Source organism: Gigantopelta aegis, chromosome 10 (genome assembly GCF_016097555.1).
Source record: "Gigantopelta aegis isolate Gae_Host chromosome 10, Gae_host_genome, whole genome shotgun sequence".
Taxonomy (NCBI): domain Eukaryota; kingdom Metazoa; phylum Mollusca; class Gastropoda; order Neomphalida; family Peltospiridae; genus Gigantopelta; species Gigantopelta aegis.
In genome coordinates this window covers 25,675,594-25,747,682 of record NC_054708.1, presented here as the reverse complement: position 1 = coordinate 25,747,682, position 72,089 = coordinate 25,675,594, and the positions used below count along the sequence as shown (strand labels likewise).

Here is a 72,089-nt window from a genome sequence, read left to right as displayed (position 1 = left end):
TTAAACATTCATTCATGATATAGGGTTTGACGAGAAGTTTCGATCTGACGACCTCACATATATAGGAGAGCATTTATCGGATTTCTTTCTTGTCCATGTTTATTACATTATAGTGACTGCTGGTGTTAGTACCTAGCTGGGGGCGGGGCGTTACCCAGTGGTAAAGCGCTCGCCTGATCGATGCTGTGGTGAGTGCTGTCCTGTCTGTTGGTTGGTGCATATAAACGATTCCCTTTTAAGACTATATGTCAGAATTACCAAATGTTTGACATCTAATAGCCGATGATTAATAAATGAATGTGTTCTAGTGGTGTCGTTAAACAAAACAAACAAATTAAACCTAGTATATGTTATTAACTTAATAACGTATAATCTGTTACGTTTATGCTGTCTGTCAATGATTGAGGTTAATACTAGTGGTTTGTGAGACAAAAGTCGGAAGGACAAAAGGAAGGACTTATTTGTTTGACGACACCTAATTATATTTTGTTTTCACACAGAAAAAAAGAAGAAAAAAGGCCTAGTACACATTTTGGTGACTCTTTGTTTGTAGTAAATTTGGATCACTGATTACATCTAAACATTATTTCAATAAAAGTTTTGTACATCTATGAACAGTACCGAAATACTTTTCATTTAGTTAGCTCTGAATTGGTGTTGAAACCATTCAGTTTAAAAAATATGCCACAAAGTCTACAGTGGCGGGACGTAGCTTGATGCACGGTCGCTTTGGGATCGATCCCCGTCAGTGGGCCCATTGGGATATTTCTCGTTCCAGCCAGTGCACCACGACTGTGCTATCTTATCTGTGGGATGGTGCATATAAAAGATCCCTTGCTGCTAATCGAAAAGAGAAGCCCAGGAAGTGATGACAGTGGGTTTCCTCCCTCAATATCTGTGTGTTCCGTAACCATATGTCCGACGCCATATAACCGTAAATAAAATGTGTTGAGTGCGTCGATAAATAAACCATTTCCTTCCTTCCCAAACTCTACAATGGAAGGTTGTATATTATTATTTTTTTAAAGACACATGTTTACTGACCCTTATTTAATTTTGTTGAGTATACTGTTTATTGTCTAACATAATGTAGTTATTTCGACATCTAGTCGGTAGGGAGAAAGAGAGAAAATCGACTTCCGCCATATTAGTCACTTTTACCATTAAAAGCAGTAAGGGATCTTAAATATGCACTTCTCCATAGACAGGACAGTACATGCCACTAACTGAAATTGATATTACGATTTGTATTTCAAACTTTCAAAAGAAAAAAAGAAGAAGAAAAAAAACAGAAAACGGGGAAACAACAAAAAAACACACATAATGAGAGTTAAATCAAAAATAGAACCAAATTTTTTATAAAAAACCAACACAAAAAGAGAAGATTAAGAAAGTAAAACAAACCTCAAAAAAAAGAAAAAAAAGCGAAACAGCAACAAAAAAACAAAACCCATCACGGGATGCCTGTAAGTAGATTAGTCCACTATATTATTTTTACGACTAAAAGCTCATGATATGGACCCTTTAAGTAGATGTTAAAACTCTCCAGACTTAATAAGACATTGTCTTCCTTTATTATCCGTCGACCAAAAAATGATTAATTTAGATTGGCAAAATAGCTTCGGGCGGCGATGCAACTAACTGATCATTTTTCAATGCATTATAGACAAACGTACTTCAATTTTTCATATATTAATCATAGGAGCAGTCAATCGTCGGAAACCTAAAACCTTATGTAACATCTAGATCATGATTTCTTTACAGTAATTAATTCCAGCGCAATGAAATATTCATTTCGTACGGTTTCGGGCGAACAATACCAACTCTGCAAGTTTGTCATTGTGACGGCGGGTCACGTGTTACCTGACATATGGTAACTGGTAATTACAGAATTCACAAATCGAACAAAGAAAGCGCAAAGAATAAACACGACAGAAGGATTTTTAGTTTATTTGAGAAGAAAAAAAATACACTACCCAACAAATTGAAACGTGTAGCCAATTAGTTATTGTGCGGATTAAAATGTAATCGAGAGAGACATAGCTGTTGTTTCATAAACACAAGCATCGCCAATTTTAAACAAGTTTGTAATCATTCTTTGCGACATGTATTGTACACATTTGACTAATAGAATTCCACTTTATCATACATTTCGTTTCATGTTAATGTCTTTTTAAAAACAAAAATTTGAATGCGTATCCTGTCACTAAAAGAAAAAAGCTGTATTCCTTAATATCATTTTAATGACAGCACAAATACAGTGTTAGATTTCTGTGATATTTTTTCCTTTAGTTAGCTGCATAGCAAAATCAGAGTGGCATATTTTTTTTCCTTTATTGCATGAACAAAACAGTATTCTGTGTTAATTTAAACCTGCAAACCAATCCTATGACATCATTTACAAATACAAAACACAGACAAAAATATGTTTTAATAAACAGGTGCGTTTTGTTTTGTTCATTTTCCATTTATTTTATTATTAAAAACTACAGTTTAGTCTTTGACATACATATTATTTTCATAGACAACTCGAGGATATCAACATTATAATCTGCTGTCACTCTGTACACAGATTGGATTCTTAAACAAATTCTAATTAACAAGTAAAAGTAAGTAGAACAATCTGCGTTATTATATATATTTATCTATCAAAACAATAGCCACTTTTTCGCGGGAAACATGGACGCCATAACTTTGCTAACGCCATATAACCGTAAATAAAATGTGTTGAGTGCGTCATTAAATAAAACATTTCCTTCTTCCATAACTTTGTGTCACACGGTTAACAGTAAAGATTGTCCCATAAACACCCAATCTCTGTTAGTAAATCAAATTATTTGGCTGTCTTTTTTGATAGCATGTTTTTTTTAATTGTGTTATGGATATTTAAATTTCCAAATAAAAATTAATTAAACAAATTTGAGCATTAATTTATTGAACTTGGATACGAACGCATGAATGAATGAATGCATGAATGAATGAATGTTTAACGATACCCCAGCATGAAAAATACATCAAATATTGGGTGTCAAGCTACGGTAAATGCTCAAACGAAGTAATGATTAACATCAATATACAAATTAAAGAGTTAAAATAAAACAGTGTAAAGAACTATTCCAAAAATACCAATATCACAGATAAAAAGAAGTTTGTTTTGTTTAACGATACCAATAGAGCACATTGATTTATTAATCATCGGCTATAGGATATCAAACATTTTGTTATTTTGACATATAGTCTTAGAGAAGAAACCCGCTATATTTGTTCCATTAGTATTTAGCAAGGGATCTTTTATATGTACCATCCCACAGATAGCACATACCACGGTCTTTTATATACCAGTCGTGATTCAATGGCTGGAACGAGAAATAGCCCAATGGACCCACCGATAGGGATCGATCCCAAACCGACCGCACATTAAGCGGGCGCTTTAACACTGGGCTACATCTCGCCCCAAATATCACAGATAAGTAAAATTAAAATTTAGAATAAAAGTCAGTATCACGAAGAAAGAACTTGAATAGAGTCCATTTAAGGGATGTCGTATATTACATGGTGTAACCTATATGTCTCGGCCGGGACGTAGCCAATGGTACAGCGTTCGCTCGATGCGCTGTCGGTGTAGCATCAATCTCCGTCAATGAGCCCATTGGGCTATTTCTCGCTCCAGCCAGTGCACCACGACTGGTACAGCAAAGGCCGTGGTATGTGTTATCCTGGGTATGGAATGGTGCATATAAAAGATCCCTTGCTGCTAATCGGAAAGAGTAGTCCATGAAATGTCAACAGCGGGTTTCCTCTCTCAATATCTATGTGGTCCTTAACCATATGTCTAACGCCATATAACCATAAATAAAATGTGCTGAGTGCGTCGTTAAATAAAACATGTCTTTCTTTCTTTCGTTATCATTTTGAGACGACGAGTAACTAAACAGTCTTGAAAACCCCACCATCTGAGCGCTGTTAGGGCGTGCACTGTTATAGGTAGTACTAAACCAAATAACTTCCGGCTGGGTCAAAGTTCGAGGTGCACCGAACTTTTGATAGAGAAGTGAACACCACAAGTCCTGTGATTGGTTATAAATGTGAGTGTGTTGGTTGTAAAAAATAATAGTTTCATCTGGGTAAAAAAAAAGTGCAATTTTATTTCATCTAGTACCAATTTATCAATTAGCCTTGTGCTTGAAACATGTATGGGGTACCTGTAAAAAAAAGTACTCGAATTTTGTGCGAAACTAGGGTAGTCATAGACGCTACCCGTTATCTCAGAAACGAGCAGCTTGACCTCCATTTTTTTCTGATTCACTTTAAGTGTAAGGGGTGGTAGTATTTATATCCGTGGCGTTTATGTCGGTTGATACGTTGCAGGTAGGAGTTTTAGCCACATATGTTACTATTGTCGTCTATGGGATTTGATTTGGTAGTATACACCCTGTTATATATATTTACTTGGAAACAATTAGAGAAGTAGCTGGAGAATATCGAAGAATGACGCACCAATGGAAGAGAATTAAATAGTAAGTTTATTTTAAATGCGTAAATATAATAAAGCATATACTAAATAATAAACGAAACACGAATATTTAAATATAGATATATATATCTTTTAAAGATAGAGTTAATTCGGTAAACAGATGTTTTTATCAGACACAGGAACTAATGAGAAGGAAGGAAATGTTATTTTAACGACGCACTCAGCACATTTTATTTACGGTTATATGGCATTGGACATATGGTTAAGGACCACACAGATATTGAGAAAGGAATCCCGCTGTCGCCACTTCATGGGCTACACTTTTTGATTAGCAGCAAGAGATCTTTTATATGCACCATCCCACAGACAGAATAGCATATACCACTGTTTTTGATATACCAGTCATAGTGCACTGGTTTTAACGAGAAATAGCCCAATGGGCCCGCCGAAGGGGATTGATCCCAGACCGACCGCGCATGAAGCGAGAGCTGAACTACTGAGCTACGTCCCGCCCCACCCCAAGAACTAATGAGATTCAAAGTGAATAATTTAAAATAAACTTAAAGAAAACTAAAGTAATTAATACGTGCGTTTCTTTTATTGTTCAGCATATATTAATGATACTGCGTCTTTAATTAATTGATAATAAAAAGAAAAGAATAATAAAATAAATAATAATAATAATAAACCCAAACAAAAACCAACACCCCTCCCCTACACAAAAAACAAAACACACCAAAGAAATATAGAAAGAAAAATGAATAGAACAAAATAAACTACATTTTGAAACAACTGTCACGGTCTATTAGGTTATTAATACTGTATCCATTGAGACGAATCGATTCCACTTAAACCGGTTACTGCTATAAAATAAATAAACACGCCAATGTGTTAAAACGCCAGACAGTGTCGAGTGCTACGTGCTCGTAATATTCAATACAGTTTGCTAGCGTTCCATATTCGTTCTCTCGCTTAATGTGAGCGGAAATTCGCCATCAGCAAGTCTTTTATTAACTATATTTTGTAATTTTGTCGCACGCTAATTTCTTCCGTTGTAAAATACTCCAGCTATTACAAATGGCGAGCAAAATGGAAAAGTCTAATTCCACGACAATCGAGGCCAGCTTGGGCTAAATATTGGATAATATTTGTTCAATTGTTTACACTTTATTATCTCATCGGTATGCGCATAAAATTCATAAAATCACTATTAGTTTTGTACGATTATTGTACGCTTGAGAATGAGGCAAAACAATGATAGGGGATGGCATCGATTTTTAAATGTGTACAGTATTCGTATTAATTTAGTGGGGATTTTTTACTTTTTTTTAAAAACCCTCTATAAATCCAATGCTATTTTTGTTGTCAATAACTTCGTGACGAGTCATTTATTAACCAGACCATGTTATTTATATAGGCACAAAGAGTTTTTCGGTGAGTTTGTTAAGAATAAAAAAATAATAAAAAGAAAATCTGTGCATGTATTCGATCTGTAGTGTACTGACGACAATGTTTTGCACACCACGCATCAAATAACGAAATAAGAAATACACGTTAAAGTCTGTATTGTTTAACGACACCACCAGAGCACATTGATATATTAATCATCACCTATTGGATGACAAACATTTGGTAATTTTTGACTCGTATTCTTCAGAGAAAACCCGCTACATTTTTCTATTAGCAGCAAGAAATATTTTATATTCACTTTCCCCATAAACAAGATTTTTATGTACCAGTAGTGGGGCATTGGTTGGCACCGGTGTGTGCAAATGTGTATTTGTTTTGTGTGTGTGTGTATGTGTGTGTGTGTGTGTGTGTGTGTGTGTATGTGTGTGTGTATGTGTGTGTATGTGTGTGCGTGTATGTGTGTGTGTATGTATTATGTGTGTGTATGTGTGTGTATGTGTGTCTGTATGTGTGTATGTGTGTCTGTATGTGTGTATGTGTGTATGTGTGTGTATGTGTATGTGTGTGTGTGTGTATGTGTGTGTGTGTGTATGTGTGTATGTGTGTATGTATGTATGTATGTATGTATGTATGTATGTATGTATATATATATATATATATATATATATATGTGTGTGTGTGTGTGTGTGTGTGTGTGTGTGTGTATGTGTGTGTGTACCTCACTCTCTGTGTCTATGTCTGTCTGCGTATGTATGTGTATTTGTGTGTTTGTGTGTGTGTGTGTGTATGTTTGTGTGTATCTGTGCGTACGCGCCCGTGTGTGAACACGACTCCATTGCTGTCGACCGACCCTACGACCCATCGCGCCTCAGGCAAGCGCTCCACCACTGAGCTACAACCCACCCCCACCATCCACTCACCCACCCCCGAAACACCGCGGAGACCGACCTGTCTTTGTACCATTTTGTGAACCCGACTTCAGAAGGAGTAGCTGATGCATCTGCGTTCAAATGAAGTGCGACAGAGTGGACGGACTTGCCCAAGAGGGAGTCTAGGTCAATTCGCCTGATCAGGTTTGCCAATTTAGGAAGCATTTCCCGTGGTGTTTGTCTCGTTTTCCCTATTAAATTCTAATTTAGACGACACTGGTGTTACCATTATTTCGATTAAGGCCAGTAACACAACTAAATTGTGAGATTTGTTATCCAAATCAAATAAATTAAGTTACTTCTTGAAGGGAAGTGGATCTGACCATGCGCATCTCAAGATTACACGTGCATGTAGGTTTAGAATGGGAGATTTTAAAACAAAAATTTAAAATTTATTTTGGTTTGTTTTTCATTCTTAACTGAAGTACTTGGTAATATCTTTTATGTGTTTTGTCTACAACATGTATATTAATTACGTCATTGTAGTATTTATTGTTATTAGTATTAAAACATTATGTGGTCTGCCACAACAAAGCCAATGTTTAAATGACGAGAGAGAGAGAGAGAGAGAGGAGAGAGAGAGAGAGAGAGAGAGAGAGAGAGAGAGAGAGAGAGAGAGAGAGAGAGAGAGATAATTAGAGAGAGAGAGAGAGAGAGAGAGAGAGAGAGAGAGAGAGAGAGAGAGAGAGAGAGAGAGAGAGAGAGAGAGAGAGAGAGAGGAAGGAGAGAGGAGAGATGGGAGGGAAGAGAGACGGGGGAGAGAAAGAGAGACGGGGCAGAGAGAGAGAGAGAGAGAGAGAGAGAGAGAGAGAGAGAGAGAGAGAGAGAGAGAGAGAGAGAGAAAATGAGAGAGCACAGACACATATACACACGTGTACGGAGACGCATAAATAGAATGAACTCAACCTACTATATTTGCGACCGGCCTCGGCTGTGTCGTGACTGGCAGGTACAGTATTCGCAGTCCGATACCGGTGTAAAAGGAACGCAGGTCCGTAGGAACAGTAGTCCTATCGGACCTCCATAGCTTAGAAACCATAGTCCTACCCGGACTTTCATACCTGGTTTATTTTTACGTTGTTTTTATCCTAGGACTTGTATTCCTACCGGACTTAAATTCCTTCTACAGCAGTGACAGAAATACTAGTCCGGCAAATTAGATGTTCGTTTGTTATACTCTGCAATTTGCACGAGCTGTCAGAAAGACACGAGAAAAAAGTGAGGTTTTGGCAACCTTCCCTCGTAGTGTGATGAATATGTGTACGAATCTCTTAAGATTATTGGGGGTTCAAATCTGTCAAAAAATATTTTTAAGTTTGACTATCAACTTAATATTTTTTTTACGTCATAGACTTGTGGATCAGACACATGAATGAATTTTTGAAATCGTCTTACATTTTTGTTAGCATATTGAAGTAGGACGAATATCTTGCTATTTTCATAAGTATATAATGCAACTACAGATATAAAGTAGGCTACATGTTCATGTGTTCAAAACGAAGCAATGTATGAAAAAAACCCAACAAAACAATATGTAGCCCAAAATTGTTTTAAAAACATATACATATGTAAATGAAAACGAGTAACTAAAAAAACCCTTAACATTTGGAGAACAACAAAAGACAATTTCTATATACACCAACATCATTTTTAATGATATGTTTTATAAGTTTATATTTTGACAGTAAGTCACAATCCGATTAATTGCGATTTTCTTAATTTGTGTCCGATCGGACTTCCATTCCTCGGAATCCTAGTCTGTGGGACTTGCATTCCTAGGAATTTAAGTCTGTGGGACGTGCATTCCTAGTCTACAGGACTTTCAATCCTAGTATTCCTAGTCCTCTAGAATTTATTTCCGATATTTTGCTTATGATTCCTAAAAATCCCGGAAATACAATTTGGAACACTGAACTTAGTCCCTAGTTCTGCATAAAATATTAGTGGCTGTATATTAAACGTGTTTCTGATCGTTCTAATATTTGTACTAGGTTAAATGTTATTTTATTTCCTAAAATATATTCTAAACAAGAAAATGTATTTAATATGTAAGTTTAATCGCAGAAATATTTTATTAGTAGGAAACATCTTACAATGCAGCAAACTCGGGAATGTCTCTTTAATTAAATAAACCAGAAAGGAAACTGCTTTTCGTTTTGTTTACATTTATAATTTAATTTGTATGTGTACCACCGGACTTAAATTTTGATTGTCCAGGAATGCAAGTCCGGCCCGGACTTGGTATCCTGGCAGTCAGACCAGTAAGTCCTAGGACTTGCATTCCTAGGTATATTAGACCTAGGACATGTATTCCTAGGAGATTAAGTCCGGGCGGACAACTGTTCCTACGGACTTGCATTCCGTTTACACCGGCTCTCACCAAGAGCGAGTTTTAACGACTCATTGGGTAGGTGTAAGAACATTACACCCTCTTGTCTTTCAATAACCACTAACAGCTAACATCTAACCCACTGTCCTAGACAGACAGCCCACAAAGCTGATGTGTGTGCCCAGGACAGCGTGCTTGAACCTTAATTGAATATAAGCACGAACATAAGTTGAAATGAAATGAAATGAAAATGAAAGCGCAATATAATTTTTTTAATTTATGATTTGGACCACTACAACCTCAATGTTATAATTATAACACTATCTTGCCTGGTTCAACAAAACAAGTAAGAAGATGCGTATTTTACGACAGACCAGGTCTAAAATCGGTCTTAAAATTTAAATGCTATATTCGTCATTTCCATTTGGCTTTTATAACTGCACCTATGTCAACTGAATGCTAAACCGCATTGATTTAAAATAAAAAGATCTGCAGTGTCTAAATACGGACTGACGGATAATCTGGGCCCTCGCAAATGGCCTGACATCTAGCGGCAGTAATGACACTGACAGGACGATGAGAGCACAAAAGATTAGTTTTGTCTGATATTCTGTGGTGCCCTCATTAATTCAATGCCACGTTCCTCTGTATAAATACGCATTAGTTACAAACACGCCTATATCCTTTCAATTACTTCATAACGAGATCGAGTAAAGAGAAGGACAGAATTCGATTGAGAGGCAATTTCTGCAATAACCGTGCCCATTACACTGTAGCGGGTTTGCCCGGCCGCTCCGATTCCCAACCGAATGCAATAATCAAAGCAACAAGGGTAATCGTTAGTTTTGTATTGAGATGGATATTAGTTTTTCCGGTTTCTTCTCAGACGCGTTTTCTGAAGCAAATTGAGTAAATTATCCAATCAACACACGAGTTTGTCATTCAAGAAACACAATGCACTCGTACATGATCTTTTTCTTTTGCGAAATCAAATTTACCGAAGCTGTAGTCGGACGGCTCCGTCAATTCCCACCTCTGAATACTCTAAAAAGGTTCATAATTTGCCCAATAAATCCAATGTCAATTAAGTAATCAATCCAGTTTAAATAGAGAGAAAAAAATCTTTTGAGGCCAATGACAAAGGAGAAACAAAGAGGAAGCTTTCTAGGAAGAAGACACGAGCGTTTAAGCAATTGAATTAGCATTTAGATTTAAGAGCGGCGACGATTGCCTAAATCTGATTTAAACACCCGAGATCTCATTCTTCTTTGCCAACTTGGGCTGATTCCCCCTTTCACGGCGTGTTAGTGTAAGGTCTCGAGAACGTGACTTCTTTGCAAGTTGCCAGTAATCCCAAAGTTGCTGTAATAGATTCTCCTACGATATGGATCTCCCCGGCTTTGTTCACAAACAAGATCATCTTTCATCCCGTTCTGATGATGCTTTCGGGAAACCACGGTGTTATTTTGGGGCCAGAACTACCACCCTGCCAGGTTTTTGTAGCCATAGCATATTCACTATATTCACTAACCATCGCGAAATATATTAATATATCAAATTTCGTTCATTGGTTTCATTTAGCTTTGTTCACAAACAAAATCATGTTTCATCCCGTTCTGATCATGCGTTTGGAAAGCCACGGTGTTATTTTTGGGACAGAAGTGCCACAGGTTTATAACTATGGCATTTTTAACAAATATATGAAATTTCGTTTATTGGTTTCATTTAGCTTTGTTCACAAAAACGATCATCTTTCATCCCGTTCTGGCGATGCTTTTGTAAACCACGAGGTTATTTTGGGGCTAGAACTGCCACCGTGCCAGGTTTTGTAACCATAGCATATTCACTATGTTCACTAACAATCGCAAAATATATTAATATATCAAATGTCGTTCACAGGTTTCATTTAGCTTTGTTTACAAACAAGATTATCTCTTTTTTTCCTATTCTTATGAATCGTTTGGAAACCACGTAATTATTTTGAGGCACGAAATGTCAGCCTACCAGGTTTTTCTTTTTCTTTTAAAAAAAGCATATTAACCAACGATCGCAAACTATATTAATATATATATATCAAATTTCATTTATTGTTTTCGTTTAGCTTTGTTCACAAACATTACTATGTTTCTTCCAATACTGATTATGCATATGAAAACCACGGTGTTATTTTGAGGCAAGAACTGTCACCCTGCCAGGTTTGGTTTTAACCATAACATTTTCACAAACACTGTATATGAATATATAAAATTACATTTACTGCTTTTATTCAGCTATGTTCACAAACATGACTATATTCTTCCTGTTCTGATGATGCGACTGGAAACCACGGTGTTATTTTGAGGCAAAAACTGTCACCCTGTCAGTTTTTGTAATCATAATATATCCACCAACGAGCGCACGGTTTTGACGAAAATATCAATAGATCCGATTTCTTGTATTAGTTTCAACAGCATAAATCCATATAAAACCATAACATTAAGTTTGATGTGATTGACAACCACAATGTCAATGAATTTAGGCAAAAACTACCAACTGTCACGACGGAGTAGGCCAACTCACGACATCTACCTTCTACGACTTTCCAGTTACTAGTATGAGCACAATTACAACTCGATTCTCGTCGTATACAATTTCTACGACAAATTTATTTTGTAATCTGAGCGCACTCGTCATTGGCCGCGAGTGTGGGGAATTCAAAGTAACTGTTGAGTTGGCCAACTTTGCCGTGACAGTTGATAGTGTCATACTAGGCATTATTCTCACAAACACCTAGTTATAAAGATGGATCAAGACAAACAAATAGTGAAAATGATCCATTATTTCAATATGTGTCATCACCAGATACCCTGCGCTAAGAATATAACATAGGTTGAGATAACGATGTGTGACTACTAATGTATTTTAGAAGAAGAGGAAGAAACAAAACTACCCACAAAACAAGAAAGAAAATGTTATAAAACTATAATAATTATAAATTAAATTTCCAATGATATATTTTTTGTTTGTTAAATAGCGACATTTTATAAAGTTGCTATAAATACCAAACTGTAACAGCTGGGCAATTATTAGCCTGGACAACCTAGGAGCTGTTCAACAGGTTCTTAACGCAAAATCGCACCTTTTACCCAAACCCCTGCAATTATTACCTACGACAATCGGCTATACCGTGCGGATTGTCACGATGTTTTGAATTCTCCACGACGCGATTCTGTTGTGCACTATATTTTTTTTACGAAATGTTGGTTTTGTGGGGTTTTGTGTTGTGTTAATTGTGTTTTTTGTGTTGTTGTTGTTGAATTTTGTTTCATCTTTTATTTTGTGTCGTGGACATTTTCTTAATTGTAGGGGTTGTTACCCCCATAAAGTTGTCTAACGCTGGCACCAATCACACATTACCTCCCAATCCCCAAAACCAGCCAACCTCAGGGGTGTTTTTTTCATTAACAATTCATTAATATTAATTTAAAAACGAAAAGGAAAATAACTTAGAAGTAATTTGTTTTTGGTTAATGTTACATAACTCTTAACACGACCTCGTTCTGTTTCCCCATAACGTTTTGGAAGGTCACCTCTGCACCTACAGCTCCGTCAAGGACGTGCAATAAATTACTTAACTGTTGTACATTTCTTAAAGTTGCAGACCCTTGTTTCAACCCGTAAAAATAGACACTAAGTTTAGTTAATCTACAAACCTGTAACAAATTTCCCCTGCGTGTGCTGTAACCTCACCGTGGTGCAGGGGTGTAACATTCTCCTTGAGAATGGCCAATACAGCACAAAATTGAAGTTTTGAGTAATATTCAGTATCCGTAAAATTCTGTGATATTTGTGTTTTTGCACAGTTCTTTACACTGTTTTTGAATTTTTATATTGATGTTGATCATCACTTTATTTATTTGCATTACCATAGTTTGACACCCAATAGCCGATGTATTTTTCGTCCTGGGGTGTCGTTAAACATTCATTCATTATAATTGTAACAAATTTGGATAAAATTACAACAGAGTGAAACAAGAGTCTGTGGCGTTGAACTCGACTCCATAACCGTTGTTTCTTTTAGACGTACGTGCGTTTTTTAAAAATATGAAAAATATATTTTGTGATATTGAAAAAAAAAAAGCAAGAAGGAAATGCTTTATTTAACGACGCACTCAACACATTTTATTTACGGTTATATGGCGTCAGACATATGATTGATGACCACATAGATATTTAGAGAGAAAACACGCTGTCGCCACTTCATAGTCTACTCTATTCGACTAGCAGCAAAAGATCTTTTATATGCACCATCCAACAGACAGGATAGTGCATGCCTTTGATATACCAGTGCACTGGCCGAAACGAGAAATAGCCCAAATGGGCCCACCGACGGGGATCGATCCCACACTGACCGCACAACGAGCGAGCGCCTTACCACTGCCCCCTTAACAAAACATCAGGATGACCAGACATACTTCGGATGTATGGACATGAATAATCTAAACTGTCAAATCTAAGTAAATGTCTCATTTTAGTTATCAAAACACGGCTCTAATAGTGAAAAATATTAGTGTTTAGAAACTAGGGTTTGTCACTTTAAATTGTCCAATCCTTCTCAATTGTCGACCTGGTTCTAATACAATTTGAATATAATTTTCTAACACTACGGTGAAAACTATTTTCCATGTATGTATTCTCCAGGGTAACTCAATCAATAAACCAATCAACGATTTGTCACGTGTTAAACATCCACTAAAGGTTCAAGCACGGCTCCCTTGGGCTCTCTAAGAGTTCCACGGAAAATGTGTCCAAAAAACGGGGGTCTCTGTGGCCTTTATCATTTAATATTTGTGGTACGACTACGGAGTTCATTCTGCCTGTGCCTGTAAATAATTCTGCGAAAAACCTCTAGGCTGTAATATGATTACTGATTAAATAACTTATAGCTTTTTTGTCAGTACAATTCGTGTATTGTTGTAAATCACCGATTAAATATCAGTCGATATAACCACACCTCCGTTTAGCGACAACGAGTGATGCAAACGTTCGCGAACTATTTGTTGTTGTCATTTGGGTTACGAAGCGTTTTTTCTGCTAGATCTGACTGAACGCAGCCCAGCTGTAGGGTTATGGTTTAGCAGGACGTGTTGACATTTCCTAAAAACCTGGACTGAGTTCAGCGATAGCGAGAAATGCTACCGTTCGCTTATGATTTAATAGCTTTAAAATCTGGTCACTCAATTTAATATATATATATATATATATATATATATATATATATATATATATATAGAGAGAGAGAGAGAGAGAGAGAGAGAGAGAGAGAGAGAGAGAGAGAGAGAGAGAGAGAGAGAGAGAGAGAGAGAGAGAGAGAGAGAGAGAGAGATTTTTTTAAAAACCCATTCAATCTATAACCATTAAAAACCCCACAAAAGCAACAATGACAACCCCAAAAAACCAATATTTCATTGAACGTTTGTTCGTGCTCTGCTGGCTAAACTCGAAATTGTTAAGAAGACGTTTTTCCTCATAAAAACTTAAAATAAATAAATAAATAAGGGGTCAATCCTGCCTATAACGTGTACCGAAACATGAATTGTACAAGTTATAACTTGTATGACGTGTTTATAAGTACAGGTTTTCCCGTACGAAATAAGTGAGGTGTGAAACCAGTACAAATATTAGAAAGACGGACATGTGGGATAATATATATATATATATATATATATATATATATATATATATATACATACATATATACATCCCCTATATACATACATACATCCCCTATATACATACATACATACATACATACATACATACATACATACGTACATACATACATAAATACATACATACATACATACATACATCCCCTGCGCCAGTGCGTTAATATATATGTATGTAATAGTCAACCTCGACATACATACAATATATAGATATTCATACATCAATACATACATACATACATACTTACATACATACTTGTGAGGCCAGAAAGGATTTAATTATCCCCTGTGCCAGTGCGTTAATATCTATGCATGTAACAGTCAATCTCGACATACATACAATATATAGATATTCATACATCAATACATACTAGCCAATGCCAGGTCTGCCGACTGTTTCGTGCACGTAAGTGGGATCGACCGCGTAGATTGTAGGCCCCATGCATGTGGTTGAGTTAAAGAGCATCCTTTTTATGGATGCCTCGATAGTTCAGAGCGCATCGTGGTTAGGTTCGCAATTTGCGGGCTATTCTGTGCCACAGGTTCGAGTCTATGTAAGGCCAGAAAGGATTTAATTATCCCCTGTGCCAGTGCGTTAATATCTATGTATGTAACAGTCAACCTCGACATACATACAATATATAGATATTCATACATCAATACATATATATATATATATATACATTGATATTTATTGAGAATTTCTTTTAAACCTAAGTAATTATTATTCATGAAAAAAGATGTAATAGACAGAATCATGTTACCATTATCACAATGTCAGGAAATCTTTAAATGACGGCTTCAAAGCACACTCTTCATATTAATAACCAACAAGAATATATTTTGTGAAATATTTTAATACTTTTCATCACATGAATAGACAATAGACATCCGATTTTCTTATTTGACATATACATGTATAACATTATCATATACATGTATAACATTATCATATACATGTATAACATTATCATATACATGTATAACATTATCATATACATGTATTTATGCCATATCAGTCGTGAAATACATTAGAGCTATTTTTTTCATAATTTCTCGTGGAGAAATAATCTTAGTATTAGTAGTATGTTGCACTAATTGCCCAGACTTTAATTTTGGAACAAAATTCAACATTTATAAATAATACAAATGTCAAATAATACATAATAAGGCTTTTGAAATGTGCTAAAATGTAGGTGTTTGGAACAAAAGTTCTTTATTTTTAACATACTGGATAAAAACAGTTTTAAAATCAGTATTAAAGGATCATAGGAAATTAATTGAAGTACATGTATAAGTCTGTATATATCAATTACATATACAAGTATTTTTCTCGCTTGATGCGCTGTCAGTATGGGATCGATCCCTGTCGGTGGGCCCATTGGACTATTTCTCGTTCCAGCCAGTGCACCACGACTGGTATATGAAAGGCCGTGGTATGTGCTATCCTGCCTGTAGGTTGGTGCATATAAAAGGTCCCTTGCTACTAATGGAAAAATGTAGCGGCTTTCCTCTCTAAGACTATATGTCAAAATGACCAAATGTTTGATATCCAATAGCCGATGATTAATAAATCAATGTGCTCTAGTGGTGTCGTTAAACAAAACAAAATTTGGTAATTTAGAAGGAAAAAAAATCTACGTTTTATCCCAGTCTGGGCACACAGTGAACTGGGTAACCAAAACAAAACTGTATTTACGTGCCTATATCCACTGAAGGTTCAGGCACGTCCATTCCGATCGCCACCTCCGACAAATGACAGCTATATATTATATAGATCGGGACAGACGAACTGGGTATTTGTAACGGCTACTATTAGCACTCCCTATTAACCTCGCAAGTACTAATTGTTACGCCTCGATTAGGTTATGGCATCGGTATACTATGTGAATAAGCATCATGCATTTGAATCAGTGCTTATCGACTGCTTGTTTCGATACATTATAGGATCGATCCTTGTCAGTGGAAAGACCAGTTTGGATTTTTTCTGTTCCAACCAATTTTGCACAGCTGGGTGTGTGTTATCCTGGGATTTAATGTTAACCGAAAATGATAAATAGTTTATATAGAAAACAAGGTTTTTTTCTTCTCTCCATCGCTTATAGTCCGTTTGAGTCAAGATGGAATCGATGAATTGGCATATAACTATAATAAGTACAGGCAAAATTGATATAAAAACATATTATTACGTTTCAACCCACACCATCTGTAATAACATTTTTGAATAACTTTCCGTGCAAATGTAAAACAACGTTTCTTTACACACTATCATCAAATTGCATTTTACAATACAGATATAAAGCCAACTGGTGGAACGGCTAACATAGCACTGACGGTTCTACATTTAGTCTCTGTGTACTGAGTTATTGATTAGTGAGATAACAATGCAGCTAAGGCTGTTCTAACATTTTGTCTACAACCTTGTATTAAAAATAAGAATAATCTATATAATTTCAAAAGTAACTACTGAACACTCCCCGAAGTTGTCCGACTAAGCCCACAGCTAAAAGCTGATGGGGAATGACTGGTGTGTGGCACAGATAACCACAAGAGACAAGCACCTGTCGCGGTTGGAGAGATAAGGACTGGGACGTGGAGGTGACCAGCGAAAGAAGTTGAAAGATAGGAGGTGTTGCCAGAACGGGAAGAAATGAAATGGAATTCAAAGGAGAGAAAGGAAAGGGGGTAGTGGGATTAAAAAAAATCTATATAATTTGATGGTAATTTGTCAAGTAATTTTTTTTATTATTTACATAGACATGTTTATAATTGGTTTTTGAGTTGGTATGAGTTTGAAATTCAATAACATGTCTTGATATAAGTTTTAATATTATTCATAATAGAGTTATATGCCACTTAATCGGTTCCCTTTTCACGCAAATGAACTATAGTTAAATGTAACTGAAAAGTATGTTATAATATAATATATAATACGAAAAATAAATGAATGATTTATTTTATTTCACAACTTTACCGTTTTACACACAAGTACGTCAACGTGTATGGATTGCTATGTCACCTATAACCTTGTCGTCCAGATTATCTATACACCAAAAACAAAATAGTTATTACTTAAATAATATAATTAATAATACTGAACATCTTGCTATTATTAAATTAAGTGTTTTATTATTATATTTTAACATCGCATCGTTTACGTTGTAAGACCAACGGTCAATCTCATTTTGCTGATCATATAAAAGGTCAAGGTATATTTTTGGTTAGTGGCCTAAAATAATTTTTTTAATGTCTAGTCATCATTTCTTGCCAGTATAATAAAAAAAATATGCCCACGTGTCGTCAAACATATACTGTTTTCCTTTGAAAGTTCAGCTGGAACACTTCAACACTCCTGAGAATTAGAAACCAGCATGAGTATTGCATTTGCCGTAGAGTCGCCAATTGTCTACTTTTCAAATCGTGAAAGACACATAAAATATACATTTTCTTTCTTTAGACACAAGTCAATATTTTTTTCCTGTTCAGTCACCATTTGACAGGCTACTGTTAGTTCATGTGTTTTAACAATTCCCTAATCATTAATATATATGAAGTGTAGCTTTAATACGAATCATTAAACATTGTTATCCACACTGTTTGCAATTGCGGTTACATATAATAGAAGTGTAGTATTATCTATCTTTACGTCTGGCGACATATAAAGACTTCAAAGCTTGTGTTTAAAAAAATCGACGTGATCAATGCAGCTATGGTGTTGCTATTTGTTAAAAGAAGTAATATAAATTTATGAAAATTATTCTGGAATTTAATACACTATTTCCATACGCGTTAACCCCCCGCCCCCCGCCCCCCTCCCAAAAAAAAACCCCCAACAACAACAAAAAACCTTCGTATGCCAATGTATATGAGTATGAGAGATGCCAATTGTTTGCTGTTGTTCTTCCTTGTGAATGCATTACATGGACAAAACACACCAGAGTGAAAAACTCCTTCGACTACTCAGAGTTCAGATGGGTGCTCTATATAATTACTGGACGTCACTAAATATTACATGTATTTACAAATTATATATAATTTAAAACATTACACCATCGAAGCACTGTCAATGAAATCAATAGAAATGGAATGAACAACACAGAACGGCGGGCCCAGAGGGGTTCCGTGAGGCCAGGTCTCCATCTTTTGTCTGATTGTTTTGTTTTTCCTCAAATAACTTATATTTGTTTTTGTTAGCGGGATAGACCTAAAACGCTTAAAATTTAACTAAAACTACACCTTAAAGACGTATTGTCACATACCACTGACCTATTTAAAAGTCTAACAAAGTATTACTTGAACAAAAACTATTTGATTTGTCCGTAAATGTACTTTATTCAACCATCTTCATAACTACCATACTCCATTTATTAATGATATTTTATAAAAATAATTGAATTATGACAATGGTCCACAATCCAAAAACTAAAATTGCCGAGAGGGTTGACATGGATTTCACTCATTCATGGTTCAGTTAAGATGAGGTGATAGCTAGATTTGGTTTTCAACAATTAATAGAATTTTTATTTATTATCCATTTTGAGAGAAATAACGTCCTAAAATCTGTGACCGTATGCCTTTAATGAGACCTTGTGCTGCACTAATTACAACATAATTTCCCGAACTCGATTGGTCGACTTTTGGAGTTTGTACCTCTTTTCTCACACCATTTCAATCGCTAACACAGGCACAATGTATAGCTCTGTTACGTGTATTAAGGAAGACTGTACAAAAGTTAACTCAAAATAATAATTTGCATTATAAATGTTATGTGAATTACTATCTTGTCCACTTATATCACACGGAAATATCATTTGACGAGGACGTCCCATTCCACAAAAGTTCAAAACTTGTCATGCAGGGCATACAATTCTCTTCATCTCTTTGCATTCCCATACATGGTCTTAAATATTCAACTGTCATGTAACACACCTTTTCATATCTTCCTAGTCCACACATGGCCTTCAAAGTTAAAGCATTGCATGCATGGGCACATAACAATCATCTGAATTGCTTTCTCATCACGTCCTAGTCCAAAAATGGTCTTAAATGTTAAAACATTGCATGCATGGACACAGATTAGTCGTCTGACTTGCCTTTCCATCACTTGACAGCTTGCATGGGGAAACAGTTGTCGTGTCACACTTCTCTCCAACACTTCCTGTTTCTAAAGATAGTCTTTTGCCACGTGTCTATCTCACAAACTTTCAAATATAGCATTCGTGGACACAGTTAAGTTCTTACTTGTCCAGTTTTCTGCCCAATAAAAACCAGATTCATTTATATATTAAATGCTGTTGATCTATGGACTGAATAAAACATAATGATGACTAGTCATTTCTCATGAAATCACAAAGTCTAGTCTTCATTAGGAGATCTCGAGACAGAAAAAACACCTTCTTGGCAGCAGCACTTTAAAATATCACACACTATATATATATATAATGAGACCATGGGTATTAAACCGTCCACCATCAGTGAGGCAGATGGTTCACATGTTGCTGTAGTCCATGAATGAGCATGCGCGGAATGATCGGTCGGCTCACCGGAAGTGGCGCGGTGCCGTGGCGGTAGTACAGAGCGTCTATGTTGGAGAGGAGTCCGGACGTGTGGGGGTGGTACGCCGACCAGTAAGGGTTCGTTTGGAGCATCCTCTGAACCGCCGCGTAGTTCCCAGCCTCTGCCAGCAGTTCCAGACCCACGGCAGTCTGCCTCTTCCATTTGGTTCTGGAAGAAAGAAAGAAAGTAAATCAGTCAATGTAACCTTTTAATTTCCTTTAATATGTAAACAACAAAAATTATAGTAAATAGACTGTATAGTGCATGTTATGAACATTAAATGCCAATTCCAGTTATTAATACAGAATAGAATAGAATAGAATAGAATAGAATAGAATAGAATAGAATAGAATAGAATAGAATAGAATAGAACAGAACAGAACAGAATAGAATCGAATAGATGTTTAACGACACCCAACACTGCCCGAAAAATACATCGGATATTGGGTGTTAAACTATGGCAAATGCAAAAATAACGTGATGATAACCATCACTATAAAAATTCAACAGTTAAATTGAAACACAGTGTAAAGAACTGTGCAAAAATACAAATGTCACCGATAGGTAATATCAAAATTTAGAGTCACGTAAAAAAATTGTAATAAAAGTTCTGGATGGAATATAAAATGATTCCATCACGTTTCTGTGACCAAAAATATATTTTCCAGTTTCTTTGGGATGATGACACTCCACCAAAATGTTGCGTACCGTCAGAGTACACTGACAGTGCTTATTAATATCGAGTTCAGTAGACTATGACAATACATGAAGGTTCGTAATATATGTCGTGTGCGTGTATCCGGTGGCGTATCTTAGATGACTGTTAGTAAGTGAGTGAGGGGAAGTGTGAAAATCACACTGTTTTCAAAAATATAAAATAATAATATCATATCGCTGTTCACCAAACTATGTATGATATTATTATTACATAGCAAATTCTCTTAAACGAGAGTGTGGCTTTCACACAGGGATACCTACCCCTCCATCATTCACTCTTTATTATTATTAAATGCATAGCTTGTGACCGCGACACTATTTGTACGAATATAATTTAGGCAATTTCGCTCAATTAAATTATTTTAAACTAAAACACTATCTTTATTAATGTACTTCATAATTTATAGCCAGTCGTATTAAACAAAAAGCCTGCAAAGTGTACAAGAAACATTCCAGGAGATACTTCAAGAAGATCGTAACGCACAGACTGTTACTACATAAATATAAACAATATATTAAAATTTAAATTAATATGACTTGTATATTATAAAAATAAATGCCCGAATTTACAAAGACTGGGTTTGTTTTACTTACACACGTGTAACTAAATACATTTACAATGGTTAAACAGCTGTATTTAAGAAGAAAAAAAAAGGCTTTGTAAATTCAGTCATAATAGTTCTTCAACCAACAAATAAAGAATCATAAGACCTTGTTTTCATTTTCCATTACAGTAGGATTAAAATAACTTATTTGTTCTTATACTCCGAGAAAAAAAAAAAAAAAAAAAAAAAAAAAAAAATCCGAAAAGGTCGATGGTGTGCGCGCTTGACGATGATGCGGTCACCTTTCACCGCTGACGCGAAAATGTTCGCGCGATTTGGCGGAAAATATCTCATAAGACGAGCAAATAATGTGCTAAACCTGGTTCCGCCCGAGTGGTCTTCCCATCACGTTGTGATTCCCAGTCATTACTTTTAATGAACCCGATCTCTATCTTACTGAGCGAGCCAGTGAGCTGGTGTCGAGATACAAACAGTCCAACTTTACTCTTCATTTAACTTCCAGTCCCCGGCTGCCAACGCCGGAGAAAAGATGTCTAAACTTGATTGTCGATGCATTAAGTATCTCATGCATTGAGAAGCAAGAGGCCGAATTTGACAAAATTGCATCTAAATATCGCATTGATGGGACAACTCGCCCATGAATTATGGATGGATGCACGGCAATTACTCATGCGCACTTGTAAATGGCGAAAGCGAAACGGTGTTGCATAAGAATGTTAGTTGCGGATAATAATATGATAGAATGAAAAGGGGGAAATATGATAAGTAGATTTAAGGTTTAATAATTGTCTTTAAGGTTAAAAAAAAGAGAAACGATTTGTGTGAAACGCTGCTAAAACGCATTTATTTGCTAGATTATGATCGGCTCGGCTTCGGTAGTGTTGTGATTAAGCCATTGGACATAAGGCTGGTAGGTACTGGGTTCGCAGCCCGGCACCGGCTCCCACCCAAAGCGAGTTTTAACGACTTAATAGGTAGGTGTAAGACCATCTCATTCACTAACCACAAACCACTAACAACTAACCACTAACAACTAACCCACTATCCTGGACAGACAGCCCCAATAGCCGATGTGTGTGCCCAGGACAGCGTGTTTGAACCTTAATTGAAATGAATGAAATTGGATTTAACAATAGTTGTTAAATCTACTGTATAATATCTGTATAGAAACAGGTTTCTATTTTTAAGTTACTATTTATATTAACATAGTTTGAATATTAAATTTTGTATAGATATATAAATATTATTATTTTTAGATGCATTGCTTTTGGGGTATGTTCTACTTTCAGCTGCCATTAAACAAAAACAACATAATATAATGTTATAAAATAAATACGTATCTCGTGGAGTTTCACGATGTTTACATGTCTGTTCATTTATCCAAGTTATGATACAATCACACACATCTAAACTCTGAAAATCAAGTGTTTAACAAATGAAGTAAACCCAATGTATTATTATGTTTTGGTGGATGAGAAAGTAATATCTTGTTTGATTGAAAATATATTTTATTGCATATAATCGACAACTGAAGCTTCAATATCTCGAAAACCTCGATCTCTCAAACTGAAGCAACGGTCCCGGCTGAATAGCTATACAAACTAGTAATAACAGACTTCATAAACTCAACAAAAAAACATGATCTCTCAAACGAATGTTTTGGTCCCTCCAAAAGACGTTTGATAAATATTACACTTCCGAAACTTCAAGAGTGTGGATTGATCAAGCTACCGTTGCCGATTTATGAATTGTCAACCATACATATTATCCATGTCGTACATTTTGTAATATTGTAGGTGCTTTGTAAAAGCGGCACCCCACTCTACCCTCCTCCCAACAGCATCCAGCATTTGCTCCTGGTGTTACTTAATTCAAGTGTTTCTGTGTGCCGATCAAGCTGCCGCGCATTATAGTCAGCCGAGGCCATGTTTAAAAGCTCCTCAAAGCCTTGAATGTCAGGCGCTATTGCCATCAACTGGTGTTGAACGCTTCTTATAATTGTTTGTCTAAATGCTAATGAGTGTCTGAGAAAACCAGTCGCTAGGTCAATGGATGAAAATTATATTCATTCTTAACATTCAAGTGTGAAATTTATTATTATCATCCGGAAGCCAACGGGCGTTTGTTTTGTCAACCAGACTGTAGTAATTACATCTTGCATGAAAAATGTCATTCTTCGAAAGTGACCGATCACGATTATTTTGCTGCGGTTTAACAGTTTCCTTTATTTATCTGTATTTCATTTCATAGATTGGTACTGGAGCTAAGTGGAAAACAAATCAAAATACGTTAAAACTTTGTGAAAAATACTCTGAAGAATTGAGTGTGGTCAGTGGCGGATCCCGAAAATCCATGTAGGGGGGCCCCAGTGACATGAAGAGGAATGCCAAGTGATATTTGAGGGAGGTTTGGAAGGGAATTGTAAAAAGATGAACATTAATATATAATAAAATTATAACTGTCGCAAAATTTAGGTGGGGGGGGGGGCAGTCCCCTGTGCGCACCCCCCCCCCCCACACACACACACATAGATCCGCCGTTGGTAGTCATTAGAGATACTATTGTAGTGGGTAGTGTGGGGGGGGGGGGGTGTCTGGTGGAGTTGGAATATCAGAGAGGTATTTGTTTTCAAACGTGGAATACAATTCAATAAGAATTGGAATATAACTACATGTGTGTACTTAATAAAGCTGAAACAGTATGCAAAAATGTTTTAAGTTTTAAACTTCCATAACATTTTTAAAAAACCCGAAGACGATGTAACCTCATTTTAATCGCATTTTAATACAGGGGTGAAGACAAAATGCTGGAACAGCCAAGGTAGACAGTTCCATCTGATCTGTTACCAGTACCAAGACTAGAAACAGAACTGCGCGCGCAATTCCCTACCTTGGCTGTGTCATTAGTTGACATCACCCTATTTCAAATTCGTAAGGGAATTTAACCTATGCAGTTTGATGCAATTTAAAAAAAAAAATAATGTTTTATTTACATTGAGAGTTTTTATTTTTGTTAAAAAAATGTTATGTTAGTTAGTATGGGTTTAAAACATTAAGTTATAACATTATTCGCTGTAGTCAAATAACAATTCATCGGTTCCGTTTCAACATAAACGGACACTAACTATAATCACTCTTAGTAAACTGCACATATGGCTTAATATGGCCGATATTAATTTATGTACATTTGTATGTGTGATATCAGCCTTAGAAAACCGTTTAGCTTAGCAAATGCGCCATTGAAACAATTTATTATATTAATTTATAATTGCATTTCAGCTTTGTTTATTAAAATTAACTTCTTTTCTTAAGTCTTATTTTTAAACAAATGTTTCTAATGCTCGTATTGTGTCTGTCGCTACTGGAATATGGACATAATTATTATTACCTACCAGTCTTGGTAAACCGTATTCCCCGTCCTGGCCAATATCAATTCATATTTGCGTTTTACATTTAAATTATTTGTATTTGTTTTTAATTATAAAAGATAGAATACTATTTTTCAACAAAAGCTTCTAATTGTGGTGTAACGAATGAAATGCAAACAGCCAAACACCTCTAACCGAAAAACAACACCAACAAAATAACCCGGCGTTTGGTGGCATCCATTAGAGCGAAAGAGTCGTTTACTGGCAATTGTTAAAGGTACCCAGTGTGAGCCAACTAATCGGCGATGTCGCCCTGGGCTAAACTTCTGTCATCCGACTTCACACCAAAGGATGTTTTCTGCACTTGGGCGTTGTAATAATTGTCGCCTTTTCTCCCATAGTCTCGCGTGAATGGGCCCTGTTTGTACTTCGCCCATATGTCGGCTTTCTGTTGCCAATTGAGGCAATCGTAACCCTCTCGTCGTGTCGCTCCGTTATTACGGAGGCAGTCGGACGGAGCCGAGTGCTCACAATTTGGGCAATCGCCGAGAGAGGTTCGCTGATCCTGTCAGTGCTATCCGAGTTAATTAAACGCTATTACATTATCGTTAAATATCAATGGCTTGATCTTCTAATCCGCCGTCGCTCGCAGCCCGGCCCGTCTAATTACAAAACACTGCCCTATCTGGGGTTATGAATAATTTGACAGACTAATGAATCTCCTAGGACCACTTGCGGAAACCCAAAGGGGCGTCGTGAAATTTGAAAATTTAGTGCCCTGCTTTTTAAAATAGTTACCCGTTTTTTCTGGGTTCAATTCGAGATTTGTTTTCAAGGATCAACCCGCATAGAGTTTTGATTAATCATCTGCCTACGTTATTTTAAAAAATATATTAATTTTTTTTTATCATTAGACATAATTTGAAATTGTGAAGGTTCTCCATAAAATGCGTAGAACGTTCAAATCGCCTTTTGTCAGCACAGAGACTGCAGTCCCAACATATTTTAAAATTAATATTTGTGTTCAACTAATCTCGAATGTGTGTGCAATTTTGTTTTATAGATTTTTTTTTTATTGTCCAAGCAAAAACAATTTGGCAATGTCAGGGAAGTGTTTTATAGATATTGTTGTGGAAATTTTCGCGTATATGATTGATGTATTTAACTTTAGTTTTTAAAAAATTATTATTTCTTTTCTTTTTAACATTTTATTTATGTATTTATTCAATAAGTATAAAATAACCGTTTTAATATTTCATATATATACAATATACGCACTTTAAGTTTTTAAAATCTCTTTTGTAAGTCTATTTATTTAATTATGTTATTTAGTTATTACTCCCCTTTAAAAATTATTAAATAGTTGTTTTGTTTTAATATTTTTTTATATAGGGTATATATTAGCTTACAGGAAATATATTTTACATATGATGTATCTCAATGTGATATTTTTATTATTATTGTATACAGTTATTTTAAAAGATAATTATATCTATATTGCAGCATAATTATAAAGAATTCATTGGATGATATTTTTTTTGGTACATTTGTAAATAGCACTGAACAATATTCGTTTAAATGTAGCGAAACCTAAACTTATAACATTATTCTGATGGAAATTAAAAAATATATTTATTTATTTATTTATTTATTTATATATTAAATATACGATATAAAAAATAAACTGACTCTTGATTTGTCAAATTGTTCACATTATTTTGTTTGTAACATAAGTGTAATAAGTTTATATGTAGTGTATGGTGCTTCTAACGTGTTCACTGAAGTTATAGTTGTTTTGTTTAATGACACCACTAGGGTACATTGATTTATTAATCAATGTCTATTGGATGTCGTGTTTACTAATGTGTTTTAGTGTATTTTAGTATTTATTATTAGTATAATATAGTAATCTTTAAAAATACTTTTGTTTGTGCATTTTCGCGTATATCTAAATAACGTATTAGTATTAATAATTATATGTTATATTTTAATATGTTTGTCGAAATATTTTAATGGCCATGACAACATTATTGTTTAAACATATTTAGCATTTATCAATGTGCTTTCCTGAAATGGGGTCTTATATTTTAGAAGGCCGGGAAATCAGCACGAAACACGTTTTAATCAGTTGAATAATGAGTTGACTAATAAAAAATGTAAAGATAATTTAGAAATAGCTACAACACGATTTCGTATGTTCCTTGACTATTAATTGGTTAATTCAACGCCAAGTGAAACCAAACAAACAAAATCATTTTATTTTCAGTTACGGGGAAAACTTATATGAATATAGAATATTTGTCAGTACAAATCAACCATGACAATTACGAAACTGGCCACGGCAAAAAAAAAAAAAAAAAAAAAAAAAAAAAAAATGCTGTCGATCCACGGCATTTTACGGCAGCTTTGTGTTTAATGTTTAAGATGAGGGTTTAATAACTAAGAAAAGTGATATAGAAATTTGAAAGTTCAACGGGAAAATAAATGCCGCGAAATATTTTGATGGCATTTTAATTTAATTTAATTTTAATTAATTAATTAATTTATTTATTATTTGTTTTTATTATTATTATTTATTTTTTTGCAATAATACAAAATAATTCATACGTTACTAATTAATAAGTTATTTGAATTAAAAAGAAGACAATTTTGTAAATCAAATTTTAATATTAACTTTAAAAAAAACCCTTTAAATTAATAAGAGAAAATGTTCCACTGTGCTGGTTCAGACTCTTGAATATATTTATAATTCTACTTAAAATAAAATTCAATAAATAATGACTTAATAAAACCACAAGTGAGATTACTTGCCTGAACAATAAAAGTAACGCACAATAATTTATATTAACTTTAGAGTATCAATATAATACGGTTTAACAAGTCGACGTATTATTTAAATGCTACACCCAAGGTTATAAAGTGAAATACGTACTTTGATGCTCTTTCGAAATTAATGCAACCGCATGCTCGCAAACACAGCCGCGGCGGTCAAGGCCCACCCGTGTCACCGAACTACAGTCGAACGCGACGCGACGGTGTGCGCGCGCGGTGTTCCAACGCCATCTACTGGCGCTAGTAGTTTAATCACAGTTTAAGACGTTATGTTTGGGCAAATATTGCAAAAGATTAGTAGGTATAATGGAAGAGAGTCGGCCTCACAAAGAGGTAAATTAGAAACGTGTGTGTCTTTACTTATAATACACTTAGAAGTCTTTGAAGGTGAATGAAAACAAAATGCAAACACGCTTGATGGTATAGCCTTGTCTGGTATGGGGAAGGGACCAAGCTATAATACGTCCGTGGGTTGTAGACCATTAATTTAGCTACCTGGCTATGCGGTCGTCATGTGTGGCACAGGCAACATTTTATTGCGCACAATCGTGAGTATTGACTCTTTGCGCTGATGTACTCACTTTGAGTGCTAAGATATACTCATTATTCGCCCAATTAAACACGCCGTAACATAACGCGAAAGGAGGTATCCGGAACTGCAGTCTCATAGTCTCGCCAAGACCAACACGAGGGGACGTACCCAACGTACTGGTGCGGGTATCGCACACACATGAGTTTACATCAAAAATACAATTACCCCAATAGGCGAAGACTAATGAAATTTTCTTGTTTTCTTTTAAGAATACAATATATAAGAAAAACACTATTTCATCGTCCAAGCTTTCTTTTTTTAACTTTACTTTTTACCAGTAGAACATGTGCACTTGGTCTGCAAGTGAAGGTTTTGAATATTGTCAGAAGGATAAAATATCACAAACGTATTTACTTTCGAATCTCTGCACAGGATATTTCAAACGATGTTATAACAAAGTCGTGAATAGTTATGCTCCCACGAATCACTGACGGTGCTTGGTCTATTTAATTTGTAATGCCCTCGAAATCCATTTGATCGAGAGTAGTAGTAGTAGTAGTAGTAGTAGTAGTAGTAGTAGTAGTAGTAGTAGTAGTAGTAGTAGTAGTAGTAGCAGCAGCAGCAGCAACAGCTGCAGCAGCAGCACCAGCAGCAGCAGCAGCAGCAGGAGTGACAGAAGCAGTAGCAGCAGTAGTAATACTACTACTAGTAGTAATAGTAACAGCAGCAGCAGCAGCAGCAGCAGTAGTAGTAGTAGTAGTAGTAGTAGTAGTAGTAGTAGTAGTAGTAGTAGTAGCAGTGAAAATAGAATCAGCAGCAACAAGCAGTAGTAGTAGTATAAGTAGCAATGACAGTGACAGTAGTAGTAACAGCAGCAGCTTTAGTAGTAATAGTAGCAGCAGTAGTAGTAAAAGAAAAAGTAACAGCAGCAGAAACAGTACTAGTATTAGTACTAGCAGTAGTAGCAGCAGCAGAAACAGTACTAGTATTAGTACTAGCAGTAGTAGCAGCAGCAGAAACAGTACTAGTATTAGTACTAGCAGTAGTAGCAGCAGCAGAAACAGTACTAGTATTAGTACTAGTAGTAGTAGCAGCAGCAGAAACAGTAGCAGCAAAAACAGTAACAGCAAAAGCAGCAGTAGTACTAGTATTAATACTACTAGTAGTAGCAGTAGCAGCAGAAGCGGCAGAAATAGTAGCAGCAGCAGTAGTACTAGTATTAGTACTAGCAGTAGTAGCAGTAGCAGTAGAAACAGCAGCAGCAGCAGCAGCAGCAGAAGTAGCACCAGCAGCAGCAGCAGCAGCAGCAGAAGTAGCACCACCAGCAGCAGCAGCAGCAGCAGTAGTAGTAGTAGTAGTAGTAGACGACGTAGCAGCAGCAGCAGCAGCAACAGGAACAGCAGTATTAACACAATGACTCACCTTCTGTTTTGACACCATTTTTTTCTCCTGTGTACGGTGCCAGGTTTACCTGTCTGTAATGTTTTAACACAATGACTCACCTTCTGTTTTGGTACCAGGCTTACCTGTTTGTAACGTATTAACACAATCACTCTCCTTCTCTTTTGGTACCAGGTTTACCTATCTGTGATGTTTTAATACAATGGCTCACCTTCTGTTTTGGTACCAGGTTTTCACCTGGGTGTCTGTGAGGTTGAGCTTGGCCGCCAGTTCCATCCTGTCCTGGACACTGAGATATTTCTGTCGCTCGAAGCTCTTCTCCAAACATCCGAGTTGGTGATCTGTGAACGCCGTCCTCGCCTTGCGGGGTTTCTTGGATTTTGACGAACACTGAGACATATCCTGAGACGAGCAGCCCTTTTCAGAATCACTGAGTGCTGGAAAAAACACACAAACGTCCATATTATTATGTTGCCATATATCTCAAGCACAAAATAAAGTTAAATCTGAATGACAAAACCGTAACACGTGATCAAGACAATGGCCCGTGCTTATAAATTTTTTAGAGTCCAGACTCAATCTTAAATGACGTCACAGGCATACAGTTTGTATGGCGTTACCATGTCAATCATGCCTCAGACTCCAGTCTAGACTCTAAAGGTTTCATAAGCACCATGCCAGATCTTCGCACAATGCAAACTTGTGGATTATTCCATGATTCTCTATCTAGTTCCTCGCCTATATGAGGACAGCCACTCCTGAGGAGATCCTTTGTTGGAAATGTTATCCCTCCAGCATCGCCAGAAAGAGGACTGCCACTCCAAAAATCGGTTTGGTAAATCAAAACTAGCACCAAACAGAGCTAAGTAGAATAAGTACAGCTGTGATGACATGCACTCATGAATCACTATCATAACATTGACGATATTAGTTTGTAAAAAGTTTGTTTTGTTTAACGACACCACTAAATAATATTGTTATATTAATCATCGCCTGTTGGATGTCATACATTCGGTAATTTTGACATATACATATCATCTTAAAGAGGAAACCCGTTATATATATTTTTTAGTAGCAGGAGGATCTTTTATATGCACCATCCCATATGCAGGATAACACGTACACACGGTCGTTGATATACAGATCGTGGTACACTGGCGGGAACGAGAAATAACCCAATGAGCCCACCGACAGGCATCGATCCCAGACCGACTGCGCATCAAGCGAACACTTTACCACTGGGCTATGTCCTGCCCCTCCAGCACAGAGAGAAGGGGATATTAGTTTAACGACACCCCAGCACATTTTAAACTATGTCTGTTTTGTCTCTAACATATGGTTACTTCGACATTTGGTCGATAGACTGAAACAGAGGAAGCCCCACTGAACCCACATAAGCTACTACTAACGATAAAACAGCAAGGGATCTTTTATATGCACCTTTCTATAGACAGGCCATCACGGGTGTCACTTATTTGAGGTACTTATCGTTGGCGCACTCAGTGGAATGGAAAGAATACGGAGACCATTGAGAACGTTCAATTTTACAACCGATCTCCCGCGGGTGAGCGAAAACAATCAATACTGTTAAAGTGGCAGATAGTTTATGAAGTAGACACCACCCACCACCCATTCCCAAAACAAAAATGAATTTTTACAAACTAAAATGTAAAAAGAAAACAAATGTATTATTTATTTTATTTTTTGTTTTGTTTATAAAATGTTTTCTACATTTGATGAAAATCAGAAAAAAAAATTCGTATATTTTTAAAGAAATTTACTGTTTACCTGGCAAAATAAAAAATATACTTTTTTATTCTATTGTTCCGTTGTTTGTTTATCACGTATTTTGTATATCACGTATATTATATATCACGTATTTTGTATATCACGTGTATTGCATATCACGTATTTTGTGTATCATGTATATTGAATATCACGACATGTATTCTGTAAATCATGTATATTGTATATCACGTATTCTGTAAATCACGTATATTGTATATCAGGTATATTGTATATCACGTATTTTGTATATCACGTATGTTTTATATCACGTATGTTGTATATTCCGTATATTGTATATCACGTATTTTGTATATCACGTAGTTTGTATATCACTTACATTGTGTATCACGTATATTGTATATCACATACATGTATAATGTATATCACGTATGCTATATATCACGTATATTGTACATCACTTATGAAAACATTATTTGAGATGAACCAAAGTGCGATATATTTCATAAGTTGAACCACTTTGACGAAATTAACAAAATTATTTTTACGAAATAATTTGAAGCACTATTAATTATGAATAAATTCGTTTCTCCGAAAATGTATTACCTGATTAGTTTTACCGTTTGTTAACCATTCTAAACTTTGGTATTAATTATTCACGTTCTGTGTTTCCGCATCAACGACTACTTGTTATATAATGGTTGTTTTATAGCGGTTGTTTTATACTGGTTGTTAGATTTTTTTAAACATTTTTTTTGGTAATTGATATTACTTTTCCTGGAAAGTTTAAAAAAAAAAAACATTCTTTATTTTTATTTGTTTTTTCTTTATTTACTGGTTGCTAGATGGTTATTGTGTGATACTTGGTCTATCGTTGATATTGTATACGTAGTCATAGTTACCATCACGCGCTGGATCTAGCTCAGTCGGTAGAGCGCTTGCCTGAGGTGCTTGCGTTGTAGGATCGAACGACCTTAGTGGACCCATTCTCTGATTTCGTTTTTACGTCCCAACCAGTGCACCACGAGGTGCATATCAAAGGCCGGCATATTAAATCCCGGCATATCAAAGGCCGTGGTATGTGTTGTCCTATCCGTAGGCAAATGTATATAAACCATCACTTGCTGCTAATGGAGAAAATGTAGCTGGTTTTTTCTAAGACTACGAATAAAAAATAACCAAGAGACTTTCCTGAGTTTGCTGCATTGTAAGATGTTTCCGACTAATAAAATATTTCTACGATTAAACTTACATATTAAACATAGTTTCTTGTTTAGAATATCAGTGTCTGTATATTCAGTGTGCTTCTAGTCGTCTTAATATTTGTAAGAAACCCAAACTGGATTTTGTCTTCAAATAATTTCGTATGTACGTAAAAAAAACCAACAAACATTTTAGGAAATAAAATAAACTTTCACCTAATACCAATACTAGATCGATCAAAAATACGTTTAATATACAGCCACTAATATTTTATGCAGAAAAATATGTTTGATATGTAATTACAGTCGTTAAAAAGTCTCTGTTTATCGATAACATCTTTAAAATCGCAGCAAACTCAGGACTGTCCCTTTAAAATGTAACCAGTTTCCTCCACTACCACAAATACAAAATAGCCAAATGTTTGACATCCAATATCAGATGATTAATAAATTAATTTGCTCTAGTGGTGTCGTTAAATAAAACAAATATTTTTAACTGTTTTACCAACAAAAGAAATCATGTTCACAACGTGTGATGTCCACAAAAGGGAATATCTTGCTGTAAATATATGCTCGCTTCCATAATGACTTCAAAAGATCTGACTTCTTGCGTTTGTGACTTTCAGTAGATATGGGCACCGAATTATTATTCATTATCTAAATGTTGTGTCAATGAGAAGTGCACACACAAAAGGGAACTCGACAAACATCCAGTGAGTACAATAGGTTATGTGTCTGTAATTATAGTGTCTCTTTCAGACAACCGTAGAAACTGAAGGACGAAAGACAAATAAGATATGGACGGAGGGAAAAAAATCACTGATAAGGCCGAAACTAACACCTTTTTCCAGTTAATGCTTCTATTTAGGTCGGAAAATAGTGGCGCGGATGCAGCGGACAAATAAGTAGCGGGTCGAATGACACAGATAAACATCGTAAACGACTACAAAGTCTTCTGAAATGACGTGTAAAACGTCCGTGGTCCGAGTGTGTCTGCGACGGCTCTTAGCGGTGTTAGGTAACGCACCTTTCGTGATCTCGCTGAAGAGTATCTTCCTCGAGGAACAATGATCCCTCGCTAAGGGTTGAACATTAACGCCATTTAAATAAATTGCATTTCGGTTGGGCTGGCGTGATGAAAGCAATCGGAGTATCTGTAAGTCTGTACCGCTGTCACACACGGGTTATTAGATGAATGGTGTTTTGGGTTGTTGTTTTTTGTGTGTGCACAATTCGGTGGTGCGGACATCAACGGTTTAGATATGAGAGAGCAAGTCTTTTGTTTTATAGTAATGTAGCAAGTGATTCCGTCAATGCCTTGCCTTGATAGTGTCATCGATCGATCAATCCAGGTATGCTGCATAATTGGTGTATCCATTCATTCACCAATAAACGTATCCACGTATCCATTTATTGTTCATCCATTAATAAATGTATCTACCCTCTGTTTATCCAACCCTCATCCATTTTCGAGTCATCTATTTATGATTTATTTATTTATAAATGTATCATCCCTCCATTTACCTATCCCTTCATTCATTCATTCATTCAACGCATTATTTCATTATTTCATTCATTCATTCATTCATTCATTCATTAATTCATTAACTGAACGATTTATTACTACAATTTAGTGAATTCATCCGCCCGTCTGTACATCCATCCGCCTACCAGTCTGTATATCTGTCAGCTATTCTGTCATTAGCTCTTTCAGGCAGTCTGTCATATTTTAAATTATTTCTTTCTTTTTTTTCCAATTGGTATAGGTTCGGACAGACATTAAGTTATGGTTTTTTTAAGTTTATGAGTGTGGGTAATTTGTTTCATTCTTTCATCAGAGAACTGTTCAAACACGCCTCTCGTGAATACAACATCTGACATCACTAGAGAGTTCTGGCCAAGACAGGAATTTTTAAAGAATAGAATGGAATAGAATAGATTAGATTACAACAGAATAGTACAGAATAGAATAGAATGGAATGGAATGGAGTGGAGTGGAGTGGAGTGGAGTGGAGTGGAGTGGAGTGGAGTGGAGTAGAGTATAGTAGATTATAATAGAATAGAATAGAATATATGTTTAACGACACCCCAGCATACATCGGCTATTGTGTGCTGATCTCATTATGTATATGATAAAACTTAAATGATATTCTAAAACAGTTCTGTTTTCTCAAAATGCATGTCTATTAATTATTCAATATCTCTAAACAGTAGCGCTAAAATATAGTTTTAAAAGAGTGAAACAGAAAATGACTAATTTTGTGGCAAGCAGTTACTTGCAGACCACAACAATAAGTCTTAAGGGTAATTGCGTTGTGTACTGGAATGTATTAACATAAATATGTTGTTTTCTGGAATGTGTAAAGAGAATGCCAGCCATTATAATGTTACATGTTCGATTTCAGTTTCCATTTAGACTTTTTCTTTAAAACTCCTTTTTATTGCCACTTGCATTGTCGGCAAGAAGAAAAGAAGTAAAGGATATTAAGAAAGTTTTATTTCGAAACGCTCCGTTTCAGAACAATATATATGTTTGGACATTTTAACAAACGTCAAGTTTTTGAGAGGAGAATGTTTTTGTTTTTTTTAAAGTAGCAACTCATAAACAATCGCATTCGTGCTGTGTTTCGTTTATGACTCAACACTGCGTTAAAATTTTGAACATTAAAGATAACATCGACTTTGTTCTGCGTTCGAAAATCCCCCCCTCATATGAGTGGGAAGTTATCGATTCCTGGCACAGATAGACTTATTCTAAAATTCCATCGACAGTTTCATCTTTCACGGTAATTGTGTGTTTGCCCACAACCCGTGTTAACGCAGGACTTTGGTACATTGTGGTCGGCGTCCGCACGGCGGCGGACCGCTTGCCGGGGTATTTGTGGCGAGGTGTAGGGTATACCGCGCGTCGGGTTATCTCCCCAATCCGGTCGTCTGTTTCAACGTGATGTAAAGCCAGTCGTTCTGCGAGAGACGGTCACGCGAATTCGTTGTAACGACGAATTTAAATTCTTAAAGCGTGAGGTGTAACTTCTTTTTTAGGTTTTTTTTTCTTTTCTTTTTTTGGTGCGAAATTCCTTTGTACACACAATACATGCAATGCACGCGTACCCCCAAGAAGGTGAAAATAGCTAAACAGTTTTACTTTTGTGTTAAATCGGTTCAAATTGCTAGTGTTTAAAGTTTTTCTTTGTCGTTCGTGAATGAAAAAGGTGGGTGGCTTTTTTTTGCCTGACTCGCACCACATATACAGTGATGCGAATGTACGCTGTTTTCAATCGCTTTTTAAAAGCGGTCTTGCAATGGGTATTCAATTAATGCAATTTAAAAAAAAAAAGGTTCATCTTTTTTTAGCCAAATACATGACACGGGGAGCCATTTTAAAGTTAATTACTTGATAATTTCATCTCTTTATCAAGACACTGACGAAATCCTACTTTTTCAAACGGATTGTCATGTTAATGTGGTCCAATTAAAAACATTAAAACAGAAAGAAAAGAAAAGAGAGAAAAAAGAAAGGAAGAAATAAAAATAGAAATGTTATACGGGACGTAGTCCAGTGGAAAAACGTTCGCTTGATGCGCGGTCGGTCTAGGATCGATCCCCGTCGGTGGATCCATTGGGCTATTTCTCGTTCCAGCCAGTCCTTCACAACTGTTTTTGTTATTGTTTCTGTTTCTGTATGTACCATCCTGTCTGTGGGATGGTGCATATAAAAAATCCCTTGCTGCTAGTCGAAAAGAGTAGCCCATGAAGTGGCGATAGCGGGTTTCCTCTCTCAATATCTATGCGGTCCTTAACCATATCTCTGACACCATAAAACCGTAAATAAAATGTGTTGAGTGCGTCGTTAAATAAAACATTTCCGACATGTCCCCAATTATACTCCCCCCCCCCTCCCCCACCCTACTACCATTTATAATTTCCTATCGCCCCATAACACAACTCACAGACAGTATAGTTGCCCTCCACCCTCCCGCAATGTGGATGGCCTCCGAATATAAACGCCTGGAATTCGGAGTCCTAGTGTTAACTGGAAACAAAGTAGGAAATATGTATCATCCTGATAAGTGGCAGTCCTCCCATAGATAAAGCACTGATTTGAGGGAGTAGTGACGACCTTGCCAAAACGTTCTTTGGATTCTGTCTTGTGCAGTACGCTAACAATCTGGTCGTTCATATTAAAACCTTTCCAACTGTTGTCTTTGGATGGGATTGGAATTGAGTTTAGTACATAACACAGGTAAATATTGAAAGGGCAGTCTAAAGTTTGTCAAATGTAAATATAAAATTTTGAATTATATGCTGACCGAAAATTACATTCAGTTAATTTTATTTTCTGCTATTTTGTTTTGCTTTACTTTGCTTTGTCTTGTTTGTTTTTGTTCTTGTTTCTGATTTTGTTTTATTTTGTTTTTAATAAAAATGTATATTTTTGCAAAGTCCAATAATAAATGTACTTTCCCGAGATATATCGGGTAATTCATAAGGAAAACGATCAGCATTTTGAAGTTGAATATTGGAAAAATTGTTAAACACAAACTATTGAAGCAGTTCTAATTGGATATATCTTACATTTGAAATGGTGCTCGAAACAAAAGGTAATATCAATAAAATAGTGTACGATTGGGAAGCTACTTAAAATCAATTAAATTGGTAAATATATTACTGCCTTGACATGTATGTATCATGGACAAGGCCTAGGATGTTTTAGATGTATAACTTGTACCTAATCCATTTGTTCCTTTTGAAAAAGCACTAAAATATTTTTCAATAAAATCTATTGTGCATTTTAACACCATGTTCGATTGTTTCTATGATAAAATGCATTTTCCTAAATCTTCGAGATTTAAAAAATTAAAATTAAAATTCCCTACTATAACCGTATGGACCATTTAATATGGAACTCTGTATCGAACAATCGAACAACTTCGACAGCGGTCTTGTGGATAACTTCGTGACAGAAGAACTTAGAAAAAAAAATCTCGAAATGTTTGAGTGGGAAATAAGTGTTGAATAAGTAAAGAAGCGTATTTCGCCTCTCGAATAAAAGGCTACTGGTAGTGGTAAAAATAAGATAGCGCACCAATCAACCATCCTTTCATTAAGTACAATAGGTGTTGAGTAGCTTCACAATGACACAGCATTGTTGTTTTGTACCAATCACCATTTTAAAACTGAGCTACGTATTAAAGTGAAGGTTTTAACATAATAGTATTTTTTTAATAGGTGTGTGTGTGTGTTATTAATCAGCTGATATATCTGTGCATTCCCAGGATATATAACTCTCTATGATTGTCATAATACACACAATACGACACCGAGTAGCTGTCGAGCTATCTGTCCCCTTCCACTTACATATGTCCGTATGTCCGTATGTCCGTCTCTTTGTCTATATGTCCCCGTGTATCTCTCTCTTCCATATCTACTTATCCATCCATCCATCCATCCATCCACCCACCCAACCGTCCGTCCGTCCGTCAGTCCGTCAGTCCGTCAGTCCGTCTGTCCGTCCGTCCGTCCGTCCATCCATCCATCTATCTATCTATCCATCCTTCCATCCATCCATCCATCCATCCATCCATCCATCCATCCATCCATCCATCCATCTACCTGTTTGTCTGTCTGTCTGTCTTTGTGCCTGCCTGTCTCTATCTATTACTCTCTCTCTCTCTCTCTCTCTCTCTCTCTCTCTCTCTCTCTCTCTCTCTCTCTCTCTCTCTCTCTCTCTCTCTCTCTCTCTCTCTCTCTCTCTCTCTCTCTCTCTCTCTCTCTGTGTGTGTGTGTGTGTGTGTGTGTGTGTGTTTGTGTCCCAATACAATTATGTGTAAAATATTCAGTATACAAATTCTGGTCTTGGAATGATTATCTATTAGTTGATGCTTATTTATTTGTTGAAATGTAAAACGAATTAGTCAAAAGAGGACATGAATTAGACTGAAACGATTGCAAAGCTAGATGTTTAATTGTATGTCCAGATACAATCACATTAATTATTATGTATACAGTAATTGTAGCTGGCACTGCAATACAGCTTTCCTGTATTAGAGAGTAACAATAATAATATAGTTTAATTGTTAATTTATTTACAATTATATTCACGTACATGTACTTGCAAAATATATCGCCAACCAACAGTATACAGAATATTTGAATATGCATGTATATAGCAGACAAAGTTACGGTATTAAGTACTAGTAGTATGTTTAGATATGCAGCACAATTAGACAAACTATTTTATAATATCAAGTTTTATTAATTCTATTTTAACAATGTCGAAAACATATATTGTTTTTAGGTTGTTCTTATTTAAGGTTTATTACAAAGTATGTGGTTTAATTCACTGTGGAAAATATATTTACAACACTCCATATTCCATCGTAATGCATCTAGTTTTATGGAATGAATGAATGAATGAATGAGTGAATGAATGAATGAATGAATGAGTGAATGAATGAATGAATGAATGAATGAGTGAATGGATGTTTGACACCCCAACACGAAAAATACATCGGCTATTGGGTGTCAAACTATGGTAAATGCAAACAGTAAGCTAGTTTTATGGTATCTATGGTTAAGTTTTATTTATTTCTGTTTGACACATTTTCTGTATACTAGTATTTTCTATAATTTGTATTTAAGTAACTACACTTCATACTGCGTTTTAAGATCGTTTTTCGTGAGTTTTACTAAAAGGATAGTTATCAGTATAATTATTTTATTGAAACTGTAATTTAATGTAATTTATGTCAGAAAGTATTTATTAAGCACCTCAATTTCTGTATTATGTAACTTAATTGAAACTACTAGATTAATTTATTATTAATGTTTTTGGTTTACTATAGCGATATATAGTATAAAAGAAAACTACAAACTGACAATACCAAACAACTAAACCAGAAAACCATTTGACACCCCCACCTCCACACAAAAAAGCCACACAACCCCCAACATATTATCAGGTCCTTCTACCCATCCATCCATCCATCCATCCTTTGTTCTATTCGTTCGTTCGTTCGTTCTTTCGTTCATGCATTCATTCATTCATTCATTCATTCATTCATTCATTCATTCATAATTTAAATCATGTATAAGTAAATTTAAAATAAATGTTTACAAAAACTAAGTATTTAGAAAGAAGAAATCGTACTTTAGATAAATTTATCTGTTCGTTCGTTCTTTCATTGATTGATTCATTGATTGATTCATCATTCATTCTAACTTTAATCACATATTAGTAGATTTTATATAAATGTTTTCAAAATAGAACTATTTCGAAAATAGAAAAACGAAGACACACATAATGAAAAGGCATTATATGTACAGCATGCAAATGTTTGTAATGTTGTTAAACATTTAAAACATTAATTAAGGAAGAAACATTTTGAGAATAATATTATGTAAGGTTTCTACTTTGTCAGATTAAAACTCGACAATTACAATATAATAATAGTACCTATACGTACATATTTGTCTAATATTTGGTTTTGGGCAAAGCGGAAACAGCTTTAATTTTTATGATATATTAAATACCAATGTAGTTGATATCAGACGCCGTCTGATTATACAAAATTATGTTAAAAAAACCCAACCCACAAAGCTATTTGACACTGATCCTAACATTATGACTTTTACAAACTTAGCATATAACAGAATGGATGCTGAATGCATTAATAATAGACCAGATAATGTAAAACAAAATTAATTCACCATGTATTAATATCTAAATACTGAATACAAACAACACACACACGCACACACACACACACACACACACACACACACACACACAGAGAGAGAGAGAGAGAGAGAGAGAGAGAGAGAGAGAGAGAGAGAGAGCGAGAGAGAGAGAGAGAGAGAGAGAGAGAGAGAGAGAGAGAGAGACAGACAGAGATAGAGACACACCTAACAATGAATACACACACACACACACACATACACACACACACACACACACATACACACACACAACATTAAATAATGAAGCCAACTTGAACATATATTTTTAATAGTAATGATAGCGTTTCGGCTTGTTGCTTTTATACAATGTACAATGTTACGTGCGAGAGTGTGTGTCAACCAGCGTATCATTCACTACGCGCTTATACTCTAAATCCACGTTCGCAGAAACAGGCTTATAAAATATTTACATATTTCGATGCTTGAACAGTCTCCATTACGGGGTTTCCGAGAAAGGTGATTGTTTCATGCAAACCACAAATTTAAAGAAAAAGATCCAATCATGCTTAAATAAAACATAACAAGGGTGATGCAATAATGAACCATCAAAGTCGTGAAGAATGTAATCAGAAAGTAATTTGGGTAACCTGTTTGGGGGTTTGATGCGTGTAGTGGTTCTCAAGATAGAATTTTATGCGTATTTACGTGTCCTGTTTGTTAATTGGCAGTTATTATGTCAGTTGATTTGGAGTATATATTAATAAGTGTAAAACATTTTTAAATGCATGTGTATGTATGATATTAATTAGGAGAAAAAGAAGGTTATACAAATGTACGTGTGTTTATGCATGTGTGTGAGTGTATGTGTGTGTGTGTGTGTGTGTGTGTGAGAGAGAGAGAGAGAGAGAGAGAGAGAGAGAGAGAGAGAGAGAGAGAGAGAGAGAGTGTGTGTGTGTTTACGTGTGTGTGTGTGCGTGAGTGCGATATAAAATATTCTAAATGTATAGAATAACAGCACTTATGGGTTTGTAAAATTCACACATAACATTTCAAAGTAATCGTCTATTAAACTTATACAACGAAAAAAGAAGAAGAATGAATGAATAAACGAATAAATTAATGAATCAATATAAAAATGTAAAGGAATAAAATATTTCATTCTTATCAAAGTAAACTATCTATATCAAATACAATGTACTTGGCTAAAATATCATAAAACAAATGTAAATCTTATTCTATTCACAATATAAGTTAGTCCAATATAATTTAAATTTCAAGGTCTAGTAATACATTTAAATTATTAATTAATAATATAATGCGCAGGTAAACTCACTTTTAGACATTATATATATATATATATATATATATATATATATATATATATATATATATATATATATATATATATATATATAATTACTTTTTGTCTTATTTTAAAACATAATTTGTCATTTTAGACTCACGTGAGCCCTTGTGCTCAAAATAATATCCATATACTTACCTTTATTTGACACCCCATAGCTGATGTGTATTTTGTGCTGGGGTGTCGTTAAAAAATAAGTTATTTATTCATTCATTCATTCATTCATTTTTCCATTGTACTTCAAGTAATTATGGGGTATGCATTATCTGCTACATGTAAATGTGTTGTTTATATAATGTTTTAAAGTCACTATGGAATTAAAATAAAAAATATATATGAAAACAATTTAATCTCGAATGACTTTTGTTAAAGGCGGTATGTTTTTTCTTTAATAATTAATATAAAGTCAGGTACTGGTGTTGAAATAATCATTAAAATAACTAAAGATCGATGCAGTCTCATTTACACCTCAAACAGTGGAAATATCCATAGAAACATAAAATGAATATAGGTATAGACCGGTAGTCATGTATCATTTTAAAAATTATTATTTATAGACTGGTTTTCTACGTGTATACACTAAAATTGAGAGAAAATAATAATTTATAAAATGTGGAAATATGCATAAAGGAACAAGTCAATTAATTATTAAACAAATAAATTAATAAACGAACGAGCAATTAACTGATTTGGAGTACCTTAACAGGCAGACAGACAAATGAGCATGTAAAATAAATAATTAATAGTATGGATAGATTGAAACATTAACGGATGATCGCCAGTCAAATACACACCGACATAACGACCGACGGACAAACAGGCTGACCAGCCGACAATTAAAGGGACTAACTTCAGTTTGAAACCATTGTAACATATTTTAAAATAATAAATCCCTTTTAATAAATAAAGTTACATCTTAAATACAGTTTATTGTTTAAAATATCAGACTCTGTATATCGAATGTGTTTCTAGGCGTCCTAATGTTGGTAGTAAGTCGAATTTCCTTGTACTTCCTATTATAATGTTTTTGTTTGAAGGAAATGTTTCATTTAACGACGCATTCAACAAATTTTATTTACGGTTATATGGCGTCGGAATTTTTGTTTTAAGTAAGAAACTAGTTGGAGGTATTATTTGAGCTACTACAAACATTAGGATCAAACGAAACGCATTGCCTCTCTGACATTTTACACAAGAACCTCTATCTAATATTAATTTCAGTTGTTAAAACTGCCAGTACACAACATGTTACAGTGGCTGCAAAACTCAGAACAGTCCCTTTAAAAACTAATGATTCCAAATATATACGTTTCCGACAACTTAATTGAATACTTACAGTCGTTCTGGGCAGTGTCAATGCCCTCTGGCACTGACATTGTTCTTTTACACACAAAAAAGTCCTCTCCCTGATACTTCCCATCAGGCGAATCTCTGTACAGCGGCCCGTGGGGCACGGTCAGGTATCTTGGGTCGGGGCGGACGGGTCCCCTGTCTGAGAGAATGTCCGAGATAAGAAACGACGGCTTGGACACGATCGGGTGGACCTTTGGGGGTTTGTTGCTCTTGTTGTTTGTACTAAAGCTTTCGTTCTCCGATATGACAGACTCTGCAGGAGAACTGACCTCGCAAATGTCATCTTTTGCACTTGTGATGGTTTCTTGCGGTTGGGATGAAGGTTCGTCCGTTCTATCCGGCGGAGGGTTTGCCTTTAAGGTCTCCATACTGAGTTTCATAAAGGACACTCCAAAAACCAAAATCACACAAACACTCAGACGAGCGTTTATAACACAATATTAACACCAACACGACAATGCGTAAAGTGTTTGAGTAAATATTGACACTTCTAGATTGCCATCTGGATTTTGTTTTTATCTCTCGTTCTCTTTCTCAATTTCTTTCTTTTTTGTTGGGGCTATCTTCAAAACCCCCTTTTATGTCGTCTACAACAATTATCAATATGAAGTTTTTGTGGTGGTTATTTTTTTTTTGCCCGCCACAAAGCAACCACGTGAATGAAAGTCAAAATACTAAACGCAGTTATCAATAGCCAATACTCTATATACGAGAGATAACTATGACTCAATTAGCGCTGTTCTCAATGGAGGTAGTCCACGCAATTTGTATTTATCGTTTTCAACACGTCAGTGTTTGTCGTTTGTTTTTCCTAGCCCCTCGTCGCATCGACCGGTCGTTTGGTCGGTGGTCGGCGCTAGTCGGATTTGTCGGCAAATTAAGTGCCACCATCCGAGCTCCTATTACAGCCGATCTTTGAAAAGTCGCTCATTTTGCAGTCGTCCATTTATGAAGCATGTAATGATTATCTCTGATCACAGCCAATGAACATGTCAGGGGCGTGGCTTAGTGACAGAAGACAAACTCGCATTTCGCGCGACAGTCAAATATTATAACAAAACAACAGTGTAAAATCGTTCGTCATCGTTGGTTTGTGTCCTGTGGCATTCTGCAGTACGTGTGCATGTTACGTTTGTCAAACTGTAGTTAACCGTCTGTGTTACATTAAAAAAAAAAATTATTTAATATTCTACGTAAAATATGAGGAAGCATATGAGCGTAATTCCGTTTTGTCTTTATTCTGAATAATAATAAAAAAAGGTGTGATGAGATCAATTTCGCGGTAAATGATTGGGGAAGCCCCGTGGAAAAGCGATATAGTATTTATTTGCACCGTCAATAATCCAGGAATTAAACGTGAAATCGTCACCTTTCGCTTCCGAAAAGTCAGTGGCACATGGGAGGTAAATCTGGGAAGAGTTTGTTCGTTTTCACCTGTGTTCTGACGATTGTAATCTTTTCATTTGTCTGTTTTCCATGTTTTCATTAATTCCCCTGCTCATTGAAGGAGACGCTTTTCTCTCCGGCCATGCCACCAGAAGAGACTAAATTTGATGTACCGAAGATCTGTTTAGACGAAGTTAATCTTTTATTGGCCGCACAATTGCTTTGCAAGACCAGATGTCAGAAGAAAATACGTAGCGAGTCGCAGTTGTAAGTCCATCATTTTCATGGGCGGATTGGATTTTCAAACTTTGTATGGCCTGGCGATCTAAAACATAATGACATTGGTCACCATTCACGACTCCCTTTTAAGACTTACACACTCGTGTGAATGCATCACCGCCCCAGGTGTGAGTGCGCCGTACCTTGGGAGGAATTTATAGGCTTCTTCTTCTTCGGTTTTTTTTTTAGGGACACAGAATATTCGTTTTCGCTTAATCCTATCATGTGAATGAAAGCAGAAAGGTCCTTTCGTGCGTGTAGGCTCCTCTCACCTGTATTGACACGAGCTTTCACTAAATTGCGTATTTGTGGTCGATTCCAGTTAATCTAATATTTTCTTCAATTGTGATCATGTAAATTTGAAATTACTTAGTGAAATATCCGAACGTGTTTAAACTTAAACACACTTGATTATCATTGTTATTACGTTCCCCCTGCGTGGCAGTTTCTGGCCCGGGCGATTTGTGACAATAATATCCTAACGCTGCACCGAGAAACCTCACGCGTTTGGCATTCATGTCCATATTATTCCATCTCTTGCAGTGTTCTGAGAAAGAATGATATTATTTTATGTATATTTATTATTGGAGCAGTTTACCTTTCAACTGAAACTATTGGTAAAAAAGAGACTCAATGCATCACCTACAGCGAATCAGATCTAATTGAAATAGGGTAGGCTAAGTTTCAGTATTTGAAGATGACACGAGGTTATTGTCATGGAATTTGTCTTTCCTTTCCTTATAATATTATATCGTTTCAATTATTAATTAATAAATTGAACACTTAAAATATATATTAACAATACATTTGTTTTTCTTCTAAAACGATATTCATATTCAAAATATATATTAAAATATTCGTAAGGAAAAACCCCACTATGCTTATAAAATATATATTTTTTAAATGGACCAATGCATGTTTTTATATTTATTTTTGTTATTTTTTTCTGGTGAGGGGATTTCGCTTTTTCCTCTTTTTTTTTTTCTTCTTTTTTTTTTTGGGGGGGGGGGGGCAGGGGTGTGTGTGGTTTTTTTTTTTTGTTGTTGTTGTTGTTGTTGTTGTTTTTTTTTTTTGGGGGGGGAGAGGGGAGGTGGTGAGGGCATTGTCGTCCAGAGTGCATTTATAACATCAAACAAACAATAGCGATACGAAAACGATATTCATATTCAAAATACATATTAAAATATTCGTAAGGGAAAAAACCCCACTAAGCTTATAAAATAATTATTGAAAATGGACAAATGCATGTTTTTTATATTTATTTTTGTTATTTTATCTCATGAGGGGATTCCGCTTTTTCCTTTTTTTTGTTTTTTTTTTTTGTTTTTTTTTTTTTTTTTTTTTTTTTTTCGGGGGGGGGGGGGGGGGTGAGAACATTGTCCCCCAGAGTGAATAAAAAACATCAAACAAACAATAGCAATACGAAATACTAAACTCACTTTTACAGGTTTTAATATTGTATAAACTCATTTCTGAAGTGTCGTATTGCAATAAAAATACACGTTCAACCCCCACCCCATTCATCAACCCCACTCCAATCAAATATATACAGTATGATTCTCTAGCTTTGTGACAAAGTCAAATTTCCAAAGTCCGACGAATGAAAACAGAGCCTGTTAAATTAAATCAATACGACAAAAGCGATCACATAATTACAATAATACAAGACTAAGTTTAATGGACGACAGAGCCCAAACAGTGGCATGGATAAACAATAATATAGTCTCTGTACATCACTGTAAACCGGATTGGTATCACGAAATCTATGAAAATCAAGAAAAGACAAACGAGCAATTTTCACATTTCGTCGATTCATATAGCTATGTAGTACACACATTTTGTATATGTTCTTCCCCATGTACACTATACTTTAACACCCGAAAACTGTATTCGTATAGTGTTGTATTCTATATATTTATTGACGTAGCAATATTTAGGATTGTCGAGATGAGCGAAGTTGTATTTTTCCAAATAGAAAATGACGACCTTTCGTTGCAAAAAAAAAATCTTTAAAACACCCGACAAAACAGCGTGGACCTAATAAGAACTTAACCACCACCCCAAACCCCCCCCCCCCAAAAAAAAAAAACAAACAAAAACAAAAACAACAAACAAAACCCCCAACGTTTCTCTTGTGCGAAGTGGGGGCTTTATTTGCGCACTACCCCCCCCCCCCCCCCCCCGTCTTGAACACATCCACCGGAAAATCTAGAATGATGTGCCCAAGACAGTCGTGTTTGAACCTTCAATGGATGTAAGCACGAGTCAAATGGTTGATTGACTGATTTATTGATTATGTGCATTCGTCATACTGAATGGTATGTGCCAGACAGTTTTGTAAGAATCTATACATAGCTCGATGTAGTACTTCCAGTGGTTCTAGTAATTCAGAGTGAGATAACAATGCTGTTGGATAATATTAGATAATAAACTAAGCAAAACATGAAGAGTTCTTGGTCTTCATCTAGCCAGCTTATTTTAAAATTTCTAATTCGGCCACACAACGAAACAAATACACAGATAAGTAACAAAGCTGATGTTCAAGGAGATGACAACTTTATGGCTAAATATTCTGTCCCTATTTTTAAAAGCCGTTTTCCATAATATGCATTTATTTTATTTTATTTTATTTTAATTTAAATTTTTTACCATTATTTTTTGGCGCGGTGCTGGCGCTGAGGCAGAAAACGTATACATAAAATAAAATCGATTCAACGGTTATCGATATCGGTTTCCATATCAGCTAGCACCGCATCAAACAAAAAAAAAAAAACAAAAAACACACGAGTAGTACACCAAACTTTGTACTCTCCTATAATTGCATATAAAACATCCCTTGCTGCTTTGTTGTTAAAAGTAATCTATCTATCTGACAACGGGTTTCCTCTCTTTCTTCATAATGGCCAAATGTCGAAATAACCATATGTTAAACACTAAACAGCCATAGTTTAAAATGTGCCTAGGTTTCTTTAAACAAACATTCCTTTCCTGCCATCGTATTAGAATTTGTTGGTCATAACGAAACGTCACCTTGGCTATTATCAGATCTATCAACAAAGACACGGCGGAATGGACACTAAGATCTGATTTCAGTCAGTTTGGTACATCAACACGTGACTCCACACGCCACAATCATGTATCAAATGCTTGGATCCAATCAAATTATTCCTTACAACGAACAACATTCTGATACAATCAAATAATCCCTTACAGAATCATGACTATTAATAACAAGAGTATCATTCCGATTAGATAAATTATTGGCACGTAAATGTACGTTCCATGACGTCAACAATTGAAGTATCTAGTAAGATTCGATGCTGTTTTTGTGTTTTTTTCGTTTGATTCCATAACAATAATTGACATAGTTGTTTGATGATAAATGCATGGTCTAGCCAGTAGCCGCGCGTTGTGCCAAAGGGTAGGGTTTCGAACACCGGCCCTGACATTACCACATAGTCCTGGAAACCGAATTTATTTTCACGTAATTCAAATTCAGTTCCGAATGCATCCAATCATTTGGTACCTTCGCGAATGCCCTTCTCCAATAAACATGCTGACATCAAAGAAAGTCTGTCCTCGAACATGCTATCAATAAATCTCTTCTTGTGTAAATCTTCGTCAACTGTAGGAATCTAATAAAGAAACGCGTATTTAAAGAATCAATGAACGATTAAGGCATTTGTCTTTCTCGTATAAATTGCACTAGTGTATGATAATATAAACACCAATTTTTATTTTTTTGTATGATTCTCACACTGGCAAGATCTCGTATGTTTAGCGATTCTCTCACAAGTTCACAGCACCACTGTGTTCGGTATACACTTTAACAATATGTTATTATGTTTCTAAATTGAAGTTCAAATTGGGACCATACTGAGTCAATGGACGACGTTTGGGATTGTCAATAACTGAAGTATGATATTAATAACGTCTTCGGCACGTATTGATTTATTAATCATCAGCTAATGGATGGCAAACATTTGATAATTATTATATATAGTTGTAGAGGAAACCCTCTACATTTTTCCATTGGCAGCAAGGGATCTATTATATACACTTTCCCACAGAGCAGACAACACATACCACGGCATTTGATGGATATGTCATGGGCACGGGTTAGAATGGGAAATAACAGTCAAAGATTGGGTACACAAAGGGGGTTCGATCCTTCTGCCCAAGCACACCAGACGGGTTCTATACCGTCTGAGCCAGATCCCACCTCTTGCATTGTTTTGAGATGCGCTAGCGCACAACACTAAGTGTTTTAGGTCTTTGTTCAACTTTTAAATTGAGAAGAATTGGCGTTTGAAGATGGTACGACAGTACGGTGGTGGACATGTTCCTTGGATTGTCATTTATCATCTTCGTAGACGAATGAATAGACTGACAGGCAGAAAAATATATATAGGAATAGGCAGAGAGACAGTCTGAGCTTCGAATTGACAAAATGAAACATTTTGCAAAACACATTTAACTCGCTTCTTCTTGTTTTCGCTAATCACGCCATTAAATCATGGCAAGGAAGTAATTAGTGAAGTGCGAAACTGGCACTTCTTTTGCCATGCACATTTGCACTTCCTGTGGAAACGCCTTCCCTTACATCACTTATGACATCCATAAATGCATAAGAAGTTAATGTCTTAATTGCGAGCATTAACTCTTTTTTGTGTGTGTGTGTTATTTGTCACAGCATTTTATCCCAATATTGAGCAAATTGTTACAGTAGAAGCAAGACAACAAAGGTGCATACACGGAGAGATGGATACTGCTTTTAGCGCACGCTACCGACACAGACGAAGATCATAAAATATTCAAAGTCAACTCTTTACGGTGATTTGTTTGGAGGCCTGAAAGGAAGATGCTTAATCTAGCGGAAAATGCGGACAATATGCGCTATGCACCGAGCAATCAGCAAAACGTTATTATGCCCTGAATCTTTTAAAGTGTTTAAAAGTGGATGCTTTGTCTAACACGGGTGGATCACTCTAGGGTAACGAGGCCTTTATACACATCAGTTGTTCCCCTTTGTCGCGTGTAATAAATCGAAGCCATGGCGTATTGAACATATGAAATATTAAATTCTCGGCTATCTTTCTATGAAGGTTTTGTTCTGTTTTAATCACTCCAGGATATTGACGCCATTGAAACGGGTTTATCACTGCGAAAATTTAGATCGCCTTAAAATGTTGCGGAGTTGCGCCTCAACAGCCATGAATGTCGGGATAAATGATCGGTTGTACCCAAGGTGGCAGGATCATTTGTTAGGTCTGCAGGCCCGGCATAGCGGACAATTAAATATTTAACTTATACTAACTACAGCACATTACCCAAAATACCCTGGCGATTATACCTTATGAATGTTTCAGCTTGCTTTACCTCACCTAACTCTATCCGTGTCTCTCAGGAGAAGAAACTCATCAACCAGACATTGTTCCAAAAAGAATCATTGTGGTGCTGTCGGCTGACGTGGCTTTATAAATATGTTTTAAACGCCTTGGTTTGGCGAGCACATGAAAAATTCATGTCTACAGCACGGGTATCTGGCCTAACTTGGGAATATTCGCCTCTAAATGTTGTATGATAACTAGCTGTTAAATGCGTTCGTTTTACGTCATTCAATTCATTAATTCCCCGAACTGGAACGCATAGAAATTATTGCCGTGAATGCAAAAAAATATCATTGTTTTCGGAGTTATTGTACCGTAACAATTAAATAAAATCGGCCAATAATTTTTTTTTTTATACGCGAAACTACACAACATTGTTTCGCATCTTGCTATAAAACGTATACATTATATTTCGAAAAAAAACCCCGACAAGATACTGAATTGTGCTTAGTGTAAACTAGAGTTATAGTTTAATTAATGATAAAAATAATAAAACCAAGTAAGACGTTTATCCGGTAAAGCCAATAAAGAGATGTTCAATGTCTGAGACATGTCCCGAGTTTTCCCCCAAGGGAATAACTGTGTTAGTAGTTTTGTTTATTATGATTAAAATGGAGCTTTCTTGAATATTAAAGAACTCCCTGGTATGCACCATTCTCATTTTGTCTTTGTATTTGTTTTGCGAAACACGTTTGCTGTTAAAAGATAGGAGTTTTCTGTGTGGCGAGACACGTATGCTGTTAACTGTTAGGAGTTTTCAGTGTGGCGAAACACGTATGCTGTTAAATGTTAGGAGTTTTCTGTGTGGCGAAACACGTATGTTGTTAACTGTTAGGAGTTTTCTGTGTGGCGAAACACGTATGCTGTTAACTGTTAGGAGATTTTTGTGTGGCGAAACACGTATGCTGTTAAATGTTATGAGTTTTCTGTGTGACCAGACACGTATGTTGTTAACTGTTAGGAGTTTTCTGTGTGGTGAAACCAGTTATGTATGAATCTTGAAGGGATATGGGAATGCGGAATTTGTTTGGTTTAGACAGCAGTTCTACATTTCCCCATCTCATTGAAGACCCAGTGCCACAATTATCATACAATGTTAGACACCCAACAACCGCGAATTAAGATGTATGCTTATAGGTTCGTTACATAAACATCCCTTTCAGTTTCTTTCAAGACAAATAGAATTGGTGGAAATATTGTAATGTAATGAATATTTTAGCTGCTAAAGCAATGTAAGAATACCTCAATGGATGCATTATGTACATGTTACAGACAGCAAAATATCACGCGAACAATCGGTTAGGGTGTCGGTTACGCACCTTCCGATTTTAAAGAACGACATATTACAGGAAAAAAAAGCAAGATTTTTGTGCTTTCTACAGACTGCGTCTTTACAAACACGTATATACACCCATGTCTAGCTTTTGGTTGGCTTGACGGCGGTGATGGCTATGCGTCCATGCGCGTGCATTGCGATGACCTCACACTATCACCCGGTGAATTATCTGTCCTTTGTCATACTAATTGCGGGGCTAACCTTCTGTATATGGATTAATTACGGAGTCCGGAAACTGAATCTTGAAAAATCTTAAGACTCTTTAAGGCAATGTGTCTGCATTAAGCGGTGAATAGACAGAGGAAACGCCGCCAAATACACCAGCACCGAAACTGCGGCTTTCCGGAAATTGAAACGAAATGATGCGGAAAGTTTGGACTCGTTTACGTTTTAACAGGCAATCCATAATGTTTAGATCGCCTGCTAAATGGACAGTTTTGCTAGAAGCGATGTCGTGTGACTCAGATGCTTTAAAAAATAACAGAATTTGGAGGATTTTGAACGATCAGGAAATCAAAGATTTTTCTTAAGAAAATCTCAGAGTATCAAAATGGCAAAACATGTAAAATGACTTGAAACTGCTAAGCAGATTGAATTCGTATAGTTTATGATATATTTTTAGTATGTGAGATATTGTGTATCCTTCACATAATGATTGTTAACTCGTTAAGTATTGGTCTTTCTGGGACAAATAATTATATTTGTTGATAAGGTGCCTTTACATGATCTTGAATGTGGCAATAGATTAATAATTTTGATAATCTTGTGGTTATATTGTGTTAATATGTTAATATGTTTAATATTTGAAATAATTATTAAGAAGAGCAAGCGAGAGAGAGAGAGAGAGAGAGAGAGAGAGAGAGAGAGAGAGAGAGAGAGAGAGAGAGAGAGAGAGAGAGAGAGAGAGAGAGAGAGAGAGAGAGAGAGAGACAGAGAGAGAAGGATAATTTAAAATGCTATACTGGACATTTGGCTTTTATGATGCACGTATGCAAACAGAATAATAAATCACATATCTGCTGTGTCTGCTGTTGGGATATATATATTATATATATATATATATATATATATATATTATATATATATATATATATATATATATATATATATATATATATATATATATACATACACGAGAGAGAGAGAGAGAGAGAGAGAGAGAGAGAGAGAGAGAGAGAGAGAGAGAGAGAGAGAGAGAGAGAGAGAGAGAGACGGGGGGAGGGAGAGAGATAAGGTAAGGTGATAAAGGTAAGTAAGAGACATAAGAAACAGTATAATCATAAGATGCAGTGAGCCAAATAAAGCATCCTTAGTCATACATAAAACACATTTAGAACGTAGAAAGCGGAAAGACCAAATAAACTATTGTAGGCCACACACCAGGAGACATAATAAGAACATAACAAGTAGCAAGACAAGATAAAATTGTCCTAAGTCATACAAAGGAAAATGTAAGAACGTATCAAGCAGTACAAACCAAATAAGTATCCTAGGCCACACAGCAGTAAGACCGTAGAATACAGCTGAATAGAATAGAGTATAGCTAGCGTTAGCATAGTAGACATTACCACAGTGAAAGAAAAAAGAAAACAAAAAGAAAGAAAAAAGTGAAATAATTTATAAAAGACCCAGTCTGACAAAATTCACATAACGTCGGCGAGAAAGAAAGACATGATTTATTTAACGACGCACTCACCACATTTGTATTTACGGTTATATGGCGTCAGACATATGGTTAAAGGACCACACAGATATTGAGAGGAAACCCGCTGTCGCCACTTCATGGGCTACTCTTTCCGATTAGCAGCAAGGGATATTTTATATGCACCATCCCACAGACAGGATAGTACATACTACGGCCTTTGATATACCAGTCGTGGTGCACTGGCTGGAATGAAAAATAGCCCAATGGGCCCACCGACGGGGAATCGATCCCACGCCGACCGTGCATCGAGCGAACGCTGTACCACTGGGCTACGTCCCGCCTTATAACTTCGGCGAGTTACCTATGTGTGGGTTTCTTCTCCCACCGCTACATATGGTGACACTTGTAAATATCATAATAATTATGATGTACGCGATGGACAATATCTGTCGTCATATGAAGGAAACGCTGGGTGGTGATTAATATGGAAAGTCACAGTATTGTCAAAAACACCATTTGGACTCGGCTATGTACAGAGATAAGATTTTGAATACGTTAGCCATTCCATCGTTCAGATTAGACACCTAGTTTAAAAAGTCACTGACTTGAGAACGAAATATTCCTTTCTTTTTTTCTCAACTACTAATGTTAGACTACAGTGTTACAATAGCCGCTGACATAAAGACATTGTCAGTGATCGTTTCCATTGTACATTCAACTGCAAGACCAGGTGGCCATCAAATGATTACTTATTGTCTGGAAAGACCACTGGCGGGCGTCTCACACTCCGAAACACTCAAGTTGTAGTTTTGCATTGACTTTCGATCGAGCTAAACACATTTGTGGTCTTAATAAAAGTAGTTGTTTGAGTCAAGTGTTATTGGGGACTATTTTCGCACATGGCCAAGACACCCTCAGGCAATGCTAGCTGTTTCCAAATGACAATATTATTGAAACTTAAATCTGTTAAGTTTGTCGGGAGAGTTTACGATCGCACACGCATGATCGGATTCGGACAATGATCCGCACATCAAATCCCTTGTCCGGTCCGGCGATACAACTTTGTTACGCTTCCGCCGTCCTGTTTTAGAGTATTTTTCTACTTGGCTGTTGTTTTGCTTGCCTTAAGACCTCATCAATGGCTGTGTTAAGCAAGAACGCGAAACACACAGAACTGTACGACGTCTCTGCTCGGCGTCGTATCAATTAAAGCGGCATACAAAGTGAGAGCAACATCTAAATATTTTTCTTGAGTGATTGTCAGAGAAATTTCATTGTCGTTTTAACAGGGTAAACTGATCACAAGAGGAAACCAGTAACAGAAGACTTAATGACTGCAGGCCGTGTTAAGTGCAGAATGGCTGAAATGGATACCACTTTTGTGAATGAGCGGCTCCGGAGTGATTGCTAGAAAGTCTTGCGTGAAAGCCACCATTCCATAGCGGATGTGACGTCACAATGCTTCACCATGTCTTGTCTTGGACTGTTCCGGTGGAGCCAGTGGGGCGTGAAAAAAAGGAGATTATGGTAAACCATAGGAAATTAAGATGTTGCGGAAATTTGCTGAAGGCTAACTGGACATCGCAAAGTGGGATTTCTTGGAAAATGAGCCAGGGACGCATTAATCTTGATTGATGTAGTACCGCGTGTTTACTATTTATTGTGGTTTCTCTTTTTAATTATTCATTGGTTTTCATTTACAAACATATCGCGAGTAGGGAAACCTTTTGGCCTTAGTTTTATATGGGAGGGGGCCGTTATAGGAGTAATCATATTACCTATTCGACCAGGCATTTTGTAATGATCACCACAATATGGTAAAATATTGTACCATGGAAGATATGGTTTTCATCTAATGTTTTGAAGAAAAAAGATTTGTTTCGACTGAGATGATTTTGAAAGGTGGCGACGTCAGCTGGCGGTTTTATGTAGGGCGGGCGGATTCAAATTTGTTTTTTGAAAACACAAAGTAGATTTGTTTCGAAGGGTATACTGAGTGATTTTTGAAAGGTCGGCGACGTCAGCTGGCGGTTTATGAGAGCGGCGTGAGAAGAAGGAGGGCGGAGGAGAGAGCCAAATTGCGTTTCCTTCGTGGAGGAGGGGACTAGTGAAACGATAACACAGTTTAAACTACCGAGGATGAGGTTCGAGAGAGAGAGAGGGGAGAGAGAGAGAGAGAGAGTAGAGTGAGAGACGAGAGAGAGAGGAGAGAGAGAGAGAGAGAGAGAGAGAGAGAGAGAGAGAGAGAGAGAGAGGATTCAAGAACATTGGATCCACCGATGGGATAAATCCTTTGACTCATCAAACCTAATCTGATGGCTTTTACTATTGATGGCTGGTGATTATCAACTATATAAGCAAATTAGGTAGCACTATACCAGACAACACTCGACTGGGTCAAAGTTCGAAGTGCTTCTAACTTTTAATAGTGACGCTAATACTACCAATCCTGCCAATGATGATAAATATGGTAATGTTTCATGTCAGAACATTTTGTTTTATTTGGGCAGTAAATGAACGCAATGTTATTTCATTCAAGTAGTCTTGTGTTTAAAATGTGCATGGGGTACCTATAAAACAACCGGCGAGGTCAGAACCCGAGTCCATGGTGGGCGTGCCTGAACCGTAACCGTGTGCACGTTAATATAGTTCCCTTCCCTTCCCTTCCCGGCAATAAAACGTTCCACGTTTTTCAGTTAAGGGACATTCCTGAGTTTGCTGCATTGTAAGATGTTTCCGACTAATACAATATTTCTACTTAGACATTAAATAATTTTTCTTATTTAGAATATCAGTGTCTGCATATTCAATGTGTTTGTGGTCATCTTAATATTTGTAAGAAGCCCAAACTGGATTTGTTCTTCAAATAATTTCGTACGTACGAAAATTATATATTTTAGGAAATAAAATTAAATTTAACACCAGTACAAATATTAGAACGATCAGAAACACGTTTAACATATAGCCACTAATATTTTATGCTGAAAATTATATTTGATATGTAATTACAACCGTTAAAAAGTCTCTGCTGGTCGATAACATCTTAAACATTGCAGCAAACTCAGGAATGTCCCTTTAATATTTTTGGGGGAGGTGTTATAGTATTCGAAATTAAGGGTCATATTTTGGTTAATTCATTGCATATAGTATTTTGAGCCACCTAGGATAAAAGTGTTTTAGTATAGTCCTACTGCTATGGTCTAAAGGACAATCAATGTGAACTACGCTACGTTCTTGCAGGAATACTTCAAGCGCTTTTGATTCAACAATGACCCAACGTTGAGGAAACCGGAAAAGGTCTGGTGGCAACCATATGCCATCATTGGATCGAACTGATAGTTATGTGGTTGGACTTCCAGTCATTGGTCGTTCCAACCAGTGCACCACGACTGGTATATCAAAGGCCGTGGTATGTGCTATCCTGTCTGATAAAAAGGTGCATATGAAAGATGCCTTGCTACTAATGGAAACATGTAGCGGGTTTCCTGTCTATGACTGTGTCAAAATGACCGTATGTTTGACATCCAATAGCCGACACTGATATAAATCAGTGTGCTCTAGTGGTGTCGTTAAACAAAACAAACTTCTTCTTCTTCCAGTCATTGGTCGGGTGCCCTGATCTGGATGTAGCAATTTATGAACACTAAATATAAAATGTTTAGATCATGCCACCTAGAAGAAGAAGAAGAAGAAGAAGAAGAAGAAGAAAAAGAAGAAGAAAGAAAAGAAGAAGAACAGCAACAAAACAGTATGACAACGTTTGGGATTTGTCTTAGAATTTTTTTCTTGCTTTTCAAATGGCAGTCATATATGAATTATATTTTTAGATAACTCATAAATTAAATGCCGTGTACAGTTAAGTTTATCGGTTACACTCCGATTTTCGATGCTAGGTAATACAAATCTAAACAATTAATTCAGTTATAGCAATGATATGACTGTAAACCATCTTGGTTTCCACATTAGTCACCGCTGTCTGCGACCTTTTGGGATTACTGTATCCAGTAACCACTGAAAAAGAAAAGTAAAACATAATTCTATACAATTTTCTAAAGTAATCCCCCCCTTAAGAAAAATTGGTAATCACCCGTGGGTCCTGAAAAACGTGGTGTAGAAGATATTATGATGAGATAGTTAGCTTTGTTTCAATAGTTGTTTGACATAATATACGTGCGATATATTTTTTAACAATATAGAGATAAAAAGATAGTTCATCTTCATGCTATGGACGTAAGCAATTTGGACTCCCGTGTGGTGGGGATTAAAAAAATATGAAATATATACTTTTATTTTAATAGAAATCTGTAGTTTTCATCAGTCAAAGATTTAGATAAGGTGTTCGTTTACTGCCTAGATGGCGATGCTAAATGCTGATGCATGATCTCATCTAACCCTAAGCATTTAAAAGGTCCAATCTTTTGGAGTCACTTTCGCCAAGACGATGCGATGGGAGATAGGAACAATAGAAACCTAAGTAAATTACTCGCGTTACAAGATTTTAAAGCAGAACCTTTTTCTTTTACGATAGCATATCTCGTGTATTCTGCACACAGTGGTTTCTGGGGTTATGAGATACTCCGAGGGGGTAAAACGCTATTTAAGTTAACAGAAGTAGAAATGTAATCACAGAATCAGTATTTTCGTTTTCATGTTATGGTATTACAGGCGTGCGTTTAGCACGCAACAACGTGGCATAGTGTGTCTTAAAATGAATCTTGACGAAAACAACTTAGACTGGCATGACATGAAATTTCTCAGATTAATATGTATATTAAATAGACGATAATAAACGAGTTACAAGTTATTGTCAAATTTATGTCCCGAATGAAAAACTAGTTTCCACTTGTGACGAGCATTAACTGGTACCAAGTTTGTTTTGTATTTTTATGTCAACTCTTGATGTACAAAAACATATTTTTATGAATTGCGAAGGGTGAAAACCAAATTTTCACCAGTTGGTTTCTCTCTCTCTCTCTCTCTCTCTCTCTCTCTCTCTCTCTCTCTCTCTCTCTCTCTCTCTCTCTATCTCTATCTCTCTCTATCTCTCTCACGCACGCGCACACACACACACACACACACACACACACACACACACACACACACACCGCGAAATGGTCTATTTATTATATACAACTTTCCTAATTTTTGACAATATCTTTCGCTTTTTGTTAATATCTTCCTTTTATAACATTGAGTTAACAGACACTTTGGAAACTGCATATTTTGTTTTATCATTTTTGTGTTTCACACCAATACAGGTATTGTATTCCTGTTTATACAGACGTATCACAGAGCTAGAAAATCACATAATTGGATGCTGATTCGAAAGTGCGTCTCTTTATCCATTGCCAATAAAGACATTTAAAGATTGTCTGTTATTTCTTTTACGTTCATTGTGGTATGAAAACAAGAAAGAAAAGAAGATCATCCGCAAACTGTGTGAATCGGCGAAGACAATACGTATAATTAAATTCGAAACATACTAATAATAACACTAAAAATTAATATTTTATTTTGAATTATTTTGTGGGTTAAAAACAATAACGCTCAATAAGACAAATTACTAATATAAAATGACGTCATCAGGTATGACGTTTCCCTGACGACGTAATTTTTACATTAATCGAGAATTGAACAAACTCCCGTTGCTACAGCTGGACCAATGGGATGACGTTATATTGTAATGCATGTAACGGACATTTAATTATTCTATTTTGTTGGGTTCCAAGCCATATTGGCATCAGGTGTAATTCAGATTCAGCTGCCACGTCTGCCTCATGGCAGAGTCGTTGTGCCTGTTACACTGGTTTTAAACATAGCGTTAACCAGTATATTACATTTTCAACTGGGTAAGATGGTTGGAACCGTGCGGTTGCGAGCAAGTTTCATTCTGCCAAGCCAGTCTTGGGAGAGTGACAGTCCTCCTATAGGCGGTGCAGGAAGATTTCTTGTGTCGTGCTCTTGAATTCTGAAGAAGGATCCTCTCCATCAGTGTGAACATAACGAATGTCGGTATACTCTGTCGGCACACCACATTTTGGTGGAGAGTAATCATCAAACGACGACAGCTATGTTTGGCAGGAAAATCTGATTGAATTCTTTGTTGGATATTCTGAATTTAATTCTAAATTTTAAGTTTACCTATCTGTGATATTTGCATTTTTGTCACAGCATTTTACACTGTGGTTTAATTTAACCTTTGAATTTTTATATTAATATCGATCATCGATTCATTCATATATATCCTGGCGTCATATGTTTTCGATACGATAAGCAAAAAATTAAAATATAGTATAAACAGTATTTCGTACATACAATACTACTTTACCTTTCTCATGTCACATTAGTTTATTGTGAAAAACAGTGATAATTTCCCATGAATTTCCTTCAAAAACACTGCCTGCTAAGTCGTACAGGTGTCTCCGCTATATTCTTCACAAACGTCATATGTTTTCGATAGTTTCATTGGCTGTCTATTTTTGTCCTTGTTATGGCAGTGAAGGGTCTATACTCCGGGCAATAATTTACATCAAAATCTTCATTTGAAAATAAAATCATAAACTGTTTGCAACTTGTAAAAAACTATTGAATAATCTTCAGACCAATAGACAGTGTTCACTGAAAACTTATTTATATTATGTTTTCGTCACGGGCTAATGTCTAATCCTCTTCTTATACGTATCAACGACACCAACATTCAGATTGTCACCTTAAGTACTCTGACAGAGGTACAGAACTATATATTTTCAAAAAATCTAATTCCACCAAACCACCTTTATTTGTAGTAAATGTAAATGCACATGTAAACATGCCTCCTACCCCCCCCCCCCCCCCACCAGAATTACCGAAAAGAACTTTGTTGTGAATGACATAAGCGGTAACCCAACCAGACTTCCATACATTTTATTGTTCAGTGTAATGATCACGTGGTATATCGTCTAACTTTGGCAGATCAGATGTCAGTGTTGCAGACGATAACTTTGCAGGGATTTGTGATACCTGGATTTCGCTATGTGAGGCATTTCATTAGTACCAAAATATTGCATTACGAAAAACTGATAACATGAACATTATTTATGGTATTATAATTAAAACATAAAGTTGGCAGCTTGACTTGAAGCATTTTTAATATTGTGAGGAAAAGACACTTCGTTGTTTATGTTCAGGCTGATAGTGACGTAATATCTCGCATAATCTCGCGATACGTGCAGTTACAAACAAAATATCGAAAACATATGTCGATCGATTGTATGACGGTACGAAATATGTTTACCTTTTTTGTGACATCTAATAGCTGGTGTATATTTCGTGCTGGGGTGTCACTAAACATTCATTCATTCCCATACCAATAGCCGATATGTTTTCACTAAACACATATTAATAAATAAATGAATAAATAAATAAATAAATAAATAAATAAAAATAATAATAATAAATTTTTTTTTAATAAATTCATTCATTCATTCATTCATTCATTCATTCATTCATTCATTCATTCATCCCCATACCAATAGCCGATATGTTTTTAGTGTTGGAATATCGTTAAACACTTATTCATTCATTCTTTCATTCATCAATTCATTCATTCACTAATTCAGCTATTCACTCATTCATTCATTCATTCATTCATTCATTCATTCATTCATTCATTCATCTCTTATTATCCGCTAGACCAAACATCGAAATAACTATGTGTTAGACATCAAATAGCGCTAGTTTAAAATGTTCTTGTTAAACAGACACTTATTGTTTCTACTGCGCCACCGAGGCCCGTTTGGTTTAATGTGTACCAAGGGCGGAACCTGGACATATTTTAGGGCGAGGACAAACAGCAAAAGGGCAACTCCAGAAAAAGGCACTCCAATAATAATAATAAAAACAAAACAAAAACCAAACAAACGAACAAACCATAAAAAATACCATTTGTGAAATGATAATTGAAAACAAAATGCTCCAAAAAAGGACACTTGAATGTTTCCTGTGGTGGGGCAGACCCCCCCCCCCCCCCCCCGGTCCCGGTCCCCCAGCCACCACCCCCCCCAGGCCCCTCCCGACCCCCCACAGCCCAGAGCTTCCACCCCCCCGTCTTCTTTGTTGTATCCACCCTTCTAAATGAACTGTATTGTGCACATGTAAGTACTGGTATACAATTCAGGTGTTCTTGTTTTGAATATTTTCGTCTGCAAAGAATCTTCTCTTTTTTTGCATACTGCTTTTAAAGGGACTCGACTCGGTTTTCAATCGTACAATATACACTGAACGTTTACAAATTAGCAAAACAGGTACCATGTTAATGGTTATGAGGATCAACTATAAACAATTATATACAGAGGTCAAGCGTTTCCCACCAGAGAAATCGCTCAATCGTCTAAACAGATCGAGACAAAAAAAAATCCTTTCAAGCCATATCAGGTGTTTTCAATGACCAAGGTGTAATGGTCGAGTAACTTCATTGTGGTAATTGTCTGCAGTAATTTAGTATGATAATCGTTTACCTCTATTTCACGTCAGTAACCGTTTAAGAAATGTGATAAATTGCCATTTCCAATTATTACGATCGCGAGATGTGCCTGATAAATATTTCATGCAAGTTTGTAAAGTATTAGCTATCTTGCGATACATCGACAGAGTCGTTTTAAGCTAAACGCGCCAAAACTTATAAACGATCGAATGATAGTGATTGTATTTACTATTGACAGAGGGCCATTCATTATATAACATGCCTGTGCTCCACAAGACAACCATTCATTATAATATTTTAGCTACCGGTGTTATGGTTAAGCCGTCGGATGTTTTATATAGCAGGGAGACAAACAGAAGTTGATATGTTCAATGACACCACTAGAGCACATTGATTAACTAATCAACGGCTACTGATGGTCAAGCATATTGTAATTCTAATATAGTCGTCAAAAAAAACCCCACTCCGCTACATAATTCTTCATTCAGCAGCAAGGGATATTTTATATGCACTTTCTCACCGACAGGACAACACATACCATGATATTTTATATACCAGCCATAAGTTCGTTACTCCATCTTGTCTTTCATTATCCAACAACTATGTATTACTATCCTGGGCCCCGTTCCCCGACGCGATCTTAGCACTAAGATCACCTTAAGGGTGTATACTACTAAATCAAATCCCATAGACGACAATAGTAACACATGCCTTCCAACATTACGCTATATATTGAAGTTATTTCATAGGTTTTTAGAACAGGCTTTCTAGTATTTCTAGAATGGTCAGCTTTATGACCTGTGAATGTTGGGTTCCCGTCGGCTTCAACTTAGAACGAGTGTAGTGACTTGAATATCAGAAACCGTGGTATATGATTTCCTGTCTGCGTAACATGTAAGTTAAAGATCACACTAGCTGCTAATCTTGTGTTGGCTTAGTAGTATTTATATTCTGACACTAACAGATAAACCCTAGACAGTTGCAAGTCCAAACTGGAATACTGGCAAGAACCCCTTCATCATCATAATGAACATCAGCAAGAACATCACCATCATCATCACCATTACCGCCATCATCATCGGCATCATCATCATCGTCGTCGTCGTTATTATTATCATCATAATCATCATCATCATCATCATCATCATCACCACCAGCAGCAGTAACATCATCATCAGCAGTAGCAACAGATGCAACATCAATATTTAGAAGTGGATCTGTAATTAGCCTACTGATACATTGCCGTTCCAACAAGTGCTTCACAGCAGGTATGTGTGATTGCGGGTGTTTTTTTTCGAGTGGGTGCCTTTTCACACTTTGTGTATGCTATTCTGCGTTTCGGGAAGCAGATTGCACTTGTTTACCTTTTTCACCTCACTTCGTATGATTGAAAGAGGACGTCCGTCAAGCAATGCTGTCACTAATTCATTCAGGGTTAAAATACAAATCCTATTTCGGCATCAGAAGCTGTTCTCGAACTATACAGATGACCTAGTCGCCTACTTCTTTGTGAAACTGCATGCTTGAAAAGGGCGCTTACGCGCGAGCTATATGAGATATAAACCCATCTCTTAGTATCTTATTCACTAATCAGAATGACTTAACGCCCCAAATGTTTAGCGTCTTATTTCTCACACTCTGATCCTTAAACTAGGCGTCAATCATGTTCATCAATCGTGTGGGGTTTTTTCCCTCACTCTCAAAAAGTAAAAAATTGAAACTTGTAATCGTCTAATTTCACTTATAAAGACTGCACCATTTATTGCTGAAGTGTGTGGTACCCACCTGTACCTGTCCCCATGTAACGCTATATAAATATTGAATCAAGCATTGCAAACTAGTTACACGCCCTTTGAGCCAGCTAGGTGGTTCTTGGTGCATGCGATGATTGGGCTTTGTGCGGGCTCATCGACCATGCTGCCATCTCGTTTATATCTGTGACAACATGGCGCACACCGTCGTCTGCCTCTGTGGGAGACGTGAGCGGCTGACGCCAGCACCTCAGAGACATGCTTGTACTAAGTAAACCTGCCAAACAGAGCTAGAGCCAGTACCGGCCTCCTCGAGGACGCACTGATTAAAAACCACGGTAACATCATGTTTTTAGGACTCGTTAATTCCTCGGTTCCTACACATGAATAAGATTATGGCATCAGGTGCGGCCAGGTTAGAGGTCGCGCTCACTGGCGTACCCAGAATGTTATATTGGGGGATACGCACATTGAGGGAGGGCAGTTACATTGCCTATGGTTCATGCGATAGATAAATATAAAAAGGTAGTGGTTGTGCTCAGTATATTACAGCCCCTACGCCCCCCTCCCCCACCTGTTACCGATTCCGGTCGGGCTGCCAGATGATCCAAGGCCGGCACCCGTGCCCATGACAGGCGTGCGCTAAAACAGCTTACTCTGAATGTGCACGATAAGCCCTATGACCTGACCTGACCTGACCTCAGTATATCCAGTTAAGATTCGAACACGCTGTCCTGCACACCCCCTCACTATCTGGGCTGTCTTGCCAAGCCATTGGGCTAATGTTTAGTTAGTGAGAAGACTGTCTCTCTCTCTCTCTTTCTCTCTCTCTCTCTCTCTCTCTCTCCTTCAGTTACTAATTGATTGACTATAGCAACTAAAGCCAATACACAAAGTTCATATAAAATATTTTTTTACTTCTGATTTTATTTATAAAAGGAACATACATATTAAATAATATCAACTGAGTGTATATTAATTGCAATACAGTATTGCAATGCAGGCTTACTGCAATATATCACAGTACTGTTTTGACCGTATCGTTACACCCTTACAGTTTAGGGGTCTAATTCACAAAACTCTAGCAAACGCTTGTTTTGTTTAACGACCCCACTACAGCACATTGATTTATTAATCACCGGCTATTGGGTGTCAAACATTTAGTAATTTGACATTCAGTCTTAAAGAGGAAACCCGCCGTATTTTTCATTTTAGCAAGGGATCTTTTATATGCACCATCCCACAGAAAGGATATCACATATCACGACCTTTGGTATACCAGTTGTGGCTGTAACGAGAACTAGCACAGTGGGCCCACCGACGAGGATCGATCCCAGACCGACTGCGTATTGGGAACAAAATATAGCGGGTTTCCTTTGACGACTATATTAGAATTACCATACCACATACCACGGCCTTTAATATACCAGTTGTGGTGCACTGGCTGGAAAGACAAATAGCCCAAAGGGCCCACCGACGGGGTTCGATCCCAGACCGATCGCGCATCAGGCGAACATTTTACCACTGGGCTACGTACCAGCCGTCTTTAAAACAGATGCGCCTTAACCTTCAGTGAATAGGGACATGTTGAAACAGTTACCCCCACCCCTAGTTCCCGGGGGTTCGTTTCCTAGCAGACATTTTGGACAAGCCAGAGGTAGTGCAGGTGTAAGATTGTTAAGACCTACAGACTCTCTCTCTCTCACTCTCTCTCTCTCTCTCCTCTCTCTCTCTCTCTCTCTCTCTCTCTCTCTCTCTCTCTCTCTCTCTCTCTCTCTCTCTCTCTCTATATATATATATATATATATATATATATATATATATATATCCCAACAGCAGACACAGCAGATATTTTATTTTAAATCAGTGTGGTTTATTATTCTGTTTGCATACGTGCATCATAAGAGCCAAATGTCCAGTATAGCATTTTAATTATCCTTCTCTCTCTCTCTCTCTCTCTCTCTCTCTCTCTCTCTCTCTCTCTCTCTCTCTCTCTCTCTCTCTCTCTCTCTCTCTCTTAATAAATCAATGTGTTCTAGTGGTGTCACTAAACAAAACAAACTTTTGCTAGAGTTTTGTGAATTAGGCCCCTAAAATGTAAGGGTGTAACGATACGGTCAAAACAGTATTGTGATATATTGCAGTAAGCACGCATCGCAATACTGTATTGCAATTAATATACACTCAGTTGATATTATTTAATATGTATGTTCCTTTTATAAATAAAATCAGAATAAATAAATATTTTATATGAACTTTGTGTATTGGCTTTAGTTACTATAGTAAATCAATTAGTACATATATACATTGTATGTCAGCTAGTTCTAGACTCAGTGCCGCTCTCTGTGCTGTTACTATGTCCCTGACTGAATACTGTATTGTCCACATCTTCTCCTCGGGGAAGAGGCTTTATTTACGAATAATAACCTATTTTCTTACATTCCTTGAAAAAGGAAGTGGCTTATTCAAAGACATGGACCCATGTCCAGTCAAATACGTTACATCAGCTTTATATAAGCACGAAAATTAATTGTCACAAACCATGGTAAATAGAATAGAATAGATGTTTAACGACACCCCAGCACAAAAATAATAGATCGGCTATTGGGTGTCAGACTATGAGGATTCTGATGAATTCAAACATACACAATAACCCTGAATGAAAATTAACGTTTCTTTTGTTTAACTGCACCAGTTACAGTTACTTAAAGGGACATTCCTGAGTTTGCTGCATTTGAAAATGTTTCCGACTAATAAAAAAAATCTACGATTAAACTTACATATTAAATATAGTTTCTTGTTTAAAATATCAGTGTCTATATATTCAGTGTATTTCTGGTCGTCTTAATATTTGTAAGAAGCCCAAACTGGATTGTCTTCAAATAATTTCGTACGTACGAAAAACATATATTTTAGGAAATAAAATTAAATTTAACCTAGTAGACATATATACAGCCACTAATATTTTATGCAGAAAAATATAGTTGATATGTAATTACAATCGTTAAAACGTCTCTGTTAGTCGATAACATCTTAAAAATTGCAGCAAACTCAGGAATGTCCCTTTAATTGTTTTACATAGAAATTACTACATTTTGAATATGATTTACCATTGCGTAAGGCTTTTACGTTCGGCTACACATGTTTGCTATTTCATACATAACACCAGGGACCAGGATGCTGAAATGAACAGCGAGAGTTGAAATATAAACGGAACTGCCAGATCAGGACGATATAAGATGGAATTCAAAGGAGAGGAAAATAAAGGGGGGCAATGAGATAAAACAAATTTAAAATAAATGGAACGTATTGCACATACTGTATCGAATGCAAGACACGATTTATAATAATCTATGTAGAACTGTGCATAATTTGTGTAGGGGGCGAAACGTAACCCAGTGGTAAAGCGCTGGCTTGATGCGCGGTCGGTTTGGGATCGATCCACTTCGTTGGGCCCATTGGGCTATTTCTCGCTCCAGCCAAAGGCACACCAAAGGCCGTGGTATGTGTTATCCTGTTTATGGGATGGTGCATATAAAAGATCCCTTGCTGCTAATCGAAAAGAGTAGCCCATGGAGTGGCGACAGCGGGTTTCCTCCCTCAATATCTGTGTTGTCCTTAACCATATGTCCGACGCCATATAACCGTACATAAAATGTGTTGAGTGCGTCGTTAAATAAAACATTTCCTTCCTTCCTTCATTTTCGTAGGATAGAGGACTACACTCTATATATGTGCATTATATGGGTTACTCTATATCTATCTTGCGATAGAAGTTAGTATGTACCTGCATTGTAGAGGTTATTGTATGTCTATAGGAGTTACTATGAATTTAAATTGTAAGAATAACTCTGTCCATCTTGTAGATATGTGAGTTACTGTGTATCTACATTTCATGAGTTAATGTCTGTATACCTTGTAGATATATGAATTACTATGTATCTTCATTACAGGGATTTATGTGTATATGCCTTGTAGATATGTGAATTACTATGTATCTACATTTCAGGGATTTATGTATATATACCTTGTAGATATGTGAGTTACTATGCATCTACATTTCATGAGTTAATGTGTGTATACCTTGTAGATATGTGAGTTGCTATGCATCTACATTTCATGAATTAATGTGTGTATACCTTGTAGATATGTGAGTTGCTATGCATCTACATTTCATGAGTTAATGTGTGTATACCTTGTAAATATGTGAATAACTGTGTATCTACATCTGTTGAGTTAATGTGTGTATACCTTGTAGATATGTGAATTACTATGTATCTACACTCTACGAGTAACTCTATGGCTACCTTGTAGATATGTTACTTACTATGTATCTACATTTCTTGAGTTAATGTGTGTCTACCTTGTAGATATGTGACTTACTATGTATCTACATTTCAGGAGTCACTGTACGTCTACCGTGTAGATATGTTAGTTATAATGCATCTACATTTCAGGAGTTATTCTGTGTATACCTTATAGATATATGAGTTACTATGTACCTACATTTCAGGAGTTACTGTATGTAATAACTTATAGATATGACTTACTCCTGTGCATTATATAAGTTACTGTATGTCAGCCGTGTAGATATGCGAATTACTATGCATCTATATTTCAGGAGTTACTGTATACCTGGACCAGTAGCTTCAACCTGGCACTAATAGGCTTTCGTATACGTCGGGTCTTTGTGGATACACAGAATGGAGCAGAAAATGACAACTAATTCCCCATGAAAGCGCCAGGGTGGGACTCGGTGCAAAACGAAACGATCTTGCCAGCTTGTAAAGAAGTTACTTGACTATAATATAGACTTATTGTGCCGCACAGCAAGATAACACGCTCGCCTGAAAAGGGGCAAGGGCCAACACGCGCGGATTTCCAACTTTCAATAAAACATGGCCATCTTTATAAAACCGCCTCCTTACAGAATGTGTCGACTAGAAAGACCAACAAGAACGTTTGTTCCCCCTAATAAATATTGTAATTATATGAACCCAATAAACTTTTTTCACGAGCCGCCCGTAAGACCGGGCCGGGGTTACCTCTAACCCCTTCGAGAGTACGAATCCCAGTGGCCCGGTGCTGTATACAGTTTAATTGTGAACACAGAAAGCGATCCCCGATCTTAATTCGCATTGAACGATCACACACAAAGCCCACTCGACTATGTCATAAAGTCAATTTTCCTCGGATTGTACATCTGCAGGGTTTGGATATTCTTCTATGTGCCATGTTATTGGCCAACCGGCAGTGGCATTGTTCCGTCAAGTGTTGGGCGCTTGTAACATGTCAATGAATCGATGGGAAATTTAGAGCGACAGGACGTACCCTTTGAAAAGGTTTACAACGTTTCTTATTGCCAATACATATGTGACATCGTCATGGAATAGGCCTGCTTAATAAGTGATTATGTTGATGCTCGCACATATTGGACGATTTAGTGAATACCTCCGTTAGGACATGTGGGTTTGCTTCATAGTTTTGCGATGGTTAAACAGTCGATGAGATTGGTTTACACACCCACAGTTGTAGCTGGAAAACGAACGTTAGCGTTGTCGCTTATTGTTTTTTTCTTTCTTTCTTTTCTTTCTCATTGACACACGGGTCATGTTGGTAGATTACGTGCCGTTGAATGCTGATGTGTTCTTGTAAATCGCTACGTTGGTTCTGGTCATTAGATATTAAACATCAACTACTTATCCACGTGGTAGATGACTAGCAAAACAGCTTGTGAATCGTATAAATACAGGATATCCTGTCTTAAAGGCAAGCCAACAAATATTTAATGGTAGTTAGTTTATAACAGCCATGCTACTTATTTTATCCTATTCACTTAATATTTAATTATTCCATATGAATGAAACATATCGTGATTTTCAAACAATAAATTAATGGAACAGTAAAATAATAATCAACTACCACCCTCACGAAAATAATAATAATAATAATAATAATAATAATAATAATAATGATGATGGTTATGATGATTATCCTATGATAATAATAATAATAATAATAATAATAATAATAATAATATTTATAATTATTATTGTTATGGTTATGGATATTATTATTATTATTGTTATTGTTATGGCTATTATATATTATTATTATTATTATTATTATTATTATTATTTTGTGCATTAGTTTTTTGTATAATTGAAGAAATAGTTATGTTTAATGCACAAGCAGATTTGTGTCATAAAATTAATTTTTGGCATGCAATTGTGAACTTCAGAGAAGTTGGCAATTAATTATGGACGGTTTTAGAAATAACCACGTGATCACTGAAATAAAATGCAGCCATTTTGCAGTGTTTGCATCACACATAATTCACATAAACTCGCCATTAATAAAATAATAATTGGCTTGTCTCCTACGCGCGGCGTGTGATCACTTCTGGAATAGTCGTAAAATAAAGAGTCGTAAAATAAAAAGATTCTGTATTGAACGCTGCCATTGTTTAAACATAGAAAACAATTACACAAATGTTTTGTTTCATAAAATGTAATATTTTTTTGAGTTCATTAATCTTGTTCATTTATTTATTTATTTATTTATTTATTTATTTATTTATTTATAAGAATGGTGTTAATGATAGAAATATGTTTTGTTTTTTCTTGACATGAAATGAGAGATGTATTTGACAATACGGTCCAAAAATTAAACTGCCACGAAAATAATGAGCTTTAAAGAATACTGTAGCATGCTTATATCAATACCGTCTTTAGTAAAATAATTAAACTTGTTATTTTTATACATCTATACAAATAAAAGCTTGTAAAGTTATACTACTTCTGTTACTACTACTGCTACCACCACCACCACCACCACTACTACTACTACTACTACTACTACTACTACTACTACTACTACTACTACTACTACTACTACTACTACTACTACTACTCCTACTACTACTACTACTACTGTTACTGTTACTACAAATAAATATATTAATCAATAAATATACAAAAAAACAAACAACCAATAAATAAATAAATAAACAAATTGTCTGACTGAAACTGGCATCACTGATACAAAAACGCAAATCTGTTAACGACCGTTTCAGATTTGATGACAAGAAGGCGGACGAAATAAAAGTCAAATTAAAGAACATCTGTCATGCACAAAAATTAAAAGATAAATAGAAAGAAGAAAACTGTTTTATTTACACCTCTACAGCATACTGATTTATTAATCATCGGCTATTGGATGTCAAACATTTGGTGCAGTTTTAGAGAGGAAACCCGCTACATTTTCCCATTAGTAGTAAGCGATCTTTTATATGCACCATCCCACAGACAGGACAGCACATACCACGTCCTCTGGTATACCAGTCGTGGTGCACTGGCTGGAATGAGAAATAGTCCAATGGGCCCACCGACGGGGATCGATCCTATACCGACCGCGCATCGCGCGAGCGCTTTACCACTGGGGTACATCCCGCCTGGCACAAAACTGAAGACAGAAACGAATCACACATATGGATCTGGAGGTTGTACCCCTCTTCCATCACTCAAGTGATACTAAGTAACTTAGTTGGGTTATCGACTACACAAGTTAACCCATAAATGTCCTAAAAGCTAATGGCATTAATTTATGACATATATTTGTGGTACGACCCCACGCTTTCCCATATAACCATATAAGAGATTTATTCATATATGAAAATGTATCTAATAAAACAACTGTAGAATACTGCAATAGAAACAGAAATGTTCTTTGACAAATTAGAATTAAAATGTGTGTATATTTTCCAGTATATTAAAATCCGTGTTTCAGGGTGTTTTTTTTCGAATAAAAGTAAAGTTTGTTTTATTTCACGACACTACTAGAGCACATTGATTTTTTATCTTATCATCGGCTATTGGACGTCAAACATATGGTAATTTTGACACTGTTTTTAGAGGAAACCCGCTGTCGCCACATAGGCTACTCTTTTTACAACAGGCAGCAAGGGATCTTTTATTTGCGCTTCCCACAGGCAGGATAGCACAAACCATGGCCTTTGTTGAACCAGTTATGGATCACTGGTCGGTGCAAGTGGTTTACACCTACCCATTGAGCCTTGCGGAGCACTCACTCAGGGTTTGGAGTCGGTATCTGGATTAAAAATCCCATGCCTCGACTGGGATCCCAACCCAGTACCTACCAGCCTGTAGACCGATGGCCTTCCACGACGCCACCGAGACCGGTTGTTTTTTTTTGTTTTTTTTTTTTCGAATAAATGATAGAAATAAAACTGACTTACTTCTGCATTAAAATATGATGTTTTGGGTGAGATATTGTTTTGTTTTGTTTTTCTTTCTTGGGGGGGGGGGGGGGGGGGGATTTCACTGTTATAATTGATGGATGGTACATATACAGAACTTCACATACGTTGTTTTCGCTTCCTATTTATTGCACTCGTTTATTTTGCTCAAGAATATATACCACGAGACCGCGTGTTCTTGCGCAAAATAAACGAGTGCAATAAATAGGAAGCGAAAACAACGTATGTGAAGTTCTGTATTTATTACATATCTTCTTTTATTTTTTTTACTAAACCAATTTTTAATTTCTTAAATATATTAATCAATCCTCCTTTCGTGGATTTATTTAACGTTAAGAATCAGTCTGCGGAAATATTGTGTAATGTTTCAAATAAGATGTGACGTAATGTGTAAATCA

At 36.2% G+C, this 72,089-nt stretch overlaps 1 protein-coding gene across 1 annotated transcript; it reads right to left on the bottom strand.

Moving 5' to 3' along the window:
* Positions 1-19,269: 19,269 nt before the first annotated feature.
* Positions 19,270-43,994, bottom strand: LOC121384472 (barH-like 1 homeobox protein). Its single transcript, XM_041514879.1, has 3 exons — positions 43,149-43,994; positions 30,033-30,258; positions 19,270-20,574 (listed from the first exon to the last, which is right to left on the bottom strand). The coding sequence occupies exons 1-3, from the start codon at positions 43,543-43,545 to the stop codon at positions 20,322-20,324; spliced, it is 876 nt and encodes a 291-aa protein (XP_041370813.1). The 5' UTR covers positions 43,546-43,994; the 3' UTR covers positions 19,270-20,321.
* Positions 43,995-72,089: the final 28,095 nt, after the last annotated feature.

Bases quoted from the DNA above. Each gene is read 5' to 3' on its own strand.
- LOC121384472 (XM_041514879.1), bottom strand. From the start codon at position 43,545: ATGAAACTCAGTATGGAGACCTTAAAGGCAAACCCTCCGCCGGATAGA. The intron at 30,259-43,148 runs GTAAGTATTCAA...TGTTTTTTCCAG, and splicing joins TGACACTGCCCAGAACGACT to CACTCAGTGATTCTGAAAAG. The intron at 20,575-30,032 runs GTGAGCCATTGT...TCTTTCTTCCAG, and splicing joins ACCTGGTACCAAAACAGAAG to AACCAAATGGAAGAGGCAGA.